At 45.1% G+C, this 72,089-nt stretch overlaps 1 protein-coding gene across 1 annotated transcript; it reads right to left on the bottom strand.

The window, feature by feature from the left end:
* Window positions 1–21,006: 21,006 nt before the first annotated feature.
* LOC146200373 (uncharacterized) lies at window positions 21,007–56,690 on the bottom strand. The gene is made up of 7 exons (XM_084592934.1): window positions 56,111–56,690; window positions 41,098–41,504; window positions 37,375–37,480; window positions 32,850–33,124; window positions 25,409–25,763; window positions 22,532–22,659; window positions 21,007–21,195 (listed from the first exon to the last, which is right to left on the bottom strand). The coding sequence occupies exons 1-7, from the start codon at window positions 56,658–56,660 to the stop codon at window positions 21,007–21,009; spliced, it is 2,010 nt and encodes a 669-aa protein (XP_084449060.1). The 5' UTR covers window positions 56,661–56,690.
* Between the last annotated feature and the right edge of the window lie 15,399 nt (window positions 56,691–72,089).

The raw sequence follows: 72,089 nt of genomic DNA, 5'->3' as shown, positions 1-72,089 counted from the left end.
ATCGTTAAAATCACTAGCCTATGTAACATTTGTACGGCCCAAACTAGAATATGCATGCGCTATTTGGGACAATAATCAACTTAATCTTTCTAACACGCTAGAAGCAATACAAAACCGCGCCGCTAGATTCATCTTCTCTGCATATTCTTATCATGAAAGCGTAACGAAACTAAAATGCAATGCTCATTTATCAAATTTAGCTAACCGGCGTAGCATCGCAAGACTATCTCTTTTTCATAAATTCTGTTATCATCTTTCGCACGAATCTGTTATCATCCCTGCATACCGCATCTCCAGCCGCACGAACCACGAAAAGACAACCCATCCTCCGCAAGCCCGAACATCTGCGCATCCATATTCGTTTTTCGTTCGCACAGCAAAACACTGGAATGACTTGCCTGCCGACGTCGTGCTCCATACAGATTCATCAATGCTCAAAGCATCACTCGAAGCAATATTATGCCCTGTAACCCACTCCCTCATGTAATACCCCTTCAATGGGGCCTTTGAGGTCGAAATAAATAAATAAATAAATAAAGGTTAGATTAAATAAAAGATAATATCGACATTCAGGGTGCGTACCTTTTGCGTATGCTTCGCCATTTTGCAGGAGTCCGGTGTGTACCCGTATAAGCTTAAGTTGGGTAAAGTCGTGTGAATATATAAATATGGATACCATTCCAGTGCCTCAAGTTACAGACCAATATCTGTCTTGAGTATGATAAACAAAATTTTTTTTAAAGTATTATCAGATCAGATAACATCATTTACCTCCAGACATAGCATTATTTGCTCAAGTCAGCATGGTTTGGGCTCCCATAGATCCACATCAACGGCATTACTGGTACTTACCCAACAAATTAACTAAGTCCTGCACAACAGTAAGATTGCCGTCGTTATTTTATTATTATTATCATATTATTGACTAAACTTCATGACCATTGATACAGGTGCAAAATACATCAGCTTTATAAATGCTACCTCTCAGACCGACATCAACAAGTAGTGATGATTGCTATCATTTCTTCAACGCAATAAATAGTTTCTGGGGTGCCAAAAGGTGCCCTTATTGGACCGATACTTTTCTCACTCCACGTTAATGACCTTCTCTTCATTTGACCGAACTTCGAAGCATTAGTTTACACATACGATACTGCGCTAATCTTTTTTTGGTGGCAGTTTAAATAACCTCGAAGAAATATTTCACGAGGATCTTGAAAGGTATTTCGTGGTTTAAAAGAAATGATTTAAATATAGATACTAACAAAACGAAATACATTGTATTTCACTCGGGGAAAATACAGCTTAATTTTGATATGTTTATTCTATTCCTGGAGTCCGCACATTTACTGCAAGTAGTCTCTTTCAAGTATTTAGGCGCCATGTTTGATTCAGATATATGAACTGGCAATCTCATATTAGCAAGACATTTTCGAAGTTAGCTTACGGTTGCCTTATGTTAATTGAAGCTCGTGAATGCTTTGGCGCAATGGTTCCACAAATTATATACCTTTTGTGCATAGTTACTTGCGCTATTTCATGGCATCATGGGTCCGTGCATACAAAATTTACTTAAAATCTATTAGCTTCCTACAAAAGAAGGCAATAAGAATCGCTAACTTTTCAAAGAGAACGGACACTACAAAGTCACTGTTACACCTGATGCGTGTACTGCCACTGTATTTTGTGCATGTATTAAGCGTTGCTGACACGATACATAAAAAAAAACAGCACATGATGGCCCCTGTCATTAAGCTCATTTAACATACCAGCACGCAGTACCAAAAACAATGCCCTGAGAGTGGTAAATATACCAAACATTCACGGAACTTTGTTGTATCCTGTTGACCTCTCATGGGGCCTTGCCGATGAGCCCCCTCCTCTTCATCCGGAGAGAGACACAGAGCGGCTCACGTTGACGACGCGGACATTGCGGCTTTCGCGGCTCAGGTTCCGAGTGGCGTGCCAACCAGTTGCGGAGTGTTCATTAAATGCCCGTGCGAACTGCTGCTACGCTGCGCCGCCCACTCTTGCAACTACGCCTATTGTCGAGAGGAAGATTTCTTTTTACTTTTGATAGAAGCGGTAAACTGCGAAGCGCGGCTGAGTTGGAGATATAGGCCGGTTTTACACAGTCAGTAGACGCAACCTGCGCTTCGGTCCCTTTTACCCTTTTATTTGTCCTCACATATAAAGAATACAAATGTAAAAGGCATAGAGAGGGAGCCCAGACCAGCAAATCCTTGCCGGGCTTAACCCCCCCCCCCCCCCAATATAAGATGAATAAAAATAACTAAACGCCCAAAATAAAAGAATGTAAATTGAAGACAAACAAGAATGTACAAATGTGGTCCCTTAAATTCTTGCCCGTGCAGATGAGTACCTCGAACGGCCGGTCGTACGGCGGTTGCAGAGGCCGTGACACGGCGTCATGTTGCACGCACATCGAAGCCAAACCAGAATCTCTTGCGTGCATAGATAGGCCGCAGTACTCGTAGATTAGGTAGCGAAGAACGAAGCTTGTCCAGAATGCCGAGCAGTCGTTAGCGTAATCAGCAGCATCAATGCGTCTTTCATATAGAGACCGTGTGACGGATTTACCGGTCTCTCGCAGTGTTGTTGTGTTGGGCAGCTGAGCGGCGCCGTAGCCAGTATCGGATTACACCGCTGTTCGGATTCCACGAAGGACGAGTGTCGGACGACTGTTGGCCTAGCGCCTCTGTTCAGCTGCGCCCTTCGGTCACCATGTCAGCGGGGCCCGAGAACTGTAAATTATAAACAAAGACTGAACTTTATTGCGTCCGCTAGCTCTCACACGCAGCATTTCCTATTCGCTCCTTCCTGTCTCTCGGGGAGAAAGGCCGGCTCCCATTTCCGACGCGGGATTTCTCCGCTTTCGCGGCTCAGGTTCCGACTGGCGGGTGTGTGGTAGTCAATACACTTTCAGAAAGGTAGAAGGGACGCTTTACCCACCCAACGTATTAAAACAAAAGCCTTTAATGCCTCATCGTTATCTACAGAAGGTAGTCAGCTGAAGGTTGTCAGCAGAGGTGTCACACTTTCAAGAGCGAGAGTTAAAAATAAATTAACCTTGTCTCCACCGGGAATTTGGATCCCCAGCCCAGCGCTTTACCAACTGCGCCATGCCCATATTTCTTTCCCTTTATTGCCTGGCTTTGTCACACGACATAACACATAAGAAAGCTCCGATCAATACATGAAAAAAGACACACAAGGCGATGTACATAAATGAATGTCATGAGGGTTAGACTGGCCTCGTCGCTTTAAACCTTCCGCAGCGACAACAAAGGCTCTATCCTTGAGAGCCATTCGGGAGGTTCTGCAGCCACTTTTTGAATGGCCCTAAACCCTTCAATATTCTTTCGAAAATAAATTCGAGCAGGTGTGGCATATACCGTGGAGGCCCGTAAGCATAATTACGTCAAATGGAACTACCATCCTCCTTCTCTATGCTTAAATGTCGAATGCCGTGTGAGTTTAGCGGAAAATTCTTATTTATGGTTCGTTGTAATACCTCCCAAAAATATATTCCTTCCCAAACACGTGATCTATTTTTTCCGGCTGATTACATATTAAACAATGTGCTCCCAACGGTAAAAAACCTCTTCCCGCTCTCTCTCCTCTCTCTCACCACGCGCCTGATTGTGAAACGCTGTTCATAATTCCCCTTGTTGGTTGGTTGGTTGGTTTGTGGGGTTTAACGTCCCAAAGCAACTCAGGCTATGAGAGACGGCGTAGTGGAGGACTCCGGAAATTTCGACCACCTGGGGTTCTTTAACGTGCACTGACATCGCACAGCACACGGGCGCCTTGCTTTTCGCCTCCACCGAAAAGCAAGGCGCCCGTGTGCTGTGCGATGTCAGTCTACCGTGAGGATGATAGCGGGATTCCGCGAGTGAGAGATACTGCGCCTTTCCTTTCCTGTAAACGAATTGTGGAACGCCGGTGAATTTTGATGCGTTCAATGAAACGCTGGCTGTGTTCAACAAGGGGCGCGCGATGTACAGTCACGACAGGTCATGACGTCACCAGGCAATTCATGCATCGTAGTCGCGCGCCCTGAGCCGAGGGATAATGAAGAGGAGAAAATTATTACTGACACAATCAGGCCACTCCCGCAAAAACGTAAAGAGGACGAGACGGATCCGCTGGTGGCATTAGAAAGGAGACTGGACGCTAAATACGAAGCAAGATTTGAAAGAATCGAGACCCTCCTCACCCAATTGATGGGTGCGGTAAATCAAATGCAGACGCAATTCACCGCGATGAAGAACGCCTTCACCGAGAGGCTAACTACATTAGAAAAGACTGTGACCCAAATTCAACAAAATGGACAGGCGCAGTAAAAATGAAGACTCTCTGGTGTGGCAGTGGAACTGCCGCAGCTACCAACGAAAGCGAGCCCTCTTGCAACAGCACTTGGAGCAGAGCGCAGAAAAACCTTTAGCTATAGCCCTTCAGGAAACAGGAAAAGGTCTACCAAAATTATCGGGATATCAGGCGTTCCACGGTGACCGGGGAGAAAAATCCCGCGTCTCCACGCTAGTTAAAAGACACATAGCGGTAGTCGAGCATGAGGTCAACTCGCGAGACATCGAAGCTGTATTAACAGAAATTATCACTGGTCGCAAGGAAGAGGCTAGTCTCTTCATCTTAAACGTGTACAGCACCCCCAACAGAGAAAGGTACGTTTCCGCGCCCTCTTCCGCAAAGCGATCAAAACAGCAGGAAGCAATACTCTTATAATTCTAGGAGACTTCAATGCCGCCCACCAAGAATGGGGCTACAATAGACACGACCCCAACGGTAGGCAACTGTGGGAGGACATACATGAGCTCGGCCTCACCATCCTGACGGACCCTAGCTGTCCGTCCAGGATGGGAAACAGCGTCTGTGCAGACACCACCCCGGACCTTACCCTAGGAAAAAACACGGGAGACGCAGTCTGGAAAAACACAGCTCAAAATTTTGGCAGCGACCACTTTGTTCTGGCTCTCACCCTCAGCAAGGGCGTCAAAACGCGTCGCCTCAAAAAACCCAAAATCACCGATTGGGACAGGTTTAGGCAAATCAGAGAAAACTACGAATCTTGAGGTTTAAATCCAAAACATAGAGAAATGGGCAGAGACGATTAAGAAACAAGTAGAGAAAGCAACCACGACTCTACGGGAGGACGATGCGCCGGTGACGGTTGACAGCAAACTCCTTCATATGTGGGAAGCAAAATGCGGCATGGAGAGGCGTCTCCGGTCGCAAAGATGGAACAGGAACCTTAGGCGAAGGATAGCAAGATATAACAAAGAGATTTAAGATTACGCAGTAAAACTTTGCGAACAAAACTGGTGTAGTAGGTGTGACGAGATGGAAGGGAACATGAGCCTTGCTAATACGTGGAGCCTACTCAGACACCTACTTGATCCTGACAATTCTAAAACTAAATCGGGCATAAGGCTGACAAAAGCCAGACACGCGTTCGAGGGCACGGACGGGGAACTCAAGGCGAAACTAATTAACATGTACGTAGGCGACACACAAACCTTACCCCTGCCGGATTACGAAGGACCCTTAAACGAGGCCCTAGACGCGCCGATCACGGAGGCGGAGGTTCGCGCCGAAATATTATTCCTAAGAACAAAATCGGCTCCCGGCTCAGACGGAATCACAAACAAGGTTCTCCGAAATTTGGACGATAATTCCATCCGCGCGCTCACCAAATACATGAGAATCGTATGGGACAGAGGCCGCCTCCCACAACAGTGGAAGACGGCAAACGTAATTTTGATGCCGAAGCCAGGCAAACCTCATAAACTAGAGAACTTACGACCAATCTCTCTAACATCCTGTATAGGGAAATTGATAGAGCGGGTAGTCCAAACGCGACTAACGCGTTTCATGGAGCTTAACGACCTGTGGCCGCACGAAATGGTTGGTTTCCGGCCCGGCCTGTGCACACAGGACGTAATGCTCCGCTTGAGACACGACATCATAGAAAGCGAAACCAGGGACGCGAGGGTACTACTAGGTCTAGACCTGACAAAGGCGTTCGATAACGTAAAACACGCGGCAATTCTTTCTGGCCTCCAAGAATTGGGGATCGGAAAGAAAACGTACGACTACGTAAAAGACTTCCTGTCGGGTAGAACGATAAAGAGAAAGTTTCAGGACATTGAATCCTCCACCGTCAAACTAGGAAGCAGGGGTACGCCACAGGGTTCGGTGCTGTCCCCGTTCCTCTTTAATGTTGCCATGCGAAACCTCCCGGCAGAACTGAGGAAAGTGGAAAACTTGAAATTCAGCATGTACGCGGACGACGTCAACCTGTGGGTTACCCAGAGGAGTGACGCGAGCATCTAGGAGCGCTTGCAAGCGGCGGCGGACACCGTGGTGTCCTACGCGGCCGAAAGGGGCCTCTCGTGCTATCCACAAAAATCGGAACTGTTTATCTGCAACCCAAAGGCGCTCAGGTGTAAACGCCAGATGAACATCAACGTAACAGTAGACGGCCAAATAGTGCCAAAAGTCGAACAAATTAGGATCTTGGGGCTGTTTCTACAAGCAGATGGGTACAACGATACAACGGTAAAGAAACTGAACGCGTGCGCCACGCAAGTCACGGGTCTGTTCAGGAGAATCGCACTAAAGGGTGGGACAATTGTCCGCCCGGTGACCCAGGGTGCCACAACGGTAGCACGCTGGCACTGTCTTCTTGTAACCCCTTACGGGAGTCAGTTCTGCGTTGTAGTGTACGTGCCGCGGAACGTTACGTCCCGCAAAAGTGAGCACAGCTACGTTGGAGTTCCCCAGTGAATGAAAGATGCGGACTTAAATTTGTGGCCAAAACGTGGGGGCTGGTACTGACGGGATGGCCCCCCACGAATGCAATCCAGTGTGTATAATCTGCGGGGGACCGCACCTCACCAGCTCCCACGAATGCACGGGGAAATTCATCAGGCCTCAACAGCCAAGGACCAAGACATCGGGCCCCCCCGCCAAACAGAAACGCCAACAGGAGACGCAAAACCGCGGCGGAACGCCACCAAATAGCAAGATAGCGGGATCAACTGGATCAACGCCACCACCCGGAGACGCGGAGTTCCCAGCTCTAAAGCCTCCTCCTGGCGGCGCCGCCTGCAAACAATCCAAGGTAGGCAGCTGGGCAACTGTCGCCTCCTCTTCTTCTTCCCCTCCCCCCCTCACCAGCACCACCGAGACGCAGGAACTTAAACGCGAGCTCGCCCTTTTGCGAGCTCAAAACGAAAAACTAGCCAGTGAGCTTAACTCGCTGAAAAATAAAATCACTACGCCACCCTCCTCTAGCGATGAGGAAGAAAACATAGCAGACAGGGAGATTCCTAATAATATGGAGAGTCGCTTCGAAACCCTGGAGACTCGGGTCACCGCGATTAAAACGCAGTTGGCTGATCTTGCCAAAATTATCCATGACACAATCGCGCGTCAGCTGGACAATGTCATCACACAGGTGACACAAGCTGTAACTCACATTATCCAAAAATGGATACAGGAAAATCCTCGCGTTCTTAAACGCATGGGTGCAATGAGGGACGTTAACCGACCTTCAAAATTTAACAGAGTCATTCCTGATGAGTCTGACTTTTCTGAAGACTCCTGCATGTCTGCGCCGGGCACTAGCGGGCTGGGAGGTCTTAACAACGTAATCCCGCCCTCCGTATCCGAACATGGCCCCCAGCCCTAAGTCGAGAGCCAGGACAACTCAGCCGCTTACACTAACGCAGTGGAATTGCAGAGGTCTCAAGAACAGCAAGAAGCGGGATGAACTCCGCCTCTACCTTGAGACCTCTGAATTCCTCGTTGCCGCGGTTTCCCTTCAGGAACCCGGCGCAGGCGTCAAGCTCACAAATTACACTACATTTCAACACAACCCGCAGACATGTATATTTGTTCACAAGCAATATACTGCACAGGAAGTCACACTCCCCACAACACCACCGTTCGCGTACACGATGGTGTCAGTACTGCCCCTAAGACGGTCTGACCCACCTGTACACATTCTTAACATTTATTGTCCCCCGAAACTTAAAAATGTTACGTTAAGCGAAATTTTCACGCAAGCTATGCAGGTAGCGGGAAAGGACCCACTTCTGATTGCCGGTGATTTTAATGCTCACAGCAGGCTCTGGGGGTATCCCCGGGAGAACACACGTGGGAGGAAGCTTGCGGAACTTCTCTCTACACTCGGACTCACCCTCCACACCGACCCCACCAACCCAACACGTGTAGGAAATTCGATTCAACGCGACACTTGCCCGGACCTCACATTTACACGCAACATACGCCATGCCGACTGGCTGAACACAGAGGAAACTCTTGGTAGCGATCACTGTGTAATCTACACAACCATCTACACGCGTCCACTGAAACGCCCACAAACACAAGCTTGTGTCCCGAACTGGACAAAATTCCGCACCTCTCTGTCTATCGTAGACCCCCTCCAGCCGGGGTATGACACCTGGTACAAATCACTCACGTCTGCACTGAAACAACACGAAAGGCAGATACAGCTCACGGAAACGCAAACGGACGTAGACAACCACCTCCTACATCTTTGGGAGGCCCGCCGCAGCCTCACCAAAAGATGGAAAAAACAGAAACATAACAAACGCCTCAAAAAACGCATCCTCGAACTCACACATAAAGCCGCGGAATATGCTGCTCAGCTAGCAGACACTAACTGGGTAGACAGGTGCAACACGGCTGCGCGCCAGATATCTGGTCGTAATACGTGGCGCCTATTCCGCGCGCTCATCGATCCAACACAAACACGCACGGAAACCCAACGCCACTTACATAAAGTCATGCACAACTTTACAGGTACGACAACACAGCTAGCGCACACACTCAGGGATCGATACCTGTGCACCACCAAGGACCCCCGGGCGGTCGCCTACTCGTATGCAGGCAAAGAGAACACGGAGCTGGACACTCCGTTCCAGCTCCACGACCTCCGGGCGGCCTTAAGCAAGATGAAACGCTGCACTGCACCCGGGCGCTACAAGGTTACGGTCAAGCTTTTGGCCAACCTTTCCGATGCAGCATATATCGTGATTCTAAAATACATCAATAGTATTTGGGACGGAGACACTCCTCTCCCTCTCGATTGGAAGTCGGCTCTCGTCACGTTTATCCCGAAAACCGGCAAACCTATTGATGTGGAGAACCTTCGCCCCATCTCTCTCACGTCTTGTGTCGACAAGCTGATGGAGACAATGGTGCGCGACAGACTCTCCGAATTTCTCGAAACACAGCACATTTTTGCGGACACCATGTTCGGTTTCCGCCCTCAAAAATCAGCACAGGATATACTCCTTCAGCTCCACCACGACATATTAGATCCTGTCGAATGCCCCCATAATGACAAGGTGGTCCTGGCCTTGGACCTTAAAGGCGCATTTGACAATGTGAAGCACGAAGTAATCCTCGATCACTTCAGTCACACCAACTGTGGTAACAAAACTTTCAATTACATAAAACAATTCCTTACAGACCGCCAAGCCTACATACGCATACAAGATGCGGAACACGGGCCATAAACCATCGGCTCGAGGGGAACACCTCAAGGCGCTGTCTTGTCTCCCCTCCTCTTCAATTTAGCCATGCTTCATCTTCCCTCCAAATTGGCTTCTCTTCCCGGGATACATCACGCACTTTACGCGGATGATATCACAATCTGGGCCACGCAAGGTAACCTGGGCCACATGGAGTCCTGCCTGCAGGCAGCGGCGACCGTAGTCGACGACTACGCGACCTACTGCGGACTCCAGTGCGCCCCAGCTAAATCTGAATTTGTGCACGTACGTCCATCCCCTCGAGACACAACTCAGCTTCGCATCAGTCTCCCCTCGGGACCGATCCGGCAGGCCAAAGAGATCCGCGTCCTTGGCCTCTTCATACACCATCAACGCAGAGTTGACACCACTCTGGCCAAACTTCGCATGGTGGGAGACCAGGTGGGCCGTATGGTCCGCCGGGTCTCCACCAAGCGGGGCGGATTACGAAGCAAGGATGCACTGCGGCTTGCCCATGCTTTTGTAACGAGCAGAATCCTCTACTCGACACCCTACTTGTACCTGCGTAAACACGATGAGGATCAATTGGAGGCCATCCACCGGAAAGTCATCAAGCGGGGTCTCGACCTTCCGGTCAGCACTTCCAACCAGAGACTTCTGGCTCTGGGCGTGGTGAACACGTTCCGGGAGCTACGAGAAGCCCACTTACTAAGCCAATACACGCGTCTTACACAGACCACGCCCGGTCGCCGCCTCTTGGACCGGCTACACATCAAACACGATTACTACATTGAGGAAAGGGTGAGAGTGCCAGAACTCTGGAGACGCGCCCTCCAGGTCCGACCCCTTCCCCGCAACATGTCCAAAGAAGACCATAACGGTCGTCGCCAGGCGCGCGCGGAAGCGTTGGAGCGATACTATGGTCACCAGAAACACGTGTATTATGTGGATGTTGCCGGCCCTTACTATGGGGGGTGGTATACGGCTGCAGTCGTACACAACACAAACACCGTTAACGGGCTAACTTTCAAAGCCTACGGCACAACTCACGCGGAGGAGATTGCTATCGCTCTGGCTCTCAGTATTCCCAATTCGAAACACATCATCACCGACTCGCGAGGGGCCTGTCGGAATTATAGGCTGGGATGGGCTCCCCGCTTGCCCGGCGTATATTGCAATCTAGCTGCCGATACATAGACCCAACTCTGCATAATATCATTTGGGCACCCGGTCACCAGGGACTCAGGGGAAACGAACAGGCCGATCAGGCCGCCCGCGCACTCTCTCCCCGGGCTATCTCCTTGTCCTTGGAAGCCTACTCCCAATCAGACAATCTGGCCCTTACATTCAAAGACATCACCAATTACTACAAGGAGGAGCACAGGCGCTACACGGCCCCTTGTAAGGGACTGGATCGCGCTGACGAGCGCCTCCTCACCAAAATTTTTACCAATACAGTACTGTGCCCGGCGGTGCTTAAACATTTCAACCCGTCCTTTGATGGTGCGTGCCAGTACTGTGGGAAGGTGGCTGACACCTTTCACATGGTTTGGGTGTGCCAGTCAAACCCATCCATTCCCCCCCAACCCCAATCTAACTAGAGAGGACTGGGAGGCGGCCCTGCTCGGCTGTCAAGACCTCAAGGCTCAAAAGGCCTTGGTTCAACGGACGCGGGCGGCCTTGCTTGCCAATGGGGCCCCGGAATAGGGGCTCCACCTAGTATTGTGAGGGGGAGACCGATACATCTCTAACCCAAACACCTCTGTAATCATGTAATTGTTATTTGTAAATGTTTAACCACCACCACTAAAGGGTCGGGGCCTTAAGGAACGAAGCCTTATGAAACTAATGCAGGCTTACATCACTAGCCGCATATGTTACGCCACACCATTCCTAAACATTAGATCAGACGAAAAGCAGAGAATAGAAGCACTCATCAGACGATGCGCGAAGAGGGCTCTGGGACTACCCATCTCGACCTAGACTGAACGCCTCCTCGAAATGGGAGTGCACAACAATTGGACGGAACTAGCGGAGGCTGTGCGCATGGCGCAACTAGAAAGATTGAGCAGAATCACCACGGGCAGAACCATCCTCGGCTGGGTGGGACTGCAGTAAGATAGAGGAACAAGCCACAAAGTAGACATTCCACGAGAGTGTCGCGAATATATAATAGTGCCCCCCCCCCCTACCTAAAACAATGCACCCTACTTACAACAAGGAGAGGAGACAAAAGAGGGCCGAGACGCTAGCAAAGAAAGCGGGGAAAATGAAGCCGGGGGAGGTCGCCTACGTGGACGCGGCTAGCGGGAAGTCGGGGGCGGCGGTGGCTGCGGTCGTCAACGGCCGCGGCGTACCCGCCGCCGCCGCGTCCGTTAGAAGCCGAACTGTAGACACGGCTGAAGAAGTTGCAATAGCGCTCGCTTGCGTTGGAACAGAAGCCAGCATAGTTATTAGTGACAGCAAGACAGCTGTCTGGAACTTTGGAAAACGGAGGGTCTCGAAGGAGGCAGCCAAAACTTTAGAGAAAGGAAAACTTGAAAGAAGGATTCGAATTATTTGGACCCCCGTGCACGAGTCCGTCCCCGGCAACAAGGCGGCGCACGAGTTAGCCCGAGCTCTCTACTTTCGGGCAGCCGTAGAGCCGCCTGATTGCATTGGGATGGACGAGAGGCTGCAAACTTATAAGGAAATTTTAGAGCACTATAGACTTAGCAGAAGGTCCCTGTCACCACCGGACCAAACGCTAACTAACAAGGAGGCCGTCGCTTGGCGGCGCCTGCAAGCTGGGAATTTCCAAAGTCCCGTCTGGCTTTTCCGCACGCAAGTGGAGGAAAAGGCGGACGATAAATCCGAAACCTGCGGAGAAAGGGGTACTCTGGATCGTATAATCTGGCAATGCCTTGATTCCCCTGGCGCCAAGGAAAACATAAATAGTAGAGAAGCTTGGGAACTGCTACTGCGGAGCGTGTCCCCCGCCAACCAGCAGCAAGCTATCCGCCTGGCGGCTGCAGCCGCGAAGAAACACTGTCGTTTCACCTGTCTTTAGCCGCGGAGGCCCCGGCCTCCGTCCCATAGCCCTGCGTGCCGGGGGCGGGGAGTAGGGGGCCTCCTACATCGGTGGAAAAATAAAGTTCATAACAACAACAACAACAATTGGGCGACCATCTCGCGCCATCTGCGAGTAGTGGCGGTGCCACCACCGGCGGTTTAACATCTGCTTCGACGATGTCACATACCGCTAGGGAAGCTCGTCGCAATGAGCGTAAGAGACAGCAGCGAGCTAGATAGACGGAGGAACAGCGTATCCATGTCGTATCCAGAGTGAATTATTGTATAACCACCACAGTCTAACCAAAACAAGCATATCCATAAGCACCACCACCAGCCTAACATTAGCTGAACCTGGCCGTAGCCCTGGGTTTTGCTTTCGCAATTTACCGGGCTTAACCAAGCTAAGCCTCTGCCACTTTTTTCTTCTTTTTTTTGTTAACGTCTTGTACTATGTCCTGACAACATGTCGCATGGCTAAGTAAAAGAAAAAATTGCAAGGGCTGGCGACAGGCACGAGCTGCGCAAGACAGTAATGATGCCGCCGAGACACGGTTCATCTTGTAAATTGAGAGGACTAAAGCGCAAAATAATGGGCACAAAGTCATTGCGTCCTGAAAACATCGATCGTGGCTAAGTAGAGGCTGTAAGTATTAAACTAAATGAATATGTAAGTTGCGTCGCGATATATGCATGCGGTGAACAAGTCGTAAGCAAGCGTTTTAAGAGGCTTTATATTCCGACGTCCGTGTACGCCCTGCATGCTCTGCGCCGTACGGAAAGAAAAAAAAAACAGACAAGAAAACCGCACAGAAAGCGCGGAACGATATATGAGGGGCACACCGACATCATGGGAAAAAAGAAAATAAACGAAAAAATAACTAGCATATATGCCCGTTGCTGAGCTTGCGCGCACCCACCTGATTTCAAATAATTGTATGCCTCGAAGGACTTGTATGCCTTGACCGGGTTTGCAGTGATGCGACTTGGAGAAAAAATCAATTGCGCTACAATGTTTTGCCGAATGGTGGCAGAGCGCCCGCATTAGCCCGGAGAACTTCCCGATGTGCTTGAGGCGCCGCAAGTTGGTCCCGGTGCACGGCGCCAATGTACAGATTTTTATTGTCGCGCTGTTTATCCGATTGCGACAAGCTTTTCACGTAGTCCGACATAGCTGTAGCGCACACTACATTCCCTTGCAAGTACTGCAAGTGTGATTATTTATGGGATTGTTCACAGCACGATAAACTGACCGCGCACAGTTGCAGAGAACCATGCCCAACCGGCGACGTCACTAGATGACGCTCCGGTGCCGGAGGCGGCCGCCGTGGGTATCGCCTGCTGCGCGGTCGTCTGCTGCAATTGCAACCCAGTATATTCGGGGACATTTAAAAGAAGATTACCTCCGCAATAACGCAGAATACCTTGTCACAAATTTTTTCAAAGCGCTGGCCAACGTTTAACGACCGGCCATCACTTCTGGTGATCTGCGAAACGAGAAAAATGTTGCGGTAATTGCTTACATGTGTTTCTACGGGTCGCCCTCCCAATTCGCACTACCATACTTTTCGCGATGTTTTAAAAATAATTCGTCTCGGTAATGAGATTTCATACTTTCACAATCTGTTCTAGGATGCTCACGGTTACTCCGTACATAATAATGACATCATAGGTGACCCGTGAAATGTGAAAACTGCTTTGGAATATTTCGGTTCCATGTATTCCTAAGGGCGGTAACCCTACTTTTCACCCTCAGTCGGATGCGTCGCCGCGAGCGCCCCCTTTGTTTGTAAACACGGTGTTGGTCTATACGAAGCTGACTCCGCGGAGTGTCCAATCCACGCGTCCGGGCGGCGCCTTTCATTTGCCGCTTCCTCCAACGCCGCACCACACAGCAAACAGAACCACACCCATCAGATGTCTAGGAGGCGTTAGTTTGGAATTGATTTACAGGATAGAAAAGGCGCGTATCTGTCACAATTCTCCGTGGATGATGATGATTATGATGATGATAACAACTTTATTTTTCCACCCGATAAGGAGGCCCCCAATCTCCGCCTCCGGCACGTAGGCCTAAGGTACGGGAACCGAGACCTCCGCGATCAGAAGCAGGCAAAGAGGTTTTGTCTGTTCGCGGCTTCTTCCGCCAGGCGGATGTCTTGTTGGTGTGGAGCAGGGACCTCGCTCCGCAGCAGGGCTTCCCAGCCTTCGGTACCATTTATATTTGTTTTAGCCCCTGGGGAGTTAGCACATTCCCAGATTTCATGGTCAAGGTTCCCTCTCTCCCCACAGTGCTTGCATTTATCGTTTTGTCTATCGTCCATCTGGACATAAAATGCCCAGACCGGGTTTACAAAGTTCCCAGCTTGAAGACGCTGCCATGCGGCTGCCTCCCTATTGTTTAGACTTTTATAAGGTGGTGGCACCAGTCTCCTTCCTGCTTAACCTGTAATTTTGAAAAATCGCCGTAAAATTTTGCAGACGCTCGTCCATGTTCCGGCAGTCGGGCGGCTTCACAGTTACACGGAAGTAGAGAACTCGGGCGAACTCGTGGGAAACTTCGTTGCCAGGAACGAACGTGTGTGCAGGGGTCCGAATTAAGCGAATTGTTCTGTATAGTCGTCTACTGGCCAGAATCCTTGCCGCTTCCGGTGAGGCCCTACCGATTACAAAATTCCAAATAGCCGTTTTGCTATCGCTTATTATGAAATTGGCTTGCGTTCCGACGCAAGCGAGCGCTATCGCTACTTCTTCAGCCGTTCGGCGTTGCGGCTTCTAACGGTGGCGGCTGATACCGGGGCACCTCTGCTGTCGACCACCGAGGCGACCACCGCCCCCGTTTCGCCACTTGCGGTATCTACGTACGCAACCGACTTGCTGTCCATCGAATCAAAGCGTCTGATTAGTGCTTCTGCTCTCTTCTCTATCCTCTCCGTGTTGAATATGGGATACATGTTACGAGGAAGAGAGGTAATGATTATATTTTCACGGCAGTCCTGTGGGATATCTGATTTTTCTCGTAGTCTCCAATCTGTCTGCAGGCCTACCACTTCGAGTATAGTTCTGCCCGTGGTCGTTCGACTTAATCTTTCCAGCTGCGAAACTCTGACAGCCTCCGACTAAAGGCCACCTGCCTCGGAAATGGAAGTCGGCAAACGTAATTCTATCCCAAAGCCGGGCAATTCTCCGCAGACACATGTACCACGCCGTAAAGGAAGGGAGGAAGGTGGGAGTGAAAGAAGAGAGGGAGATGAAGGTGCCGTAGTGGAGGGCTACGATCCACCACGCTATAATGACTTTCGCCTTATCGCACTGTAGTGGTCCAAAGTGCCATATAAAATTTTTGGGGGCAATGCTTCTCGCTGTGTATTATTCAAAGTGAAAACAATTCTGCTAAACTGATGAAAGCAGGATCCGCACTGCGGCTAATACTACTCACGCAGAATGAGAACAATGAGAACACCGCAAGCTGCGAGGCTGTGCCAGCTGTCTTATAGGCGCCACTTTTGCGGCCGTAATACATGGACGCAGAAATAAGATCTTTTTTTGTTGCTACAGTTAACGGTTTAATTCTTTAAATAGGTTTCGCAATAAAGAAACCAAGCTTCATTACCCAAAAATATTACAGTCTTGCAACCAGGGAGTTCTTTCTATTTGTAATTCAAAGAAGGAGTCACAAACCCCCACATTCTAATTGTATTAGGGAGCCGCGTGTAGCATGACTAGTTGCTTATTGCAGTGTTAGAATTATGTATGCGTACAGCCGACGTGACAAATACAACTTCATTCATCGTGTGGAAGCTGAGTCCATAAACTTTCGAAGTGCTTTGTTGTACAAGCTCTCGCTTGGAAATGTGCTTTCGCTGCTTCGGTGAGGAGGCGTTTACAACTGAGAGGAGGTGGAAAGATAATTTACGTGCAACATGCGTATACTGCCCGCTTTCCCGCGTGCATATTACCGAAAATCAACTAATGAACTCTGGTTATAGCCGCGAGTTAGGCACGTAAAAAAAAAAATCCGAGAGCACTGTGTAATCTAAACTGCAGAAATGAGAAAGCCTGACCGTTGCTGGTGCACATGGTGCATCCTGTTTACTCTCATTATCATTATCAGCTAAATTCACCGTCATTGTCTTTGCTATTCTCATAAATATTACTAACTGCGGCATCAAATTGTCATCGCTACTATCATCCTCACGCTGGACGAGAACTGTAGACTAGAATTGCGGGCATGGCGCAGTCGGTTAAAGCGTTCGGCTCGGGAATCGACAGCTAGATGCTCGATTCCGGATCCAGATAAAATATTTAATTAGTTACTAGTTAATGGCCAATTACCATTACTGAGTTACGTCGATGACGTAAATCAGTTGGATTGACCACACTCCTACTGACTAAATTTTCGTAATTGCTGCCTAACCGGATGTGACGTCACATTACCTATAGTATGACGGAAGTGTGTGACAGAATCGGGGCCGACAGTATGAGATGTTAAAGGCGTTTGTCTTAAAATCTTCTGAAGAAGTGCTGCTGAAGTAGAACATCACTGCCTGTTGCTCACATTGAAGGGCACTTCTTTCGCTGCGGTTTCAAAAAAGCCTGCAGCATCATTTCTACTGGCATAGCCACTTCTTTACACTTGTAATCTGGCAAGGTACCGCATACGTGTTGCCAAATATTATGCCATTCTGCGCTTTCTGGGGCTTCATACATTTGTTCGTGTGGAAGAGCCGAAAGGAACCCTGGAGCTGAGGACGACGCGCGCACGCATGGATAAAGGGTCCCCGTCGAGGTCAAGAAAGGTTGGTGATAGTGATAGGTATGGAATCACCTATCATACCTCGTTCGAAAAGTATTGACCAGGTGTATGTAGCATGAGAGCTACGAGTGGCTAAAAGAGTATCCGCGTTTTATCTCACAGCTAAAACGCAGACCTGGGCGAGAAAAGCATTAAGATTACCGAGAGGCACCACGATGTACGCTTGAAATAGTTACCAGAGACCAGGCTGAGTTTAAATATCTTTGTCGACTGTTTCCTCGAAAAATATAGAACGCAGTGGAGAGAGTAGGAAATGGAGACGTGTCGCGGTGTCTTTTGCAGAGCCGGGCGAAGACGCCGCCTTGTACATAGCAGCACGCCGACCCAATAGTTGCACTCCCCCAGCAGTCTCCACTGCTGGCATCATCTACTTGAGACGATGACGTGTGCGAGAACGCGAGTTAAGGCCCGGCAACACCGTTCGCCGCGCGGCTGAAAAGCATGAATGTTTAAAAATGTTAACCAAATTATCAACTCGTTTTGAGGACTTGAATGCGGCATGCGTGTTCAGTTGCATTTGTGGTGCACAGTAGACATATTTTATGGTCAGCTTCCTACCCCGCGTGTCAGGGACCAGTTAATGGCACGTTTCAATAGCCCAGTATAAGCACCAATGCGTTTTTTCCTGGTCCTTCAGAACTGGGCCGTTCGATAGGAGAGCAGAGGAATCAGTGTGCATTGCACCGCTTTACGCAGCATAACTTTCACCCTCAGGTGTTGTATAAGTTCCTTGCAATATGGCCTTAAAAATACTTTCTTCGCGCAGTGAATGGCAGCCTTCTCAGCGTAGGCGCGGAGCACGAATTTTCAAGTCGTTTCCCATTCAGACTCTAAAGGCTCAAAACCAATCCCCTGGTTTTTAATGTTTGAGAAAGAAAATTAAGGGTGCAGGACTGTTCAGTTTTTTTTTCTCGCTCAGAGTGAAGACTATGCCTTCTGACCCGATATTTATTTTCTTATATTCTCAAGAACACTGAAAACACCAGTTCAAACAGGACACTTTTTCCGGTGGCTTTTTGTTTGGTTAGAGGCAGCAGTTGTTTTAGTATTCTGTCTTTTAAAAAACATTACACATGAAAATCTACCTTTCGCGCATTTTCGGCATTTCGCCAGGCAGCTCAGTAATTTCGGGCAGATGCGCACTTACAGTCACATTCGCATGCGTGGTATACTCAACACGCGTGCCCTTGAAGTTTTCAGGTTTGTAGACTTTATACCTTGAATGACTGTCGCATTTCCGTTACATTCATGCACCATTGTCTGAAAATAAAAGAGCCGAAAGGAACAGTATATACTTTCCTTTATTCGTATCACATGTTCTGAACACATCAGCAGTGTTTTATTCGGACAAAGATGGCACGTCAACCCTATATGTATGTATACTGAAATCGGAGTCTTTTTCGACAAATAGGCAGAGACAAAAGGATATCACGCCGCAGAAAAACAAGAGAGTCAGCGCAAACGCAGCATCGACGACATTCATGAACATCCCCGCACGACATTATATTCTGCCGCTGTGTTGTGACGAGAGTCTTTCTGAACAGATTTACAAAGTGCTGAGATCACGAACGACAAGTGCACAAACCATCACCAAATGACACATTTTGGACGCGTTTTCTTTTTTCGCTATATACGAAGGACTGTTCGCTCCTGTTCTCCCATGGCTAAAGCATATGCTAAGCAGATTCAAGCGCATCTATTGCCTTACGGTTTGTATCTGTGCAAGCAGAATCGTCAGAGTTTACTTTGGCTTGTTATGGTCAATAGGGGAAAACGAGATCGGGAAATAAAACGCAGCTCTGAGAAGAAAGGAGACTTAATATTGAGAAGACGGAAAGAAAAAAAAAAGGTCACTATAGGAGAGCATCTACAGTTCAGAACACCCCACCGCTCAATACTTTAACTATTACATCTTCTTACCTAAAAGAAAATCCAGACAAATTATTTTTTGAATCGAGCCTATAAGGGAAGAAAATTCTCCTGCACATATGCATCTCAAATATTAGAGAGCCACTTAGCGAGACTGCAACTGGTGACATCCTCGTTTATATTTCCTAATTACCGCCATGGTTTCATCCTGGTAGGTAACAAGACTAAAAAGTTCAGAAGCGCAACCGAGTCACCATTAACGATGTTAGAGAACCATGTTTCATTTGTTACACGCTCGCATTTCGAGGCGAAAAAATTACCGCATTGTCTGCGTGTGTGAAGGCAGTTCTCGGCATCCATGTAAATACATTTCCTTTACATTGCAATGCCCGATTTGTACCTTTGTTGTGATACCAATAGCACACAAGGAGTTCCGCCCAAAACGCATTCATTTGACATCAGTTGCACTAAGCATTTTACTGACAGCTGAGTACTTGATTTTGCACCTTATGCAAAATTTTTCTTTCATATTTGCCAGTAACTGTGACATGTGTTACGGTTTAAATGAGCTAGAAGAAGACACAAATATGATACGGCAACGAGATAATTCGCCCTCATGATCACGCGTTTGAATTCATCTATTGCAGTGAACTCTGTAGTAGTTTGGCTCTTTCGGTAGTTCTGATAATGATGCTCCACTTTTAGAGAAATGAACGCACGATATTTTTGCTCCTATAACCTTAGGGATAGTTAAGAAAACCGAAAGAGAGAGAGAGAGAAACAACATCATTTGATGAAAGCATATAGGCATGCAGGTTCCAGGATACCCGCCCTACCCCGAAGCCGAGAATAGGATAGAACATAAACACTCGCTGCTTCTTCTCTAATATGTTGTTTCCCTTCTGAGAACATTCCTCGGTACAGTTGGAGCGCTTTTTAAGGCAGCTACGCATATCGCTTGTATTTTGCATGCTCAGTAATCGAAGGTAACTAAAGTGCAGAGCAGTGAAATTTAAAACCTGACATCTCTTAAATCGCGCCGCGTAAATTTAAAGCAAATTCCGTTTGCATTATTACGAAAGAACACAATAAGCAATAAAAGGTGCTACGTTGTTAAACCTTCCGGGTGGTTCACAATTGCCATTACTTTACGCACTGCAATGTATGCAATGGCTTTCAAAGCTATTCTTTTGTGCTTGTCGGTTCATCTCGTGACCTGGCCGGAATGCCTGTTCTTTCCAGACTTTGTGCCACAATAAATCAAACGCCAAACGCTGTATTGCAGGAAAAAAAAATGAAAAAACATTCCATCCTTTGTTCCTTGAAACATCACTGCTTCGGGGTTCAGGATGGCAAGGGCAATCGCAGGCGCAAAGCACCGAAGGGAAATCCCATGGCAGGAGGAACGCATAGTTTAGACACAGAAAGGAAAACGAAAAAGATAGAGAAGCTTGAGAAGAAATCAAGAAATAACACGTCACACAATACCCGCGAGTGACCTGAGAGGCACGCACCCCGTTTATCTTTGTCAAAACAATATGCTGAAGAAATGACACGCCGTTGGCAATGTGGCGTCCTGAGGTGTTAGGTGGTTGGCTGCACTCTTCATCCCAGTGCGCAGTGTTTTGTGTCGTCTGTTCTGCCCTCTTCGCTGCTACTATAGCGTCGTGACATGGATGATGTCAGACCTCGTCTGGGCACACCTCAGTGATTCAGCAGAAAGTCGGCCACGCATGTTTCTGCGCATGCGCCCTGCGCCTGGCCGTGCTTGGCTTGGCGCAACAGCAGCTGGCTAACCAATAGCCGCGTGAATTGGGTGGATCCGCTGCTGCTCTCACCGCCTCCACCGGGCCCGCCTTCGCAGTCTTCAGCTCCGAGGCCGTAGTAAGAACCCTGCACATCAATTTTTCCATTATCCTTAGAGGACGTAACTAATATCCGGTGGAACAAGAGTCGCCTTTTAACCAAGGTCTAAATTCAATGTTTTAATCTTCGACTTTGGGGTTGCATCAGCATATTTATGATTGCAAGACCTATCATCTCTGTCATTAAGCACCATCACTATAATACTATGTGTTATTTTTAACAGCGATCTTTATCATTAACTATCACTAGCTAACAAATCAAGAAAAGTGCCTGCTCGACAGGCACCGCTTACAACATCAAATTAATGACAACCGCGCAGGCTTTGGTAGAGAAAATGTTGGAAAAAAGTAGTAAATCTAAGCTCATAGACACATCACTCCCTATAGCTGATATTAGTGGATATTAGCGCGGATAAAAAAGGTTGTATCACTCACACTTTTTTCTCGATGTATTGCAAGCTTATACTGAAATAGCAGATCAAGTGCCTAAATATAGAAACGGCTTTATGACAGCATAGGTGTCCGGCAAACAGGTAGTGCTGCAGTAGTGTGAGGAACTTGTTAAAATAACCTACGCGTTGCCTTGCGCGTCTCCTAGTACTCTGTTTAGCAAAAAGAAATTATAAGGCACCACCTGAATTGCAAGACAGGTATTCTTCGTTCCTGAAATTTCGTCTATTGTTCTAAAAAAGTGGGCTTGAGAAATTGCGGAGATCTTGGAAATGTGGCGAAAAGATGGCCCAAGCAGGGAATGGTTTTTCTTCTGCTGTTTTCTACTTCAGTGAGAAGCAGAAGGTATTTTTCCCACAATCAGCGTCATTACTGTGAAAGCTTAGGTAAAAAAAAAAAATGGCCTTGGCGCCATACTTCGCGAATACTAACGCTTTTTTTTTTTTCTTTTTTTCCCCCCAGAACGATTGACGAACAGAATGCCTTGCCTCTACGAGGGATATCGGATATTGGGTTTCGCAAGGCACATCGTGACCTATTTTAGATTACGTGTGTAATATGTTTTGCTGTTCTGTTTGCTTTACCGACATAGCCCGTCCTTGTATTGTATGACTAGTTCTCTTCCCTCGCTGCTTGGATTAAATGAGGATCTGGAGAGTTTAGTAAATAAAATAAATGCATAAAATAAAGTACCGCGTTCGAGAATGACCTACTTCTGTCGCGGTCCTTACAGAAAACATAAAATATCATATGCTCCATGTCTGTAGGGCCAAGCATCCCTGAACACCAGACCACAAAGAGGACTAAACGCAAAGCACACACGCGGATATTCTCTTATCTCTATTCTGCAAGCTCAGAATGCAGTTGGTACAGATGCGGACCAGATGACAGAGGGGTCAAGAAATTCTACTCACGCAAATGAAGCAAATCTGCTGCCATTGACACGCATCCAGGAGAAGCCGCTGCATGGCTGCCACAGGAGTGAAAGACTGTACTGCTGCAGGGCACGAGCTACTCAGCACCTGCACTGCGGGGCAGTTGTCTGCAAAATGAAAGGGACATTTCAAAGTCGCTTTACAACCAAGGAGAGCTGCAATGGTATGCGTGTAGAAAAAAAAACCGCGCCAATTTTTATGCAAACTTTTCACGAACAACTGATTTGGGTACACTAGCTCGTAGCTATCAAGATAAAAGGTTAGTTTAACCATCTGCTTCAGCTTATAAAGCGCAATCCCACATAACGTTCAAGAACAGGGCGTTGTGCTTTTACAGCACCAAAGGCTTGTAGTACATTTGAGCAACGAAGCAAGCGTCGGCGCACCTCGTTTAGCCTACCTACCACAAGACGGTGCAGAAAGCGTGTAGGCGAAATCCGTGTATGGCTCATCAGCAACGTTACCCAGCGTTTGGTGTAGAGATAAATTCGTAATGAAACACAAGTTGCCGCGTGACATCATCAGTAGTGCCGAACATAGTTAATAGTGCACCCAGACTATAGACGTAGAATGAAAAGGCGAAGATATCAGGATTCACGCCCTGTCCCCCAGTAGGCGGTTGTAATCAAATGAAATATTTGGCTTTAAAAGAAACTTCAATTATTCTGATGGGTTCAAAATCTAACCTGGACCTTTGGTTTGTAGGAAAAGCATGCTACTGCCCGGTCACGAAGGCTTGTTGGTCCCAAGCTGAATTGAGGCCCACATAGTGAATGCTCGATGCATTCAATAACTCTCATAGCCATTCCTAATGATAGAAAAGAAGAAAAAGACGTCCAAAAGAAAAATAATAAAAACCAAAATGAGGCCTTAACTGATTTCGTTATCCCAGCACACAAGTAGTCTTAAGCACTCTCCCTAATGTTCTGATATTGGACTTTGTTCAGACCGTGAGCTGCATCGAACTATGCGAACCACAACAAAAAACGAAGACGAGAGACGGGTGATAGTGGTCTTCGTTCTTTCTTTTAGTTTTCATGGTTCGGTGCAATTTGCTTCATCAGTTGAAGTATGCACAAAGAAGGCCAATGCAGTGTCTTGAGACACCGTCGCTAAATGCAGACCATGCATGAGCGCGGCGGCAGGCCTTCAACCCTCCTCCCACGAAGGGTCGATTTCTATTCGATTAGGTTGTTTACACAATTTGGCTTTTGAACTATTCATGTTCGATCCGGTTTCGTACAAGCACTTTTCGAAGTTCCCCATTATTCATGTCTAACGAACTACGTTTATTTGCTTCATGCGTTCAATGTGCGGAAAGTGGAGGGGGGGGGGGGGGAGAGAACTTATGAACAAACGGGGCAGGAGCCTCTGTCAGGCGTTGTGGCTTGAGCTCCTGCTCCGCGTTCACTGTAGAAAGAAATCGAGTAAAGAAAGAAAAGAAAGAAGTTACAGTAAATCTGCTTTGCGAAAGCCATGAAACTGAAATAAAAAAAAAATTGATTTTACGCAATTTGTAATGAACCGATTTGTTCCCCTTAGCTTAAGGCTAAGAGGTACACCTCTATTATGGAAGTATTGAGTGTTCCTGTTTATTAAAAAAGTGCACTTCTAATACCAAGTTATGTAACCTTACAGGTATTTTATTTCTTAATCATCAAAAAGCTAATTAAAAGTTGGGGTAATCGCATGTTGGAATTAGTTGTCTCTGTGTCATGAAACCCAACACCGCATACTTTGAAGGAATGAACTTGAGGAAAAAAAAGATAATTATGGGGTAATCGCTGGAGTAGTGTCCGATGTTTCTACAGTCTGCCTGAATAACAAACTATTTGCAAATAGTTAGCGAACTTTTGAAACCTTGTCTTCAAAAGCTAAATGTTGCAAAACTTAGAAGAGAGTATCTTGCGAAGATCCAGGAAGCACTGCTTGGTACAAAAAATGCGCTTTTTGCAGCTATTTTACTCATCTCCGAGAGAACATCCGTGGCACGGAAAATGACGCTCGTCTGCGTCGCTTCTGGAAAGCTGAGGATGCCGTGTCACAAGACAGGCTACTATTCACAGGTGCGCTTCAGCTAAAAAAAAAAAAAACACACAACAAAACAGCACCAACGAAATAGCTAAGCACTACGTCTATTATAAGCGATTTGCGCAAGCCCTTATATGCGACGACTGCCCGCCAGGCAGGCGTCCGGTAGCAGCACTTTCGAGAGTTCATCTACCTGATATGCACACGTTTGTCGAAACGATAAATTCAAGCACTTGGTCGGCTTGTGTGCAACTCTGAGAGAGTAAGAAAAGTTACTCATGCCATTCACAAATAACTGTAGCAGCCGTTCTGTTCTTGTTTTCTTTTTAGTGCAGCGAGAGTATTGATAACAGCGCCATTGTCAAATAGTGGCACTCTTCCTTTTGAAATTATTTCAAGCAGTGAATAATCCTGATGGTAAACTATAGGCTAGATAAAAAAAAATGTCTGCAATTTCTTTCTGAAAACTATTCTTTATATGTTTTCAATTCTCTTCATACTGTGTAATTTATCTCCTGTAAGTGACGTAGTCCAACCGCATGTAGAACCAATAAGTTGCAAGCTCATTTCACTTGTTAACCTAAAAGTAACGATTCATCCCTAAGCCACTAATTGTATGATTATTATTGAAATCACAGAGAAACATTTAAAGGATATGACAATATTTCTGCAAGTGTCCCTGCATTTTTATGCTCTCAACAATGCTTTATTATTTCTATGAATACTTTGTATTTTTTTATGCGTGTCTCACACCGGTGATAGCCCTTACTAGGGCTTTTAAATGCATAATGCAATAAGCCTGCCGTTTGAGCAACAGGGTCTTACGCTTCTCAGATAGTTGAGCCCAGGAAGAGCCTTGTGCCAGTTCCTCGACATCGGCTGGGTTATTGCGGAGGACGCCAGGAGCAGCAGCAAAGCCGGAAGTGTCGTCCTCTTCTGCTTCCTCATCTTCAGGGGCCAGGGCAGCCTGCAGCTCCTGGCGGCGCATGTTGTCTAGCGTGGTCTGCAGGTGGTCTAAAGACTGGCGCACGTTCTCCAGATCGTAGGCAGCGTCTAGCCTTGACGCGACGCCGGCGTTGATGGCCTGCAGTTCAGCCTCGTCGCTGGCGCCGTCTCGCACCAGCGCCACAGCTTCGCCGATCATTGCATCCTCGATGGTTCTCAGTTTGTCCTCCACCGCCTGTATTAGAGTAAGTAAAGGTGGAGATTTCATTTGAAGCAAATTGAGACTCAGAAGTTGTTTAAATGATTATTTTAGGGCACGGCTTTTCCTGTATTTATGCCAGACCTGTACTGGCGATAGTACTTGCTGAACTAAGTATGAGGTAAAGTGAGGTCTATGTGAAACCCACCCACTTAACGTCAAAGCACCACTAGTAGAGGTAGTAGTAGTAGTAGTAGTAGTAGTAGTAGTAGTAGTAGTAGTAGTAATAGTAATAATAATAGTAATAGTAGTAGTAGTAGTAGTAGTAGTAGTAGTAGTAGTAGTAGTAGTAGTAGTAGTAGTAGTAGTAGTAGTAGTAGTAGTAGTAGTAGCAGTAGTAGTAGTAGTAGTATCAGTTTATGTAGCATTAGCAATAGCTGCACAAGATGGAGCGGGTGTAACAGTGAGGCACAGTAATTACAAATTTACATCACTTCTCTTGAAGAAGGTAGTCGTCCAGTGGCACGTTAAAGTGAAGCATTGATTTTCTTGATTTCTTCCCATCTTATAATGTGCCATCTGTGGCTTTTCATCCGTTCATTTGGCATCTGCGCCTCAGATTAGGCATCGTAAGCAGCAAGCGAGAGGTAGAGGTGCTGGCTAGGTAGCTACAGCCTTTTCCTTGAATTCGAGTAAGAAGATAAAGGTCTCCAAGCAACTGTTTGTAAAAGAAGGCTCGAGAAACCAGGCAGTTGTATGGAAAGTTTCTCAGAAGATATAATCCAACAGCAAGGGAAGAAGGTGTGCAAGAACCATTGCATTCAATGTTACACTTGCGGTAAACAGGATGTTGTTAGGCTTGCCGCTTAGGTGAAGAGCAATGCTAGTCTATAATCCCAAGATTAAACTTTATATGCAGCATAAATACGAATAAATATTTCATTATACAGTCGCTGCCATGGGTCATTTGTTAGGCACTGCTCGTGACATACGAACATCGCGGACTCAGAGCCTTCAGGTAGATCTTTCATGTGCAAAACATTGTTATATAGTGCCTCTCACTGACGCATTACTTGGTGGCAGTGGCCGCTGGCTCTGTCTCGCTTTTGGAATGACCCTTACCGCCCCAAATCGTCGATGCTGATAGCTTACGCAGTACTTAAAGACAGAATTTTCTCTACTTCACATCTTTGTTGAAATAGAACTTCAGAAGATTTGTGCGCCTTCTAGACAAGAATGGCCTTTAATACTATGACATCCCCAATCTAAATAACTATCAGTCTACACAGTTTTTGCAGCCTGTTTAATTTTTCTAATAAATATACAGAACGTTTAAATCTCATCAAGCATCATCATTCCAGCTCGTTGCGGTAGGCTGAAACGTGTTGCGAGTGATTATTTTCCTCAAAAGTTTCGTGCAAATTGATATCTAAGAAAAAGGCAGCTTTTTTCGGCGGGAATTCCACATAATTTTTCTTCACGCTGTAACCTTTCATGAAGATGACGCCTATATTTTCCATGTAACGGCGATATTCTCCATTGATACTCCCAATACCGTTCACACATTGTTGCTGTAGTTCTTTTGGTATCAATTTTCTTTATAGTTGCTGTTCGGCAGTTGAAAATAATGTTAACCTCTTAATACTACCCTGAGTAGTTTGGGTGAAATTTTTAAAATTGTTATAACTTGTACAGCATTTGTTTAAAACGATCATCCCCATCTGGCAACTGCAGTACGCCAAGAATGAAGAGGGCGAAATACAAAACTCCTAATTGGGATGACTGTACCCGCAGACAATTTTTGCTAGTTTTGCAGCGCAGGTTAAACAAGAAAGGAAATAAGACGGGAATTTATAAATGTTCTGCAGAGAGTGGGTTGTTCATTTTTCGCGTTAGAACGCATAGGGTTGAAAGGAGACACGGTATGGCCTTGCAAGAGCGAGGTAAACTCCTCCATAAACGAACAAATACTTGTCTTCTCTTTCCCAGCTAGCCATTGCAGCAAGGCTACAAACAGAAAGCTATCCATGAGTATAGTACCCATAAAGAACAAGCGAACCGGAGAAGCTAATAGCAGCGAGCGCGGTCGTAGAGTAGGAGCCAGCCGTTCTCAGTTTAGTTCCATTAAGTGCTGGCGATAAAGCCAGACTGCGCCCAGCGAGAAATGTGATCGCAGCATCATACAAATAGAAGCGGCTACACATGGCTGCGAATGTTTGAGATAACTCTGATGCCATCTCGTGCCTTAGACAAGCCAATAAAGTGGCCGAAATGCCAAGGTACTCCCAAATATTGTATGTTCTGTGTTTATTTCTCTGACAATCACCCGCAATTATGCTGCGAAAATTTATATCGACTCACGTGGTTTTTTATTGTAAATAACCTACTGTGTGTTGTTTTGTATATTTTGTGAGTGCTCTCTCCCTAGAATAATTCTTTCAGCATGAGTCATGCGAAACGTCGATGTAAATAAATAAATAGACATGCGATGTCATGTTTCCTGAGGCATAAAGGAATACAGGAAAGTTCTGCTTTATCCATGATTGGAAGTATAGTAGGCAGTTTCACAGATCGTACTAAATGTCGAATGGCGCTAGGCTACACCGTACCTCACCGCAGTAGCGGTATTGAGTCTAAGCGTTTCGCAGAACCTAAAAGAACGCCAAACTATACGGCTTCGGATGGCAGTGTGTAAAAAGAAACGACCGGAGATGAGAGCGCTAGGTCGCCGGAACCGTAAACAATAGTGTGAAATAGCCTTAACGTCCCGCTAAATTCTTATTATCAATTTACGGCGTACTCTGGCAAACAAGTGCTTAGAGAACAATAGTTTCTGCGGACCTACTGCCACGCATAACTGCCGCAATTGACGGCACGCTACGTAGCTGAAAAATTTCCACAGAACTTCTCACTTAGATAATTAGTTAAACTAGTGGCAGTTAGTGCTCCGGAATTTGTTAAACTCATGATCAACGTCATATATTAAACGTGAAAAACTTAGGGGCATGCTCTACTTTCGCGATAGAACCTGTATTTGCATTCCGCGAATTTTCTAATTTTGTATGTTTACGTCGCTTGGGGAAAGGAAACGCGGACTATCTGTGTCACTTGTAATTGTTAATCTACATTTATCAGAGATACATATGTCGCCGGTTCGAATCCGTATCACAAACAAGCCTCCAACTTGACCGACAAGTGGATGCTAAATGAAAAACGAAATGGGATGACACCCCCCTGATCATTTTCACAACGAGCAGTTTCGTCACTAACTTGATACGAGTTCACGTGCGTAGTTTTCCGGACACATTTGTTACGCAATGTGTTAATTATGGGTTATAACGACAGCTTTTCACTTTAATGAGAACAATACAATATCGTGTAAAACTTAAGTAAAAGTTTAGCTTGGCTTAACGCTCGTTTAGCGAAGTTGCTCGTTGATTGGGTTTTATTTCCCACGCCTTGTCATGTTTAGCTACGCAACAGGTGTTTAGGCTTTTATTGGGATGCACGAGGCCTAAATAAAGTTTCAGCGCAAGTTTGTCAGAGCAGATGAGCATGATGACGCCGGCATATGAAGCGTTACGTGAAAAACTGGCAGACTATATAGCACGTGAAGGCAATGGCTGCCGACATATCAAAGTGATCTAATGAAGTTTCAGCGAAGTTGTGGCGCTGTGAAGAATTTTGGCAGAGTCCGGGGTATCTTATCGGACTCTGGCGATACCTTCAGGTAAACTATAACGAATGGTATAAAAATGTAAAATTCTGCACTCGGCTACCATTTCAGTTTCATTGGTTTATCCCGAGTCACTTTGGGGTTACCATCACGAGGACGTCGCTCGATGGGCTTCGTGTTAAGTCGGCAAAGCAAGGCTCACGTGGTCACACAGGTGGTGTATCTCCTTACTAGTTAATCGTTTCACTCGGTACATACCTTGCTTAAGTAGTTTGTAGGAGAAAGGTTTAGCGTATTTGTATTTCGCGCATTGTGATAGCATAGCACAATTTCATATGTGCATACGTGCTCTAAATGCGCCTAAGAATGACTTTTAATTCATAACATTTATGTTGTGTAGCACCTTCCTTGCGTGAGCTCGGGCAGCGGCTTCAGCCAACGGAGTCTCGGACTGAGGAGCCGACCAACCCGGCCCTTAACCCATAATCTATTTTTCCATATAAATGTTTTATACTATTACTGACACCGACGCAACAGCCAATCAAGATTTTTGGAAACCTTCGCTGTGCCTGAATCCTGATTTACTAGCTAAGAACTGACTTGACAGCCCAAGTGTCCTGGCTTCGGTAATTGAAACACTGCACCATCAGTCTCACTCGATTAAACTCTGGCTAATTTTAGTGCGAAAGTGCAAATAAATAATGTCTGCAGTGCATGTACTGCACAAATATTTTCGCAGTGTGCCAAAAAGGACGGCTGCTGGCGCGGACTAAGACCTTATATTGCTATTCTAGGGTAACTAATCTTTTCACAACCTATTTTAGTCACCACACGCATGTGATCTTAAGCAAGCGCGTAATATTCAAGCTTATGTGATAATAGATAAAAGCTGAAAATTATAATTTCTCATGTCCACAGGATGGAAATACACTTGTGTTACCTGTAAATACGTGCTGTGCTCTTCGGCCCAATGGGCACTTTCAGCTCTTCACATGACCCCAGATGACGTTGACACTTACCCTAACGCTTTCCCACGCACAAAACGCAAGGCTGCCAAAGCAGGGCGAACAGGGACCTTAATTTCAGCGTTCCTATTTCAAGTTTAAATCTGTAATCGCTTTTAGCAAATTTAGCGGTTAATTTGCATTAACTTTAGCGCATACTATACAATAGGTGCTCAGGGTAAGCGATGAAAAGCGGTGAACACGGAAAGAAAAGCCATTCTTGGGACTCGAAGAGTTTTATGAGGCCAGCCGTTTGCACAACCTAGCAGTCTGCACGCGCTCAGTTTTAATAATATTTTTGCCGCCGCTGCTTATAGGCGTAAATGTAGACAAGTGATAAAACCTTCCTAAATTGTAGGTCAGCGATTCATTGCACGTGCGGCGCGGTAATTTGGATTTCGCGTCGATGCATTTCTCTTTAAGGTTTCCCCTTCATTACTCTACACATGCTTCATTACTCTTCCTTCTAGGAATAAAACCACGCTTAAATATATTTCATTTGCTTTCGAGCACAAAGGCAAACGGTATTCAAACCAAAAGGGCAGTTCAGGAATTTAAAGCAACCCATTTCGTATAAAATTTGCCCTTTGTTGGCAGCCGACTCGAGCGTGTGAAGGCGGCATCGCGCAGCTGGAGCGGCCGTATGTCCGTTAGCTAGGAGGCGGGCTGGCTGTGCGTGGGTTCGCGTACACAAGAGGTACATTCTTCAGACATGAAAGAACTCTCCATTAAAGTGACCTGGTGTCTAGATGGTAGAATTCTGTTATTGTATCGAGCGATAAAATTGCTTTGCGCTCCTGTGGAGAGACCAAGGCTTGGAAAATTCTTTAGCGCAGCAAAGACAAGCGACCAGGACAAAAAGAAAAATGAAAAACTTTAGAGCTAAGTGCAACACGCCAGCGTAAATATAACCCTGCGTTTTATTTTTCCCTGAATAAAACTAGTTCTTTTTGTTTTGTTTGTGAAAGCATGCACTTAAATCATTCCCATGCTCACATTACCCACCGAGGTGTGCCGTGTAACGCAACCTCGGAGCCACTCCTTTCTTCACAAGCGGTTGCAAAGTTGGATTTAAGATCTCGAAGGCGGATCCTTTTTTCTCGAAATATTCGAACCATTTCCAGTAAAGTGGAGCTAAATCAACCGAAATTCCGATTATTATGCTAGGACATATAAAATCAATACGTGCCGCCTCTACTATGTTGCTATCTGTGCTTTGTGGACAGGCGATTCCTCATTCTGATCCTTGCCTCCAAAACATAATCTTGTCTGCTTCTTCACGTCCAATAAATATTTCCACTCGCCTGCGACCATCACGCGGGCGTATTACGCTTTAGTGGGCTGCTGTTCACTGCCTCAGACAAGGGACTAGATATATCTGTAATTTCTACAATGCTGCAGTTCCTAGCGCATAAGCCTTCTAGCATGCTTAAACGTGTTTGCTTCCGAGCACTCTTCGACCTGAGTATACTGATCGTAAATTCTACTTGCCGTTTACCTAATGATTATTAACCAGAAAACAATAGATTATGCTATTATATGGGCTGCATTTTAGCATAATGATGCCCGTAAAAAAAGGCACATCCTCTGTAATATTCTTGACAGCTTTGCCCTTAACGTTTTTCCTTCGTTCGTGCTGAGCATATAAAACTTCCATAGAAAATGATAGGCTTCGTTTTCGATCGTAAATGTGATAAACTCTGCATTATTGTAAGATACTTTTTATGAACATACCGGTAAAATTGTTTAAACTTCTAACGCGCACAAAAATTTTGCTTCAGAAGTTTGCCCTGCGTTCACGACGACGAGTATTTAACAGTGCCTTACAAACCCGATGGCGTGAGTTTTAAAATTGATGACATAAAACTAAAACCGGCGTAGGGACGACATTCAGACACATTGATGGCCGTTGTGCACTTTGTAGTGAACTACACGAGGATATACGAAGACGAGGATAAGGACGACGAAGTGCCGCTGCGCTGCTCGTGCTCGCTTGTGGAGACTGAGACTGGCTGTGTTCTTGTGTGGTTCGATGTATGATGCGACATTCGGCCAATAGAGATTCAATGACGTTGGACGTTGACCCCGCACCTCCACCAAGTGAAAGGGGGTTTTTACTGTGCTTTAACAGGGATAATAGCCCTGTCGAAGTTTCACGGCGAACCACACAAGAACACAGCCAGTCTCAGTCTCCACAAGCGAGCACGAGCAGCGCAGCGGCACTTCGTCGTCCTTATCCTCGTCTTCGTATATCCTCGTGTAGTTCACTACAACTTTTATGACATGTAACTCCTACCTCAAAAATGTTTTTCTCTTAATTTATCCAAAATGTCTGCTATTAGCGTAATTTGTGAACTTCTCTGTAGTTTGCGCGGTGCCCTCTTCCTAAACGGCGAGTAGCAGGCATCTGAGGAATATAGTTAAGGCGTGAAGTCTATTGACCTGGAACTGGTCATCAGCGGTTGTCGGGACCGAAGGCGTCGAAGGCAGCGCCGTCCTTTTCACCTGGCGGAGATCCAGCGTGTCCTGATGAGTAGCCATGCGCTTACGGCGCATGCTGGCGAAAGATAAAGCCATGGTGCGGTAGTATTCGTCCAGGAGCCACTTCTTGAACTTGTCTTCGTCCGTGCTGGGCCCAGCACCGTCCTTTGACGAGGACGGTGAACCGTCGTTGCCAACGGACCCTATCCCGGATGCGTCATCGGCACTCATGGAGCCTGCAGAAAGAGGCCGAAAGAGGCGCTCAGTTTTGAAAGTTTGGTGGGTAAAACGCGGCATGTTGTCTCATACTTTCTCCACGGCAAATCCGCGAGTTTAATGAAAAACAAAGAACTGTGACAGTTTATTAAAGATTCAAATCGACTAAATAACAGCACTCATAATCAATATGCATATCTATTTTTTGAGTTCTCGATAAACAGAAGAGATTGCACGATGCTTAGCCAGGTTTCACCGGTATTAGTTTGAAAAAGCACACTTCCAATTAGCCGCGCCAAGACGCGTTGAGTATGAGGCGGGCCAATAAGGAATCAGGTGCAATGTTGGTTCACATTCTGGGGAGTGACCGGACACGTCAGAGGCCCTTACGTAACATTTTCTTTTTTAAGTCGTTATTGGCTGGCTCCGAGTCACGCCATCGCCGTCATCGTAGGGGTAGTACTGGCGAGTTTCTAGGCTGTGAGGATATGGTTTGTTCAGCGCATGTTAGCACGAGTTCAACTTCTTTTGATTTACCCCTCCAAGAACCGTTTCCCCCTTCGTAATTTTTCTTCAAGTGCTGGACGCGTATATGCTTATTTGTTTACTCTGCTGCGGTTTACGTGGGCCGACGGCTCCTTATACGCATATTATGGATCATCGGCTCAGCTTCTTTCGCTTCGCCACTTCGAGGACTGTGTGCCCTCTTGGTCATTTTTCCATGTGAGCAAAATACAAACAGGAACCTTTCCAAACCAATGGCTATATAGCAACCCTTTCCCAAATCTTATTGCACCTATACGTGCAAACACTGCTCACAACTGGCCACATTCACTGACGTGGTGTGGACATACACACTACACAACGCAGAAATTCAGCTACAGTTGATGCGTGGGAGTCCCTCTTGCGTACCACCGAGCTCGCCCAACAGCGGCAGCTCATTTTGCGCTCATTGGAGGCTGAGGAGTCCCAAGTGATCCCTGCTGACCTTCTCTAAGCAGTGCAACGAGTCTTTCGGCTGGTTCCCCTATTTAGGGAGTAAATAAAGAACTTATCACCATCATCATTATGTGCACTATAACGTTAGCTTCAACGCTCTAGCTATGGCCACATCAAAATAGCCGGAATGAAAATGCGCTCTGGAGCGGAAAAAGGGATCTCATGTCTGGCTCTCTTGCCTGCTTAATGCTTATTATTCGTAGAATCTGTTCTCAAAGTGACTGCAATACGCTCATCATTTGTATTCGCATGTAAAGACTAGGTGAGAGGAACAGAGACCTCTACAGGTATTTCAAGAGTAAGGATTTGCAAGTCGGATGTCCTGAATATGAGGTTTAAAACCAACGCATATCACCAAATATTTTGCTTATTACTGCTTAAAATGTTATAAAAACAGGAGCTATACAGCAAAACAGGTATTTCCACACACACACACACACACACACACACACACACACACACACACACACACACACACACACACACACACACACACACACACACACACACACACACACACACACACACACACACACACACACACACACACACACACACACACACACACACACACACACACACACACACACACACACACACACACACACACACACACACACACACACACACACACACACACACACACACACACACACACACACACACACACACACACACACACACACACGCACGCACGCACGCACGCACGCACGCACACACACACACACACACACACACAGACAGAGAGAACGGATTGGGCAGATCAGCGTTCCCACGTACAAAGCAGCTACATTTCAAGCCGCATTACCCTCACAACAACTCGGCGGCGTTGCATGGCCATGGCACCGCAAGGCCGTTTTCATGACATGGCAGCCAGTGCAACCAGCTGAACAACCTCGCTCACCGGCTCTTAAATATAAAGCTCTGGGCGATGCAGAAGGCGGAAGGGGCAACACCGATGGTCGCATTTTTATTCTTTATTACCGCCACCCAGTGCTTCGCATTTTGCCGCTTTAAAACAAGATATTTTCTTCCTTATTTTCACTTTTCCTCTCACTCATGGTCATATAACAATTTCAGACAAAGCCGAGCTAACTGCCTGAACATTGCACGGCATTTTGACAACGACTGTCCTCTGATCTCTATATTTTTTTGCGCACTTCGGAGTGAGCTTGTTTCTTCATTTTACGAGCGCAGCTGCTAGCAGAGCGAGCCTCATTACAACAACGTTAATGATGGTGCTCCTCTTGTAGTTGGAAGCGCGAACTGCTTTCAAAAGACGGCTGATGTGCTTCCCCTGTGTCCAGTATGTAGGCTTATCTGCGCGGCGACACGATTAATTCCGGACTGTATTTAATGAGTCTGTATTTATTCTGTGAGAGCTTTCATTAGAGCATAAAGCTGTTTGGCCCGAGCAACTATTTGAGGCTGAAAATGTTAAACCAAAGCAGGAGCTAAACCAGACCGCTCCAGTGGTCTGGTTTAGCTCCTGCTTTGACAAGAGACCGCCGATTAATGCAAAGGGCTCCAAAGAATGCCGTGCGTCAGGGATATTACTTTCCTTCTGAAACTTTTATCTCATTTCGTATTGTTTCGGTTAGAGTGGCTTTGACACGAGCCGTTAGCCTAATTGTTCGACAAGATTTTGCAACAAAAAGACAATCTCAAATAGGCACAAATGTTTGACTATTTGTGAGTGTCGTTTTTTGCTCTATTAACCTTTCCTTTATGTGAATATGCACCAGATTTAAGATTTTTCTGCACCACTAAGCACGTTTGTTCGCCACAGCTTACACTTTAATCGTTCATTTATCTCACCGATTTTTGTGTCGGCATTTCCAGTCTGACAGAATTTCTTCGCACATCGTTTGTCGCGGCACTACAAATTACAGCAATTTGGCTGTTCCTTGGTCCTCAGGCATGAGCTTTTAGCTAACTCCACGTTTTTCAGTAGGTGAAGGGAAATTAACCAGAAGTACTTCAGCTTCCTCTCTCGCGCAGAACAATAATAAGAGACTCCGGGTACCGACAGGCATATCATGCTCGCAAGTATGCTATAAAATTACTCGCTAAATTAAAAAGAGCAGCCAGCAGACGTTTATACCACCCTATTGCAATGTTTGCGTCCCAATTAACTGGGTTATCGGAAGCCAAGCTATCTTGTTTTGCGCTATAAATCACTGCAGGAAGTTTTACATGGCGACTTTTCAGTATGAAATCACCGAGGCGAAATAGTGATTGTGGTGGGTGGTGGATCAATATTTTTGTAACTATAAATGTCCACGCATTAAGACTACTTTCTCTAAACTAAGATGCTGCATGCACTTTGTCACTCAACCTCTGCGCGCACACAAATGAGTACAGTCGCGATTGAAAAACACCCCTGTGACATCACTGCCGCCGCAAAAATCGCACCGTGTGGCTGTGGCTGGTGCCGCTCCATTCTTTGCTAAGACGCCAACACGTTTTCTATGGCCATGATCAAAACCGCTGTGCCGAGATTTCTTACCCACCACACTTAAAACATATCACTGAGACTAATCTTTGTTTAATCGCAACAGTACGTTTCAGCTAACTGCTGTTTTTGCGGCGTTTCATTCGCGTTCTGAAGTTTGGGACATGTTGGTTACCCTGTGTGTAACATCGCCAATTGACACTGTTAGCAAACAGGATGTAGTAAACGAGTGTGCATGACACCCACTCAACGCAGTACCAGCTTTTCCTGTGTTATGAAATAAAACTACGAAACTAGAGAAAACGGCACAAATACGAACGGCCATCATAGTTCTGAGAATGCAGGCACGTACAATTCGTTTCGGCAGCTCCAAAATCAGATAATGTTCGGCACAAAAATGAACTCTTCAACACTTATACTTTGGCATATGAGTGAACGTACGCGGAATAAAACCAAATGCTGCCTTTAAAAAAATTTACAGCATCGCAGATCATGGCGGCGATCCTTTACTATGTGCGAAGCTAGCGAAGAGCGAATCGCCATGTTGACATATCATGCAGATTCAGGAGGTGGTACCTTGGAAATGGCCGCGCATGCGCAAATGTTACCAGCGTGGTAACAATATGCTAGAACTGTCGCAACTTCTTAAACATTTATTTCATTTCACTTGTCTCGCAGTTTAATAAATGTGGTTTATGGTGCTGGCACTATTTAAGTGAGTTATTTTCCAGGATAAAATTTCCCTGTATGTATTCTTCATCGGCGGCTAAACAATTATTACGTGTCAATTGTGCCTTTCGTGAGCCGAATTCTGACCTTTGAGGTTGGCCACTCCGTTTTCCCTCTTCTTCAGGGTCTTCTTGTCGTGCTTCTTTCCGTCATCTTCATCGTCGCCAAAAATGTTTCGGAGTTCTCCGGTTACCTGCGAAAAAAAAAAGCGCTAAAAGAAACGTATTCTAGGCCGAAATACTAGATGTTTTACATATTACGGAACCATTACGGAAATCATTACGGAACCAAGCAAAGTTGCTGATATTATGAACAATTATTTCCACTCTCTGTTCTCTCCCAGAGATGAGACAACTAAATGTTATTGCCATCCACTTTAGACCCAGACTTTATTACGTTTGAAGGGGTCTTGTCACTCGTACTATACTTAAAAGAAAAATTGGCTCCAGGTCCAGATTATATTCCCAATTCCTTCCTTCGCCGCTTTGCTGAACCAGTGTCGCATATATCAGTATCCATTTTTAGCCTCTCGTTACGCACTGCTATTTTACCGGATGACTGGCGTATTGCTCGCGTTATAGCGGTTCACAAGAAAGGTGATCGTCTCTTAATGGAAAACTACCGTCCTGTATCCTTAATCTTTACATGCTGTAAATTATTAGAGTATATCGTGTCTCATTTTCCTAAAAATTTTCTAGAAAGCAACCATTTGCTGCCTCCATTCCAAAATGGATTTCGTAAAGGATTATCTACGTGTACCCAACTAGTTTCAACAGTCCATGACATTGCTAAAGTTCTTGACTCAGCTGGACAGGTCGATACCATTTTTCTTCACATTAGCAAGGCTTGTGATCGGGTTCCTCATAGCAAACTTTTGACTAAACTTAGACATTTCGGTGTCCCTTCTTCATAATAAATTGGATCAATGCGTACCTGTCAAATCGCACCCAGTTTGTCGACATCAGAGGGCATTGTTCCAATACTTCACCGGTTTCATGAGTAGTTCCACAGGGAAGCCTATCCTTTTAGGGCCTATCCTTTTCCTAATCTACGTTAACGACATAATTACTCGCATTCATCCCGATATTAACATTCCGCCTCTTTGCAGATGATTGTCTTCTCTATAAACAAATAACATGTGAACAAGACCACAGACATTTACTCGACAGCCTAACGAATATCAGTGAATGGTGTGCGGTATCGGGCATGACACTGAACTCCCAAAAAAACAGCACTGCTCCGCGTCACAAATAAAAAGCATCCCTATGTATTTTCTTATCTTATCGATGGTCACCCTTTAAAGGCAGTAGATGAATACAAATACCTGGGAATTACAATTACTAACACTCTTTCGTGGTCTAAGCATATAACAAACATTTGCGCATCTGCTACACGTAAACTCGGCTTTTTAAGACACGAGCCAAAACAGGCACCTTCCGACCTAAAACTTCAAGCCTGCAAAACATTTATCTTGCCTAAACTCGAGTATGCTTCAGTGGTTTGGGATCCCTTCTACGTAAAAGACAAACAAAAGCTGGAAATGGTCCAAAGGCGTGCAGTTCGCTTTATATTAAATAAATATAGAGCTACTGATTCTATATCACAGGTTCTTTCAGATAACATCCAAACGCTGGAAACTAGGCGGAAAATTGCACGACTGAAATTTTTATTTGCAATTTACAAAAAGTATCTGAACATCAAGTCACAAAATTATATTCAGCCATTTTTATCGCGCTCACCAAGACACAGACATGCCCATAATTTGCTCCCTTATACCGCGCACTAATTTGTTTAAATACTGCTTTTTTCCACGAAAAATAATAGAGTAGAACAATCTGCCTGCAGCCGTTTTTTCTTTGGAAAGTTTTGAGTGTGGTGTAACAAACGCATTAAAGTTGTGATGTTTTTTACTTTTCTGCTGGTTGTAAACTTATTTACATGTCCCATTGTTGTGTATTGTTATATATTTTGTGCTCTTGTACGGCATTAATATTCATTGACTGCTCTGGATTTGTTGCTGTGTGATCCCTTTTATTTTTTCTTCTGTTAAATCAAGCGCCCGTTTCAAGTATGTTTTTCGTTTTTTTTTTTTTTTTTTTTTAAGCTGACCTGCATTGTTTCTGTATATTCCCACCTGCTTGGCCTTCCGAGACTGCAGTATTTTGGAATAAATAAATAAATAAATATTAAAGAATATTACTAAACGTAAGACTACTTTCTCTTCCTGCAAATTATTTCGTAACACTGCCACTCTCTGTCCTTAAAATGCGCTTCGGCTTTCAAGTATGTAAAAGGCACTGCTGCATAGCATTGCGAAATAGAGGAAAGTAAAGTAATAATGGTAGTGCTTTGGAAGTCTTTACCTCGGGTAGAATATTTCTAACTTGCAAATATTTATAGACAACCGCGAGATCTGTGGATGAAATACGGCATGACACCGCACTGTCGCATCGCATAAAAAAGATATAGGGGCTACGGTTTTCTAATGGTGGTAATAAAGTTTGCAGGATATCATAGGTATATAGTAAAATACACGTATTTATCAAATAAATGAATATAGCCTCATTAGCCCCGTAAGGCCCAAAAATGCGGCTGCCGTTAGTATCGAGGCAATGTAATCATTCGCACGTGACCGTATTAACATTTTCCCACAAGCTAGGCATTAAATGCTATTTTTCGGTTTAACCTTGGGTGTAGCAGGTTAAGATGAATATTATTGCAAGTTATCAAATGCCTCCACAAATACTAAGTTGTTTTAAACTAGTGGAACTCAGCCACGAAGTTTGATCCTCCAATGCCTACACTTAGTACGAGATCTTGGAATGGATCAGTACAGAAATTCATTTAATTGATCCGTCCCAGCGCTGCGAGGTGACCAATTTTTTCGCCGCTCCCCAAAATGATGAAAGGAGAGAAATCTTGATGCTTCTTAGCGAGTTAAACAAAGAAACGCTGGCAAAACGCGATGCTGGCCTTCATGAAAGAGAGTTGGTATTGCCGAGACCGGAGATAGCTTGGCGATTCCTGAAAGTGCGCTCACAAGCGTATATCTCGTAAAACGATTCTCTGGGAGTGACTGAGGCACCTGAGGCGAAAACACGTAATCTATAGGAACGCTGTCCTTGAGACATTTGCTGCGTTGTCAAGATGCAAGACTCGGAAGCAAAAATTATAGTGGTCCAGTCTGTGAGCAAAAAAAAAAAGAGAAATTTTGCGATGCATAAAAATCCTGAAGTGCTGATGCGATAGCATTGTTGTAAGGATATGTGTGGTTGCTAATTGTGTGGGAATGATAGAGCTACTTAGTAGTGTCATGGTAAATAGTAAAGGTATATAGTAATGTTGTTAGTAGTTGCAATTAATGGTTTTGATTCAATTATACTAAGGGTTACTGTCATATGTTGGTCGGATTCCGGGCACTTTAATGCGCAAGGCGGTCGTATAAAGCCTCAAAACTATCGCTCTGGAGGAACGTTTCCCAGCGATGTCGCTGTAGACAGAGCAGTGGTTAGATTCCCGCACTTTTTTTTTTTGCTTTCCCAGAAACATTTTTTTTGTTCTTGGGAAGCGCTTCGCATGCGATGGCTGAATTAGGTATCGCATTCTGACGGCACCATTGTGTTCACCAACCGGGAAATGCTATTTTGACCCCGGGATTCTAGTGAACATGTCTTTCAGTGTCATCACTTTAGAAACAAAACATTGATTGGAACGTGTTGTATAAAAAAGCAAACACCATTATTGCGGTGTTTTAAGCTGTGGGGTCTCGTTTTCTAGCCAAGTAAAATCCTAAAAACATTGGAACCATACCTTGTCATCCGTGCTGAAGCTACTGCGTTTCATAATATGGTATTTCTTCTTGCTTCCTCCATTGCTCGTTCCACCACCTACACCTTTGCCTGCGGACTTGGCGTCGGTCTTGTGGACAGTTGCATTGCTTGTCACCGTGGGCACCGCGGAGCCTTTCTCGGCGCCCTTTTGTCCGAACTGGTAAGGGGCAGCGCCCGAAGGCTTCTGGCTCTTGAGTGGTAACCCGGTCGGTTTCTTGACGAACGCCTTCTTTGCGGCCTTGCGCCGAAAGAGCGGCACTTCCTTTAGCTGGCGACGCGTGGAGCGCTTCCTCTTCTCTTCCCTCCGTACCTGTACGTGCAGGCGCCGCTTGAAGGCCGGTACCCTTTTGCGCACGCCGTACACAGGTGCAGATGGATCCATGTCTGCTGGAACAAGAAAAGATAGAAAGGAGAAGGGGAGGGAAATCTCGTTAGCAAAATGCAAGAACAACTTGTGGATTAAGACCGGAGACTTGAGGGTCGTTGCAAAGCACCGGCAATGGGAAAGTGGGCCTTTAGCTCGCCCTGTGCTGTTGACACGATATATTAAATGTTGCTTGCATCCAGGCTTTGATATTGTATTTTTTTACCGATCTAATTATTACTGGAACATTGGGCGGCGGGACCTCTTGCCTGAAGGAAGGTAACCATGGAATGGAGGCTGTGCTGAATCTTGACGCGCCGTCATGGTGCTGCTGAGGATGACCGAAAAAAGATGCTGACCTGTAAACTCAATGATTTTGCAACCCTGGAAATATGGTTAAACATTATATTTCCACTATTCTGGACATCCTTAGGCTAGAGTATCCAAGAAATCCTATCGCATTGCGGTGATTAATTGAGGTCGCGCCTTGTGACGGCACCAGGCGATAAACGGGTAGATGGTAAGATAATGCGAGAAAATTATTGATATTACGACGAGATGGGTCGAGCTGCAAAATGAAATTAAAATTTTGTGTTCAAACTGATACACACGTAGCGGACGCTGGCCTATCCAAGCTTTTTCGGGCTTCTTCGATAATCTTTGTAGTTCACACTTCAGGAGGTAAATTTGTTATTGCGAGAAGGAAGACTAAATGGGCCGTATTTTCCTATGGTGTATAATATGGGATTGCATTTTTAGAATCGTAAATTATAACAGCTGTCGTTTTCTTGCTCTTTGCGAAATATTAATGCGAAAAAAAAATTGGAAACGCTTTTGATTCACCATAAAAGTTAACGCGAAGCTTCTTCAACACCGCCTTGTCATTCCGCGATACTTTCCCATATTTTTCTTTCAGTTGGTCTTTCTAGAAACGAAGCGGCAGTTACCTGCCTCAGCGCGTTTTACGCTACATTTTCAGTCCGCGAATACTTTTATACTTTTTATTTAGGCTGTTTTCTTTTCTTGGGGGTGAAGGAAGACGCAGTATATCATTTCACAGCCCACACCTACGCTTGTTTAAGGCACATAACGTCCAAACTAGTTTTTAACGTCACTAAAAGACGGGTGGTAAATGGGAAACTAAATGATATGACACCACCCTTAACGCTGCACAGAATAGGCTTGCCTCGGAATTCTGATACGAAGTCACGGACCTGTTTTCTCCGATACCGTCTTTCTCCATTCGGGTTACGGCAACGGCTCTTCGGCTGAACGAGCTGCCCACGCTTCGTGCTATAATTGTTTTTTATTTCCACTGCACAATTGCGTAATGATGCACCACGCAGCAGAGTAGGCGACGAAACACAGGAGAGGCACACAATACACACATACACATAAACAAGGACAATGCTGCTTTTGTACGTGTATGTTCATGTGTGCATTGTGTGCCTCTCCTGCGTTTTGTCTCCTACTCTGCTGCTTGGTGCATCATGTCGTCTGACCAACTAGCTCGACTTTCAACGGTAACAATTACGTAACTTTCATGGTTGCGAGGAAACTGCGAACTGTCCCTTTCTACGTGTGATTAAGTCATATATCGCCCCATTTTAAACCTGTGACGAACAATATCGGCATGCACTATTTACAGGGTCCGCTGTAACTGTAGTTCTTTTCTAGGTGTTAGCGCGTCGTCATGGGCATGTGCAGGAGTTCGTGTGGTGTCTTGTCTTTCGGCGCTCTCGACGTGGAAAACAGAGAAAGGAGAATGCACCGGAACGTTTTCGAAGGCGGGCGTGGTTGCGTGTAGTACGTTCTGCTACACGGCTCTTGTCCTCCTCCCACGATCGCTATGACAACGCTACGAGCGGCGCCAGAAAGTGTAAGAAAGCTCCGGCCGACGCCGCTGAGCAGAAAGGTGCAGATAAAGAAGGCTGCCAGAGACGGCCCCGTTCACTCGAACAGCGCCTCCATTTGTTAGAAGTTTCGCTCTTTTTAGCGCACTCTTCACGCTTTCCGTGCACTTTTCCTGTTGCCTGATGGCGTGACAGTAGGGTGAGAATGCCTGCAGCACTCATTGGTATTGCTTTTGCACTCTTAACGATCGGACATCAGCGCCTATAAAGACATTATGATCATCTTCCTCTCGGTCACATTACGCTGAATATTTCGGTTACATACTTGCCATCGCTTTGAGTGTTCGCAATCTGGCAATTTTTATCTCCAGCTGTACAAAGCCTTTGGAAGTTGATAATTTTTTTTTCGTGCAGTACCGCACTGTTTCACTGATATCACATAAAAAGGAACATCTGTCAGTTCCTGGTGGCCCCGATATTATGTCAGGAGAGTAGGAAGGAAGATGTTGCTCTCGCGCGAAGCAAAGTAAGAAACTAATGCAAGGCAAGCGCAAGGGAACAGCTGTCTGATTTGGCCGCGCACTTCCAAATGATCATCGATCTCCTCTTCCTCAGCCATGTCCATGCTTTCAATGACATTGGTGTTTACTACTGCAAGTCACAACTGATGGAATGCTATTACTCAACGTCATAATTCTGACAGAGAGACGGCTACTGTTCGCAGTGCACGAACGCCGTAAATATTAGCAAAATACATTTTTTTTTATTATTGTGTCAGTCCTACATTACCTCACCACGATTGCTCAGGGGATGAGGCGCTCCACTATGGACCAGCCCATGGACGTGTGTGGAATTCAGGCCGCAGCAGCCACTCTTCGATTTAGGCGAAACGCAAGGCACCTCAACAGTGTGCTCTCACTGCATGTACTAAAGAACATCAGGTGGATTAAATTTGCTAGCTTCTGGTGCTTTGGTAGTTTAAATCCCTTTAAGTCAAGCCATTTCTAAACATTTCCTTTACTTCAATCTTGACTGTTGGTTGTCGTGGTGATTGTCAGCCTTCGTTGACATCTTGCTGCCCATGCTGCCCAAATGCCATCATAATAAAAGTTGTTCAATTAAATACAACCGAGGAGCACTTAAATGCTCGTATTTCCTGTCAAGTGAAGCGAAAATCGGCACTTTATCTTATTTAATAAAACTAAATGCAAATGAACTTTCCGATTTTCCGCCATTTTTTTTCTACGATCGCATACCTTCAAATAATCTCTGAAAAATGGAATGGAACCGACGTTTTGAAAGGGCGCCTCCTTATAATTTACAATGAACCAATGCTTTAAAACAGCGTATCCTTACAATTTTCCTTATATTCCTTATATTTCCTTATATTCCTAGTATTATTTTCCCCTGTTATCTTCGGACATAACATTTACTAGCACCTCGGCCTTTCAGTGCATGGGAAATGTCCACACCCTGTGAGTACGACTCTTCTTAGTAAAGCAAAAAACAATTAAAGACAGGGGCGCAAGAGAGCGAACGGCAAATGCAAATTAGAAATAAAAGCGAGTACTCGTGGTAAAATACTGAGCCGAGGAAACTTTCTGAGCTCTACTATGCGGCGAACTCTGCAAACAGATTACTCTTCTCGTTTCGAAAATATGTGCCTGTAGATACTGTTCCTCTGGGCCTAAAACATGCTCAAAAATAAAGATTTCCAAAGAGTATCATACAAGTTCGTTGTATTAGCAATTCTACTTCAAGCTACCTAATTTTCCACTCGCGTATTCTAATACTCGCATATGCCGCTTAGCCTGTACAGCGCGCTAAGTGTCTTAACGCTATACATCTTCCAAGAAGTTGCAGCGGGTCAGCGTGGCATGGCAACGAGTACCGCGTCGTTAATGCAAAGCAGTTTAACCTGCAGCATTTTGGGGTTTCTGCGTCTTAAGTACGAAGACTGAAGAAACTCAGGGAGCCTTAGCAAGGACGATGCGGTGCGGAACGTCCAGTTGCAACAGCCACGCTAGCTCTTGAAACTCGCTTTCTCTCCAGCGACCCAATTAGAGCCCATCAGAGCACGGGTTATGCAAAATACCTTCTTGCACCGTTACCCTTTTCCTCCTTCGTGAGAAGGCTAGGATATCTGAGACCACCTTGATCGTCATCTAGTGCGCGTAGAGCCTTCCCATGGAAAATTTGAGCGTCTTAGTGTTGATCTCTTAATGAGCGCTTTTCCACGTCTTCTCTCTCTTCGCAAAAGTCCTCAGGTTCACTGAAGCGGGATATTCCTTCCGTTTTCATTTGGAAGAATAACATCATCAATCTCTTCATATGCGTACATTGGAGCAAGTTTCACTACCTTGTGTAAAAGTGACAGTAATTGTTATTATTATCGCTCTTATATTTCTGTCATCTTGAGCTTCGTTTACCGTTCAAACAGGCTGACTAGCCCTTACACGCTCGTCTTATTTGGAGTTTTTGTGTGTGTCTTGTTTGGCTCCACTGCATTCTCTACAAAAGTAGAGCTCTCATGCAAACGGAATTAACAGTGAGTCTTTCCGCTCAGTGTGCTCAACATGCACGCAAGAGAAAATAAAATCAGAGGCCATTTTGCTTTTTAACCTGCCAGCAATCCATGTATTTATTACTACTAGGGCTTAACCTTCAAATGCACCTGGTCCTTGTCATCGCGCCTGTTTCAACAAAAGGAATTTCAGCTGAAGAATTTTTATGCCCGTGCAGCAGGAAACTCCACTACACGTCGGCTTTGTAAGCCTCAAAATAGGCAGCTGCCGTTAGATCATCCTTGCAGCATCACAAAGAATACACTTGCGAATATTACTGCGAAGCTTAATAAAAACTTTTAGCGCTCCATGACTGCAAGACACATCTTTATATCTTTGTTCGGAAAGGGGTCAAGATTTAGCTTGAATTATTGCAGCCAAATGGGACTACTGCATTTTAACAGATCATCATAATTGCCTCCGGCGATTTTATCTCGATGTTTCCTCATCAGCATTAAATTGAGAGTTGCCGATAGAGGCGGGCAATCTGATCAGTGGCGACCGCCAAGCATTTTTGCTGCTATGACCGCCTCCGATTTGTGCAGATGCTTGTGAGCGGAAATCAGGCCAATATAGACTTGTATTTGAATGCCTTTCGGCACCTTGCTTACAAGCCGAGTTCCACCACGACTACGTCAGAAAATGGCCATAGTTAGAGACCCCAATCACAAAGATCATGTAGAGATGCATGCGGTTTTTCAAGATTTTTCTTCCTCAGGGCAGTTGCCATCAGCGTACAAGCAAGATTAGTTGCTGTTTAAACATCACAGCCTCTGTATATTGAATTGACAATTGTCTCTATTCACTTTTCCGCCTCTCTGCCAGTATATAGAAAACCCTATGACGGCATCGCTTGCTTCTGTTCCACAGGCGGCGTCCACTAATGGTAAGCAGGCGAAAGCAAGCGCAGTGAATGGAACCAACAAACGTGCGGTCTTTGTTTCGAAACCTTCATACAATCCATTTTTCGTTTAGTGTTGCCTTTCTTGTTTTTGCAGGTTGCGGTCGCATTCTGCGTAAAGCAAACTTCATTTGACAGTAGACTACAGCTGTCAAGATTTGCCAGACGCCTCATGTGCAAGATGTACATGCAGGCTTTTTCGGCAACAAGTCATGTCCGCTGCCCTGTCTTCAAGCTTTCTCAGCGAACTGGGTTGCACTGCACAGATCTACCACACTCTTGCGCTAAGCTTCAAGCAAAGTAGAAGCTATTAGAAGACGTGTTAATTTGTACCGGGAATGCGTGAAACAGGGTTGATCCCTTTTTCAGGCAGGCGATAAAATATATGTTCATAATATGCAGGACAACGTTGGAAAAAAACTCTCGATTTTGGCCCATAATTTATTTGGGTGCCAATTGCGAATACTGTACGATACTGCTTTGAACATATTAAAGAGTGTGGTCCAACCTAGCCAGCATAGATAAACCTCGATATTGAAGGATTCCTTGAGGTCACGTTTAGTAAAGTCTGCCATTCAACTCCAAAGAGTGGCGTCTTTGGCAATCACTCTAAGCTAAGTCATCATCATCATCATCATCACCATCAGTCTGACTATACCTATTGCAGGGCGAAGGCCTCTCCAATATTTTTCAAATTACCAGGTTCTGTGCTAGCTGCATCCACTTGACCCCTGCTACCTTTTAACCTCATCCGCCCACCTAAAACTCTCCCCCGCCCCCTGCTACGCTCTCCTTGCCTTGGAATCCAGTTTGTTACCTCAAGTGACCATTGGTTATCCTCTCCTCGCTCTACACGTCCTGCCCATGCTCATGTTTCTACTAGAACGTCAGGAACTTGAGTTATTTTTCTCACCCACTCTGCACGCTTCCTATCTCTTAAGGTTACCCCTACCAATTGCCGTTCTATAGCCCTCTGCGTTGTCCTCAACTTAAGTAGAACCTCTCTTGGTTAGTCTTCACGTTTCAGCCCCATACAATTTAAAATATCTTGTTGAAAAATACAGAAATTATCTGGCAGCTCTCCTGCCAGGAATGTTCTGTTCTTCTATGTTTTATGTTTTTAATTTTTCTGTGATTTTACCGTTTTTTTCTGTTTACAACTGATAAGAAACTTTTGTAAATTGACATAAATTTTTTGTTATACGGCGTTTTTCGTTCTGTGGCAGTGAAAATAATATCTTTTATTTACTCGTCTTTCATTTCACGTTTTCTGCCTGTAATAACAACAAAATTGCTTTAAACGCTAATTTCTTCAACGAACACAATTTAAGGCGAACGCCGTGCCAACTACATCTCACGAATTTCTCTCGGCGCTGGCAATAGTCGAGGGCACTTATAAGGCTGGCCTCACAACAGCCGTTGCCTAACCACCGAAAAGAGGCAAGTGAAAAAATTCGTAATAGATACCACTGTATAGCAGGGAGCCAACCAACAACTGACCTCTATGCGTCACCACTGGTTATTTTCTTTCTAATCAAAATATTTACGCAGCCAATCATCGGACAGCGCCTTCGGTGCTGTCATACAATTTCGCTTTCTAATCAGAAGTTACCTACTATTCAAGAGACGGCAAAACTATATCGAATTGTTTGCCTTCGATTTAAGGTTTCGGCTGGAAAACATAAAATTACTGTCTTTTTCGTGAGCGTATTTCGGGTAATGAAGTTGAAGAGATTTTTTCTGTACTGGGGGGGGGTAGAGAAATTTTCTTTAAAAATACCGGTAATTTCACACACATTTTTTACAATGTAGGTGAGCACAGGTGAGATGTAACTGTTGCATACTTTCCTCTTCAGTGATACCGCTAAGCTGCTAGTCATAATCTGCGAGTGCTTGCCAAATGCGCTCCATCCTAATCTTATTCTTCTTGTTATTTCCTCTTTCATGGTCCGGATCTGCGGTTACTACCTGTCCTAAGTAGACATGTTCGCCTACTACTTCCAGTGCTTCGCTACCTATCGTAAACTGCTGTTCCCACCGGAGGCTGTTGAACATTACCTTAGTCTTCTGCAAATTCATTTTCAATCCTACCCTTCTACTTTTCCTGTCTAGGTCATCAATCATTATTTGCAATTCATCCCCCGAGTTACGTAGCATGAAATGTTATCAGCAAATCGCAGATTACTGAGGTATTCTCCATCTACCCTTATCCCTAACTGCTCCAATTTCAAGTCTCTGAATACTTCTTTTAAGCAAGCTGTCAATAGTACTGGGGAGATCGTGGCTCCTTGCCAAACGCCTCTCTTTGTAGGAATTTTGTTGCTTTCTTTATGCAGAACTATGGTTGCTGTGCAGCCACTGTATATATCTTCCAGCACTTTCCCGTACGGCTCGTCCCCCCCCCCCTTCTTATTTCGCAATGCCTGCATCACCGCTGAGGTATCTACAGAGTCAAATGTTTTTTCGTAATCATTGACTGCAACGTATAAGGCTGGTTATATTCCGAGCATTTTTCTATCACCTGGTTGTTGGTTAGATATGATCGATAGTAGAGTACCGTTTCCGTAAACCTGCTTGATCCTAGTCTAAGGTTGTCGTGATTCTATTAGCGATTACCTTAGTAAATGCCTTATACGTAACAGACAGTAAACTTATTGGTCTGTAATTTTTAAGGTCCTTAGCGTCCCCTGTCTCATGAATGAGGATAATGTTTGCATTCTTCGATGGTTCCGGTACCGTCGATGACACCAGGCACTGCATATACAGGGTGGCCAGTTTTTCTAGCACAATGTCCCCCCCCCCCCCCCCCCCCCCTCGGCGCCAGCCCCCCCTCCCTGTCTTTCAACAAATCTATAGGTATCTGATCCTCTCCAGCTGCTTCCCCACTTTCATAGTTTCTATTGCTTTCCTAACCTCGTCTTTCCTCACTGGTGGAACGTCTGACTGTTTTTCTCTACCGCCAATCTCAATACGATCTTGACTGCTTTTGCTACTGTAGAGATCTGTATAGACCTGCTCGGCTACTTTGACTATCTTGTCCATATTCGTGATGACGTTGCCCGCAGTGTCCCTTAGCGCATACATCTAAATTTTGCCTATGCCCAATTTCTTCTTCAACGCTTTTAGGCTTCGCCCTTTCTTTCCTGCATACTCAATTTTCTCCATGGTATACTTCCTTATATCGTCCACTTTGCGCTTATTAATTAGATTTGATATCTCTGCCAATTTTATCTGGTCTGTTGGATTGGAAGCTTTCATACTCTGGCGTTTCTTAATCAAATCTTTCGGCTCCTTAGACAGCTTACCGGTATCCTCTCTATCTCACCGCCTAATTCTACCGCGCGATCAGTAATGATTGCTCTGAAATTATTGTTCATTGCTTCTAGGGTAATGTCTTCATCCTCGGTTAGAGCTGAATATCTTTTCTGTAGCGAGACCCTGAACTCTTCTGCCCTCCCCCTCACCGCTAATTCGTTGATGGGTTTCTTTCTTACTAATCTGTTGCGTTCCTCCTTCAGATTTAGGCTAATTCGGGACCTCACCATCGTGTGGTCACTGCATCGCACTTTCCCGATTACCTCTACACCTTGCATAATGGCGCGGGTTGAACACAGTATGAAGTCAATTTCATTCTTAGTCTCCCCGTTAGGACTTTTTCATTTCCATTTCCGGTTCTTCCGCTTGAAACCATAGTTCTGCATAAAGAAAGTAACAAAATTGCCATAAAGAAAGGTGTTAGGCAAGGAGACACGATCCCCCAGTATTATTCACAGATTGCTTAGAGGAAGTATTCAGAGACTTGGAATGGGATCAGTTAGGGATAAGGGTAGATGGAGAATACCTCAGTAATCTGCGATTTGCTGATGACATTTCATGCTACGTAACTCGGGGGATGAATTGAAAATAATGATTGATGACCTAGACAGGAAAAGTAGAAAGATAGGATTGAAAATGAATGTGCAGAAGACTAAGGTAATGTTCAACAGCCTCCTGTGGGAACAGGAGTTTACGATAGGTAGCGAAGCACTGGAAGAAGTAGGCGAATATGTCTACTTAGGACAGGTAGTAACCGCAGATCCGCACCAGGAAAAGGAAATAACAAGAAGAATAAGATTGGGATGGAGCGCATTTGGCAAGCACTTGCAGATTATGACTAGCAGCTTACCGGTATCGCTCAAGAGGAAAGTATAAAATAGTTGCATATTACCTGTACTCACCTATGGGGCTGAAACGTGGAGGCTAACCAAGAGGGTACTGTTTAAGTTGCGGACAATGCAGAAGGCTATGGAACGAAAAAGGTTCTGTACTGCTTACTTCTACAGCGCACTCAGTAACTATATCTCTGAATTTATTGTTTATTGCTTCTAGGGTAATGTCGCCATCCTCGGGTAGAGCTGAATATCTATTCTGTAGCGAGATCCTTAACGCTTCTGCCCTCCCCCTCACCGCTAATTCGCTGATGGACTGCTTTGTTACTAATCTGTTGCGTTCCTTCTACAGGTTTATACTAATTCGGGACCTCACCATCCAATGGTCACTGCATCGCACTTTCCCGATTACGTCTACATCTTGCATAATGGCGGGGTTTGAACACAGTATGAATTCAATTTCATATTTAGTCTCCCCGTTAGAACGTTTTCTTGACCATCTCCGGTTGTTCCTTTTGCTGAAGAAGGTATTCATGATTAGTTATTGTGCTCTGCAAATGCAACTAGTAACTCCCCCCTGCTATTCCTAGAACCAAGCTCATTGTAACCTACTGCCTGGACACCAGCCTGCTTTTTCCCTACCATGACATTGAAGTCGCCCATTAGTACAGTATACTGCGTCTTTACTTTTCGCATTGCCGATTCTACATCTTCATAGAAGCTTTCAACTGCCTGGTCATCATAACTACATGTCGGTGCATAGGCCTGTACAACCTTCACTTTATACCGCTTATTACGCCTAACTACGATGTCTACCCTCCTCTCATTCATACTCTAGAATTCATCTATACTACCCACTATATACTTATTGACAAGGAAACCTACTCCTAGTTCTAGCCTCTCCAGTAAACCTCAATAACACAGTACATGTCCATCCTTCAGTACAATATATGCCTCATTCGGCCTCCTAACCTCGCTAAGCCCTATGACATCCCATTTCATATCCTCTAGTTCCTCTAACAGCACTGCTAAACTAGCTTTACTAGCTAGGGTTCTAGCGTTAAACGTTGCCAGAGTCAGTATGGAGTATTTAAAATATAATATGACCACTTTAATAGGAATGGTCTAATTTTTCCATCCGCAGAAAAACTTTGTTTCAAACCTAGCACAGTGCTCATATCGGAAAGTGAATATCACCATTGAAAAGTAATAGGCTGCGTTTCTGGTGATGAGTAGCAAAAAATAACAGTAATAATAAGGTTTGGTCTGTGAATTGTTTAACATCACAAAGCGACTCAGGCTACGAGAGACGCCGTAGTGGAAGCCTCCGGAAATTTCGACCCCCGTACACTGACATCGAACAGCACACGGGCGCCTTGTTTTTCGCCTCCATCGAAAAGTGATAGCTGAGGCCGTGATTCGATTCCGCGTACTTGGACGCAGTATCCGAGCGCCCTAACCACTGTGCCACCCTGGCGGGGCAATAATGAAAAATCTCGAAAGGTGATATGAGAATGTCCTGATTGTCATGGTGTAATCTTAATATATCCAAATACGCTGCGTTTATAAGCAACTTTACTTTGAAACACATGTTTATCCAAACTTTCAGGGTGTCTAGGATAGGCGCACCAAATGTGTGCTCTTCGTAGTAATTATTTTTGAAATTGCGTAATACGTTCAAATGTGACTCTTTGCAACATATTCGAAACTCACACTAAATAAAAAACAGCAATAAAGAAAACCAAGACGTTTACGAAATGCATTGAGTGACATTTCAATAGGCCTCAAATGTCGCAAGGAACAGCCGCGAGGCGGTTAGTCTTAGCATGATCTGGAAAACTTTCTGAAAGACGCAAGGTTTCAGTAGGATCACAGTACTTCTTTCCGCAGGCATTTTTTTTTTTTTTGTATTCAGAGTTCTATGTGAAAGTGCAAACTAGTGTGTGTTTAAGACCATCTTTCGCGCGTAAAGTCTTGAGTACCTACAAAGAGGGAGGAAAGCATTATTGGCTCCGGTTTCATCGCCTTGGATAAGGCCATTTTTGTCCTAGCTTCTCATGCTAGGTTTTTGTTATCAATATTACTTGTTTTAAGAACAAAAGTACAAGCTGAAATTTTCGCCTATGCACTTTTCAAATATATAACGTGGCGCTCGAGACAGCTCTTTCCAACCCTGCACCGACATGAAATCGACTTCTGCTTTTCTTCTGCATCATTCTAGTCGCTTCCCTTGCCGACGGCTTCCAATATATTAAGTTAACGCAGAGAAGGAAAGAAGAGCGACAGCAATCCCGTCAAGCTCGCAGTGTCCAACGCTCAGCAAAAAAGAAAAAAAGAAAAAGTAAAGCAGCTCACAGCCTGCAGTAAAAAAAAAAACAGAAAGCCTGACACATTTTATTGATCCAAACGTCGTGACTGCTGGCGCTCTGTCCCGGGCTGTTGCGCAGGAAACTGCCAGGGCTTATGTCTTAGATTTCAAGGGCGCAGACAAAAAAAAAATATTGGACCTACGGAAAACGCAGATTTTAGGGCAAACAGACAGGAAGCTTGCGATGCAGTCAGCCTTCTTTCTTCTTTCTGGCCGCTTCGGCTGGCAACGAGATGACTGAAGCAGCGCTAATGCATAGGTAGAATAAAGTTTTATAAGGCCTGTCTGTTATGGCTTAGGGTAAGAAGAAACGTAGTTTCTGCTTTATTTGTTTGCACACATAAATATGCGTGCTCGGAAATAACTATTCACTTCACAGCCATGCTATTCACTTCACTCCCATGTAGACAGTTACTTTACTGTTTATATTTCAGATCGAACCATTTTCTGCTGCGTGGGCTCAGCTTCACTGCGAAACCTTTCTTCAAGTCAGGAAGGTTTCAACGTTTTCTGAACACTTTTTATGCCGTGTCAAACAAAATGGCGCCTTTTTTCCCTATAATAAACACGCAAGGCTTTAAGCTCTCCACCTTCAACATGTTCCCCGATAAAAAGGACAGAGTTGAACCTAAATAAATGCTGGACTTAAATTATAAAAAAAGGACAGCTGAAGAAAGGGATGACGTTGATAAGCGGGGGACGTTCCTTTCAACTTTTAATTGAGATCGATTCGAAGAGTGCGGCCAGCGGCGCATATATCAGCTGCCCTAGAAAGCATATTCTAGCTGCCGTGCCAACCATTTCACTCTGGCATCTTGTCTACGCTGTGAGTGAAACCTCATATGTTCCATGCCTTTCTTTTTAAATAACAGTAAGCCACTCTCCACTAGTTTTAAGGTAGAACCATAGAAAGCGAAGGCCTAGAAACTGCTAACAAAGTTTGAAGAAGAAAGTTACTTGAGCGACATCCTTGCATGCAAAAATAACCATCTATGTAGATCGGCAGAAATATGGCAAATGTTTCACCTACGAAGGCAGAATATTGGTTCGATGTCTAGTCATCATAACATTATGTGTACCTAGCGACTCCCAAAGCGCTGTTATAAAATAAGTACGTATGAAGAAATAGTGACACGCTCGAGTAGATCGTAAATGATGAGCCTCTGAAGAAAACACTAAAAGAAGGAAACTGAGTGGTCTCATGGTTATTAGATGGAGCGCAAAATGTGTCCAGATTTCGGGGCTGAAGTCTTAAAATATATAAAAGTTGCAGGCTCGGAACGAAACAATATTTAGTACGAAGACAGAAAATAAAAGGCAGTAGTACAAAATACAAAACAAATCTGAACACCGCGGTACATAACACAGCTGGCGTTTATATCTCCCAGCGCAAACACATCTTACGGGAAGGCAAGGGCCACCAAGGGACCATAAAAATTGAAGGGGACTGCGTGCCAGCACCCCTTCCCTCCCCTCCTTCCCTGGTATAAAACATTACGAAGTGTATAGGTCAAGTACAATCCCTCTCAATATACGCGCAGTTTTCCGGCAAGCAAGGATCTGAAAAGAGCTTTATGATTTTGGGCGCCTTTGCAGCTGCTCAACGGCCGAGGGAGCACCGAATGGGGTATTCATGAAAGGAAACGTGATCACAATGTGGTACAGTTCTGCCATTCTAGATTCTCTGTAGCAAGTGTAGTTAATAATTATATGAATTCTAACGTGCTTAACCGTTTACATTCTTTCCAATTTAGATCATCTCAGCGATTCTATACAACATTGTCGGAAGTGATCAGGACCTTGCCCATTTAATATCTAAGAAACCTAACAATTCACGAATAATTTACACTGATTTTCTATATTCTGATTAAGTGTTGTCATGGCAAAAAATGTCCAATTTACATAACTCAAAGCCCTGCGCACAATGTGTGAACTCATCCTGCACTTGCAAGATCTGACAAAGCGACGTCTTGGGAACTGAACTGCGCTGCGCTGTATGTGTCGGGCTCTTCAGAGGAATTTTAACATATCGACCGGAATTTTAGCATAATTAACGAGATTTCAATAAGACGTTTACATACAGCACCCAGATGATGTCCCACGCGGAATGCATTTTGGTCCGGAACGTCAGTAAAAATCAATATCCTCGCTCTCTAAGCCGCATTTTATTTCAGAATATTTTAGTTGGGGACCCAATTTACTCGGCGACTTAAAGAAAAAAGCAAATATCTAAAACACTCTCGAAGACTTCAGACCTATTGATTATCCAAGGAACTTATACAAATATATGAAGCGACCAATGACGCAGGATAGTGTATGGTATTAAATCCTATGGGCAAAGCAGGAATTTCTGCGAAGGAATAAAATTATTGCGCTTGTCGATATAAAAAATTCGGCCAAGTACAAATTAACAAAATATTGTATTATTTTATGTTATTCTCAGTCGCGAAAAGCGATTTCATTTATTTGTGAAATCAGTCTTTAGAGTTCAGTTTAATGAAATCAGCGCGAGGTAATAATCGCCGTCTGAGACCCTGACGCGAGTTCCAATTTTTCAGGCGCGGAAAAGTTCAGTGCGGCTTATTTAACGGAATTTATTAATGTTATACATATTACAGCCTTTCGAAATCCAACTTTTGTATCTTCCCTGCTCATGGTAGTGTTTCTAGTACCCATTAGTTTAGCAGCAATATACGACCACCTTTAAATACAGCATACGCCTTTCAAACTCAAAGCAACGTGCATGAGCTTTGACGGTACGCTCCTCCTGTTTCTTTTACGCCGCAGACACTCACCGAAGGACGGCTGCTGCAGTCTCCGCCTGGCATTGGGCACCGAAGAGTGGACCACGCGTCGTTTGGGCAGGTACATCATTACTTCGTCGGCCTCTTGCTCGTCGCCTTCGTCTTCCTGTCCGGCGTCCTCATCAGCCACATTTCTGCTGTGGCTGGCTGAGCGCATGCCGGCATCGCCCCTGGTGTCATCATCGTCGTCGAAGAAGGCGGGGACCAGGCTGGCCTGTCCACCGGAGGAGTGTCCCTGCTGTTGGTTCTCGCCCAGGAGCGCGGGGAGGAGGCGAGCCATCCGACTGGAGAGGAGCCGGTAGTAGAGCCTTTCCTCGGGACTAGCGCTGCTGGTGGAAGCCACCAAGGGCCGCCCGTGGAATTCCTCGGGGTCCCGCCGGGGCACAGAGGTCCGCTTGGAGGCGCCGCGGAAGCTGTGCTGCTGGCCCTGGTAATCAGTGGGGCCGGTGGCTGGGAAGTGGGATGTGCGCTGGATGGCTTCAAGGTCCAGGCTGAGCGCCAGGCCCGCCACCAGGACAAGCAGGGAGCCGCTGCGCAGCATGCCGGCGGCCGCGCCCTAGCCTGAAATCGAAACAAGAGACGTTGAATGGACGATTGTGAAGTAAGGTGGAAAGATGCGGTTACGTCGTTGCTTCAAAAAGGAACCGCTTGCGCCGTCACCATACACCAAGTGAATACTGACCACCACATACCGTAACGCATATTCCTCATTAGTACAGGATAAAAGTAGTCGGTTTCATTCGACAGAACTGCTGAAAGTCCTATGCGCATATTGCGGTGCCATAAACGTCAGTTCCAGTCCCTTGCACATTGCGTTGCATCTTTTCTTGCCCTGAATTTCGATATCCAGTTGTGGACATACGTAAATTGAGGAACCTTTTTCATTCTAATTTCATGCTTTAACATTTATCTGTAAAACTGTTTCGTGCGTAAAGATTTTTTCTGATGAGAAAGCGCAATAGTGCATGCTACAAGTACAAGCTTGCACATACCACAGGTGCCAGCTTCTTGCCCTAAATTTCGATATCCAGTTGTGGACATACGTAAATTGAGCACCCTATTTCATTTCAATCTCGTGCTTTACCATTTTTCCGTAAAAAATGTTTCGTGCATAAACACTTTTCCCAAGAGAAAGCGCAATAGTGCATGCTATAAGTACAAGCTCGCACATACTACAGGTTTCAGTTTCAGCTGCCCAGCCCGTGAAAAACATGAGAATGCAATAGCGCATGTGTATATAGTACTGGCCCAAACCTCTATGTAGTAGCTTTCGTACCACGGAGATTGAAAACTTTGTATACATTTTGCAACACCGTCTATATTTTTTTTTATTTGTCGCAGTGGTATTGCAACGTTATAATGATTTTGCGTCCGATGTAGCCATTCGATGTAGCCATATCAACAGGGGTTTTAGGCAAGCCGGATAGAGTAGTTTTTTTAAAATACCTTCTTGAGGTACGAAGACACCTCTTGCAGCGCCATTGGGTAGATGGATATTAAAAAAGGGATGTGATGTAACCTAAAGAGACAATTATTTAAGTTCTAAACAGTAACAAACTATTAACTTCTATTATAAATAGCTGCCTAGTTGAAATTAGATATCTATATGGGGGCGTAGGCACTAGCGATAATAGATTTGAACCTCTAAAACGCGCTTTCGAGCAACCTCCTCTTTAATTGCAAAGACCAATTTCAGTGCAAACCAACACGTCCAGTTTTTCGTCCTCTTGAAGTAACGCGCTGTCCAGACGAATTCAAGTCCCGCGTGGAAACGTTAGCTCGGCTTGCAAACTGAGGCACTCCCTCAACCCTTGTTCAGTGCTCTTTTATAAAACTAATGCGGTCATTCGTAGCTTCTATATACAGTCTAACTGCGGCCAGAGAAGTGTGACACATAATAAGGTAATTGCAGAAACTTGTTCATTAATTTGCTAAACACCAGTGACACGTTTTCTGACGTCCGCCAACACTAGTATTAAGGTACTTTAGAAGCTATCGTTTCGCCTCAAACCATTCCAGTGGTGCACTTAAGTGCCTTTACCAGTGGTAACAGGAAAGCCTTGCGATTCTCTTTGAGGGGTTCATCGAATTTCGGATCGACCACATCTTAGAGATATAGATCCTAATGTTAAAACGTTACTGACCATGTCCTGCACCATAAATGACATACGTTGCTTGTGTTGTATGTTGGGTTGAATTCGTCTGGACAGCACGTTGCTTCCAAAGGACGGAAAACAGCGCATTTCTAAACCAAAGCCGTCCGTGTACCCTGAGATGCCATCTTCATATTCACTGTAGATAGGGTAGTATCCATAGCTGCCCTCGCAACCTGACGGACACTGACTTCTTTGCGTATGAAGTCCTGCCTACAGGGTATGGCTGGGTATCATCCAAGATCGCTGCTTTATGACCCGTAGCGTGACAGGCTATATACGTGAGACCCTTAATGGAAGCATGACGCCATGTCCCTAGCTAATCTCAATTGCGGTAAATTAGCCATGACGTTGTGGCTACATAGCCAGAAACTGTCGATTCACTAGGTTCTTGTTTTTCTGTGAGTCTATATAGTTTCTCCCTAGATGCAAAGAAATGTATCCCTAAATTAAAGAACTTCTCTCTTCATCTAGGAAAATGTGTCCCTAGGTGTGTCATCCCATAAGGATTGATGTCAGAATCACAGACGTTACCCCATTTCGTTCGCAGCTTCCTTTAAATAGATTTTGTCATGGCTCTCATGAAACTACCGTCTTAAAAATCTTATATTTAAATATTAGTTGCCAGCTTTGATGAAAGACGTGGTATATTTCAGACGAATGTCTAGACTTCTCCTCCATCGTAACGTAAAAATACTTTCAGGGAACATTATTCCATGTTTATACAATTTTGTCGAGGCAAAAAAAAAAAGAATAGTGGACATATATGAGCTGGAAAACAGCGTTTAAACAGAAAATGAAGTGGAGGAGAGACTGGCTTCAAACAATCACGAACAGCCTTTAATTAAACCTCGACATCGTTTGCCACGAAGTAGCCAAGTAGAGACGCCAGTTATTCTCGTCCCATATATTCGTATTTTTCTGACTGGGGACTCGGTACATAACTTCCTCCATTTTTATGCGTGCGTGCTATTACCCTTTCCAGCTGTTGCTGTAAATGGTACACCCCGAACAGAGACACATGATTTGTCATGAGCCACCGGCATCCTTTCAGATGGAAGACTCATGCCCTAATTATTTGCGCACGTAGCGTGCGTGCCTTTCCACAAAAATACGTCTACAACACGTGACATACGAGCATAAATAATAAAGGGCCACGCCCTGTGTAACGCCCAGAGAACACGCTAACAGGAGTGAGAGGAGGACTGGGAAAACAACGAGGCACAGCTATGGGAGTCGTCGTTTTTAAGGATCGCCTGCTCTGCTCTCCCACACGGCTGTGGGCGCTCCGAATGATGTTTTCTTTGTCTTTCTGAATGCATATGAAAGAGAAGAAAACACAACAGGGCTACTACTTTGTGAGGTGTCCATGGAAACGTATGACGAAACTTTCGTGAATCCAGACGTGTTCGCGCGTGTGTGAGCGAAACTGGAGAACAAATCATGGGCCGCTGCGCTCTTTGTGGCAGGTGCATTCACGTATGAGTGCGGCGTGGATCAATGAAATTACGCCGAAGGAGCTGCGTTTTTCTGAGAACGGATGGCGAAAATGCCCATCTGTTCTGTAGTACCAGTGCGTGTGAAAGAATTCAAAGGGTAGACGGGGGGGGGGGGGGGGGGGGAGGGGGTTGGTGGTGGAGAGGGGCTGTGTTTTACTGCGGTTCCTTTTTACTCCCTGCTGAAACCTTAATTGATGCCCTAATTATGCCTGAAACAGATACTGAGCAGTTTTTTGCCCCATAGCCATCCCACCTGCCTAAAGATAAAATAGACAAATAGAAGGAAGTGAGAGTAGTCAAGGAGAAAACCTTTAAAATGCTCATGACCATTAGCTGTATATGTCCCGCATGTTTGTTAATTTTGCGCTATAATGCGTTTGGACTACTGGAATCATGTTTTCGTTTCATGCAGCGAGTGCTTGATGAATAAACGGCGCGTTGAATAAGCCGTTCGACAGCCTGTTCTTCCGACCTAGTAAAGGAAGTCGCAGCGAATGGCACGAGACCGCCAATGCAGCTTCGTGTTATGAAACCGGCGCTTTCGAATTAGTACATCGGTCAGACCGTTCGCGCCACGGTCTTTCTGGCCTACGCCTGGATTAGCTAGGCATAAGTGGAAGCTTCTCACTCTGGTTACTTCGAAAACATTTGGAGGTGGCAAGCTGCAGCCCGAGTCTCGACGAGATTTTTGTCTGTTCCTTTTGTGTCGGAGGCCGATTTACCGCAGCCTCCGCGAATAACAGAGCAGCGCCGATAATAGGCCAAGCGTCAGTGCGCACGGCTTCGAAAAAGTGTTCATTTCTCTAAAGAACACTTTCCACAATTTGTATGCAGCAGGCCATGAGGACATATAGGAACACTACTGCTCCGCAATGACCGACATCTGCCCCAGTAAATATCGTCCGGTATGTTTCTGTAACTGCTTGCTGAACGAACGTTTGGCACTTCTATCAACAGAACGATGCATCGTCAGCGTGTTTAGCAAAAGTGCCGGCCTAAAACGCGAAAGTATCTATTTCAGGAACGACCTTTCTCCACTCTGCACCCAGCTATCTATATTGGTAAGTATATTCAACAAACGCAACAACATCTAGGAACGTTCGCAGTCAGCTCTCGCGGTAAATGCTCTCAAGAATTCGGTAAAAGAATGCAGCAAGATCCATCGCACCACGCACGGGCTGATAGGACACCATTCCCTATCACATCTTTCTTCAGCGTCCCTCCAGAAAAGGTCGGCGACAACCGTTGACATGAAAAATTCAATATTTTGCTATAGTTTGGAAAAGCACCAGAAAATTCAAAATATTAAAATTCTGCCACGAAGCAATCTAAAAAAGAAAGACACTTCAAGTTTCATTCAAGTTACTTTGAGATAATTGACTTGGTCTATGAAGGATAACCCCTGCCACTAAATGATAAAACGCAGATATAAATGATACATACACCGGCGATTCAGATTGTCTCCTTTACTTTTCTATTCATTGAAAAATAAATAAAAAATAAGCTCGTGGTGTCACACCGTGCTGCAAATGAAAATGTGTCACTAGGAAAGAGAAGCTCCATGATTTGTCCTTTCATGCCAAAGCTGATTCGCTTTATGGAAGAGGGAATGTAGAACGGAATGAAAACAGATACAAATAAATGCCAGCCATGGTGGTTGGCGGAGAGTACTTTCTACCACCGAAAATCGTTCTAATTCCTGTGAAATCGCAGAGTATCAAGTGCATTTCGTCCCCATCGATTTTAGGTCTCAGGTCTAAGGGCTCACTAGCTGGTCGCCTTCAGTACTAAGGCGGGCACCATGAAGGAGGAGGAGAAGGACAAACATTTATTATTTGAGGAAGTAAGGCAGGCAGGAGCTTCCGCGCTAGATGGCCAGGAGTCCTTGAGCTCTAGCGACCTGGGTTGCACGCTCGATGGTAATTTATGCACTGCAATCTGCCAGCTTATGTAGGGCGCTCGTTGCTATATAATGACGCCATTTGAATAAAAATATCATTTGAAGTAGTCTTTTAGAACTTTTTGAAAAGTTAACACTTAGGTCAAGTGTCAATTATCGTTTATAGAAATTGCCTTTACTCATTCCAAAAACTGCTGAACCAATAGCGTGATCGGTGTACGGCTGCTGCTGGCAGATGTGAGAAATGCAAAAAATAATAATAATAAAACAGTGCAGATAGAGAGCAATACGTTGAGATATGCACTTACTGAACAACAGATTATCTCTGATACAAGAAGGATTGTACACGTTACAGAAAAACCCTAAATTATTACAATGACAATTGCTTCAGCTGAAATGTAAATGATTATAGTGGTCAATTACAGCTCGAGCGAAGTACTGAGAAGTAATGGATTTCTATAATGTACTTTTCTTCGAATTTTATTCTCATGAGTTGATAAAAATGCAATGAACTGTGCGGCTGCCTCGAAATGTTTTTACACGTTCGCAATGTTCAACATCAGGAGTACGTGGTCGCGCTACATATATATATATATATTGTAACAGACTAGATGGATGAAGAAGAGAAGATGAGAGTGGAGGAGGACGAAGAGTGTGTGGTAGCGGAGTTGCTGTCTGGCTCCAGTGTAATGTTGTTTGGTCGCAGTAGCGTTGGCGTATGTCGTGCCATCAAGAGCGCTACAATTTGGTATATATATATATATAATCTCGTGCTACTATAATAACAATGGTCAAAATATAAATATGAAAGTGAGTTTGCAGAGTGTCTTTGCATTCGTGAAGATCCCCTCTTTCTGTACAGTAAGAACAGCTCCAGTCAGGACTGCGTAAGCTCGCAGATTACCAGCATTTGAGATTTCAACGCATCGAAAACTCTAACAGCCCAACAACAGGAGAAAAAAAAAACAATTCCACAAATATACTTGATGCATCTCCTAGAGACACATCGTAGTACATCTGAAAAGCTGCTGTCTCTTTCCTGTCATCTCCGCCGTGAAGATGTTTTCAGCGCAGAGTGCAGGTCGTTCAAAGGAAGTGCTTCTAGAAAGACAGCAGTGCGGAATGTAAGTAAAAGCACCTGCTGGCGGACGTCCTGGAAGAAAAGCCTTGCGGAGACTGCCTTTCAGAGCACGTCAAGCCTGACATGTTTACTACGGTTGAGGGCGGAACGGGGCAGAGCGCATCTCGAGACAGCTAGGCGGAGCCGCTGGCTGATGGGTCACATGGTGACCTGCGCGCATTGTATGAAGGCTGTAGGAATCATGTAGCGGGATTTTTGTATCACTACTATGATTCTCTGCCTGTTCTATTATATAGGATTCTTTCGCGACAATTTTTTTTGTTCCTCCTTGTATTCTATATGCTTGAATTCAATGTCTATAGATAGTTCTTCCCCAGTGAAAATGCTTCAGACTTGTTCCGTCATTGGGGATACACTGTTGATCATACATTATGAAGCAGTTCACTGAGTGCGCGCCTACCTGTCCAATCTCACGGATACATAAAACAAAGCAGACACGCTTGAACACATTCCTTGGCACTAAATGGACTCCTGTAGAAAGACCACACGGTACGCAACGATTACAGGAAGTTTAAAGTAACGAGCTGTTTTCGATGGGTATGTAATATTCAGCTTCACCAATTGAGTACACAATAACAACACGACCTCCAGCAGCATGTGTGCGGAAAGCCTGCTACATTGAAATATGGTGTTAGTAGTCAAAGGTAGAAAGCAATGAATGAGGGGACAGAGCCGCAGTAACTATTTACGTGGCATTTTCTTCATTCTGCCGCTTCGCCTACAGCCTGGATAGTAGGGCAGGGACAGAGTATGAGCGGACACCACGAACGCTAGCGCTCCTGGTGTCCGTTTCTCTTCTGTCCCTGTCTAGTAGTGTGTCCAGAATGCTGAGCACTGCGGAAATCAGACCGCCAGTGCCTAATAGTCCACAAATCGGATTTAAGTTTTACTTTAAGTGCCTACAGCAAAACATGTAATCTGCTGAGAATAGCGACAAAAGAAAAAATGGAAGCATGTGTGTTTTCTGAAAAAAGAAAAAGAAGGAAGCAAATAATGTGAGAGGCAGGCGGCATCCCCAGAGAAAGCTGATAGTAATGAAAAACAACTGCGCCTAAGCCGGAAAGGAGGGCGACTCCCCCTTTCAGGAAGGCTGGTGAGAGCGTCGAACACCGGAGAACGGGGCGAGCAATTCATAATGCATTCCAGAAGCCTTTTGCAAGGACAGGACAGCACCAAGTACAAATACGAGGCAGATAAAAGCCCCGTTCCCATAGCTACGGAGCTGGCCTACGTGGCGAAATACCTGCAGCCGAGCCACCGCCGGGCAAATGCTCGTGCTCATATTTCTGCTCGAGGCCCTTGCAGCGACGGGGTGATATCTGCACCCTGGCTGGTCGGAAAGGAGGCCTGTCGGTGCAGCCGCCGTAGTCATATATATGTGGGCCGACCGACTCGTGCTTTATCCAGGCAGCCTTCCCTTTTCATCCTTTCCGGGATAAACTGATTCCACTCTTTTTCTCGTTCCTCTCTGTTCCAACCCCTCTCGTGCTCACGTAGCATTAATATCTACGTACGCCCGCTGCCAGCATTGGGATATACGTTCCACGCCCATAACTCTCCCTTTCTCTCTCTCTCGGCGCCAGGCTGACCAAAATTCCAAGATGGCATTTTTTATACAGTCTGTGCTGCGGATTGTTGTTTGATTTAGGAGCTCTCGCCGGCTGGCTTCCATCGCCATTAATTATGTGTAGAATTACTTCCTGGACACACATAAAAAGAAGCAGAGAAACAGCTCCGGATGCGCCTCCGTAGCAACTGATATATTGAAGTAAGCATGAGAATGCAGAGACCATCAAATACGTTCCGTTGTTCGTTTTCTAAATTACCAATTTATAGTGAAACTCTACGCCTTCAGGCACAACATATATAGTGTTTCGCCTCACATTGCACGCTTGTCTTTCCAGCCCGACCAAGGTAAAATCAAGCACCCACTCCCAAGAATGTCCTGCGACCGTGAAATGAAGGAATGGGTTCGAGCTCCTCTGCAGCTGTGACGACAGCAGTTGTCGAACAATGGAGGCAACGAGTGAGACAAGAGTGTGCGCAGCAGATACTCCTCTACTAGGGCTCTTTCTCACTTATCATTTCAGGAGCACAATTTGCTCTTAAGCCAACATTGACGAACCTCCTTGTGCCGCCATATTTGTCATCTGTCGTATTAAAACTGTAACGGTTGGTGTGATAATATTTCACTGCCTATTTGGCACGCATCTGCTGTAGTCTGTTTAAGCGCTGTTTGAGCGGTTAGGGCACATTTCCGACACATCTCCCGGCTTCCCTGTCATCATTTGGCCAGTCTTCCTATTACCAGGCCGCGTACATCGTTTACAGAGACTCTTGATGTGCATCGTGCTATTCTGCCATCCCAGTTTACACCCGCATCCAGACCGTCCTCTCCACTATGGAGCCTGCATAAACCACACGTGCTTCTTTCAATACCCGGCATCAGAAAGAAGGCCGAGCTATCGCCGACAGAATAAAACAAGTCACCCTTGAATACTTCCATGAGCCCTATGCAAATCGTTTGCACGTCTACAACGATGGTTCAGTGAATTCCGTGAGTTCGTCAGGCTCTATGGTATACCCTCTATTAATACAGAAATAAAAGTTAGGACAATTCACCAGGCTTATTCAACAGCTAAAGAGCTCACCGCTCTTCGTGTCGAAATTAGGCATATCAGTCAGCAGAGCCCTCAGCGGTGGTCTATTTTCACATATTCAAAAGCAGCCATGCAAGCCTTAAAAGCGGCTCTTCGCCCTGGAGCCCATGAACAACTCGTTGCGGAAATGAGACTAATTCATCACTGTGCAATTAATGGAGAACATGACACCATCTTCCAATGGCTTCGAGGACACAACGGCATAGCGGGCAATCTTCAGGCGGACGAGGTCGCACGAAGAGCCCAACAAGACGGCGATTGTGTGTTGATTCTCTTTTCCAGGGCAGACGCAGTGGGCAGGTTTCGCGCAGTTGAGCGGGAACACACACTCGCCTTGTGGAATTCTGGCCAGTTTGCGAACTGCCGCTTAAAGTCCCGGGACCCTGACCTGAAGCTCCGGCTTCCAACTGGCCTAACCCGACGCGAAGAAACTTTGCTGTGCCGCCTGTGGGTTGGTGTAGCATTCACAAACTCGTATTCTTTTATGATAGGCATGGCAAACAGCCCTGCATGTACAAACTGTAGATGCGACGAGTCTATAGACCACATTCTTTGTGAGTGCTCTATATACAGTGAGGAAAGACAGTGTCTGTGCCGTACGCTGGAGCATCTAGATGGACGCCCATTGACTGAAATTAGGATTTTAGGTACCTGGCCACGGCGATCATCTGGGGTGAAGGCCTCCCAGGCACTGCTCAGCTTTATGAAAAGCACAGCTAGGACTGATCGAAAGACTATGCGTTTGCTTTTATGTTAAGTGATATGACTGTGACGTTATGTGATGTGGCATATCTGTAATGTGACTGTACCAACTTCAACCATCCCTCTCTCACAACTTCTATATCCATTCACTCCCTTCCCCAGTGCAGGGTAGCAAACCGGTTGCTGTTACGGGTTAACCTCCTGCCTTTCCTCCTCAACTTCCTCCTCCTCCTCCTCCTCCTAATGATTCGAACCGACTTATGTACTAATGTACCTCCATCTGTATTCCCTACTCACCGCATTACCCCACGTTAGATAGCGCAGCGGGCAATTTCAAAAAATGAAGAGTGGAGAGAGCGCTGTCAGAGAAGCAGAAGAATACATATGGCATCGTGCTACCAGTTGCGTGGTGGCGCGCGCTAGAGGAGAAAGCGTGAAGATCGGTGTCGCTGGGCATAAGCGGTCCTAAGTATCTGGGTTTTTTTTTATTGCGACAGCAATACTACTCTAGGTTTCGAGCATTCAGTGTAGAGCGGCTGGTATAGCCACGTCTTACCCACGTGACGCTGTGACGTCACATCCCAAGTAGGCTGGCAGGAGCTGCCAATTTGGGTCTCTCGTTTCACATGGGACGGTTATGTCAGAATCAGTCTGCTGGAACCCTGGCTATCACGTTACCCCTATAGGGCAATAAAGCACGTTAATACGGCTTGGTTATAGCAGGGCTTTATATGTGGGGTGGAGAAGAAGAACAAGAGAAGAAGAAGAACGCTCGGTCACCCGCGGCTAATGCTTTCGCTCAATGCTTGGTTCAGCAGCGTTGAACCCTTGTAATATTTTGTTTCATTCTGTGAGCCCTAACTGGTAGCATTCCCCTATATACGAGGATGTTTAATTCTGCGACTGTCTCCTTTGACGATTCGGACATGAGGAGGATCTCTTGGAGCTGTCATGACAGGGAAGCACGCAGTTACAGTTTAGCTTTTGGCTTGAACAAGAATACTTATGACAAATTTTGTTTGCAGTTTTGCCTTATTAGTCAAGTTCGGCCCTTTCAATCACTCCAGTATTCTTAATATGTTTAACCGCTAGTATCAAGCGATTCTTCGCTTCCGCGATTCTCTCGTCACCATGCATATTCATCACACGTTTGAGTGGACAAGTTGTCTTAATTATATTTGAAATCATTACTACCTGCCTAGCTACGGTGACTCCTCATTTAGGAAACTCGACGGCTGTACTCAAAAGACGTGGCGTCGATCCCGGCTTCAGTGGCCACTTTTCAATGGAGGCGAAAAGAAAGGCGCCTGCGTGATGTGCGATGTGTGCACGATTAGGTACTCCACGTGGTTGAAATTTGCGCAGCCCTTCACTACGGCGTCTTTCATAGCCTTAGCCGCTTTCAGAATTTGACTCCTTGTAAACCAGACCAAACTATGTTGATTTCTTGGCCACCTGTCATCAGTAATTCAATTGAAAAAACAATATAAAATAAAATGGCAATACTGACCTTTTGAAAGTCTTCTTAAAACAATGTTTGCTACGAGAGTCATCTGAGCAATTAAAATTCCACCGAGAAGAACATCGCTCATTGAATCAACTCTCTTGTGTGCTCTAAATAAAAGCGCGTGTGCTTAACGTTTTCCCCAATGTTAGTTTGGGCAATGAAATCAGCTACAACCGTCCACTCTCCGGTGCAGCGCTTAAAACATCGACTTCAGAAACCCTGTCACGGTGGTGCATTGGCATCGGTCACAGCTGCTGATTTTCACCTCACGGTAGTTGCAGGATTTCCGCGGAGATTAAATACTAGCACTCCATGCGATAGCTGCGCAATGTTACCGCTTATTAGAGAACCATACTTGCTTTGCAGAGCCTGCCGCCACCGCGTTTCACTTGGCAATGAGTCCCTTCGATACGCTCAACACTAAAAATAACAAGTTGTTCCCAACAACTCCAAGAATAGCTGGAGGTTAACTCAGTCAGACTATATGACAAAACGTCAGCCGCGCTTGCACCTATGAATTCGTTTGGAATAATTTTCACTCAGACTTCAAGGATGTTTTATTCTAGAAATGGAAGTGTTTTTCCGCTGCCTAATTTTACACATCGTCATTCTAATATAGCGAGTTAGACGGCGCCGAAACCACCTTCTGGGTGATTTTTTTACCTGTAGCTTGCAATGTTTGCACTTTACCTGGCAATATCAAAACTACAACTATGCTGAACAGCAGTTAATTCACCATGCAGGCTTCAAATATGTAAATTTTGAAAACGTCTGTGCCCCTATAGGAAAATCAATAAATGTTCCCTGAAAGGTAAAAGAGAGTATGCGGCTTACAGCTTATAAGAACTAAGTAAGTTGGCTCGCAGCCCGAAATGCCATTTTGTATTCCAGCAACTTATTGTAGTTTCGAACACGACAATTTCTTTACGCTGCCTTTTTGCAAATATAGCATATTTAAAAGTATGTTATTACGTGTTGTATAACCTATTCGTTGTTTTAAAAATATAGCGAATATACCATTTTACAAATATAGCCCTGTGACATTAACCTCATTGAAAGCATACAACGAAAATTATTCAGGTTCATATATCGTCCCTATGATCAACGTTTTTCACCCTCTTGTGCCTTGTTTTCTAAGAACCTAACCCCTTTATCCGTACGCCATCACACTGAGTCGCTTAAATTTCTTCACCGCATCGTAAATGTTTCCTATCGCATCTCACATCCCGTCTATATACCTTTAGATATATCCCGGGCCTGTAGTAGTCGCCATAACCTTATAATTAGGCCTTAATATGCTCGCACTGATAACTTCAAATGCAATTTCTTTCCACGCACTATAGAATACTACAACTTAGCGTCTGGAAAATTAGGTCAGTGTACTTAAAGGATTTCTTGTTAGGAGTTATTTTCACTTGATTTATATATTTTTTGATGTTACGTTGTATCGCTGCACTTGCTTTTCGTACTATGTTCCTATGCTGCTGTTATGATACTCGTTTTTTGTTCTTCTGCCTTGCCTCATGTGAGTTTAGTTTTTATTGTTTATTTTTGTTTTTGTATGAAGATTAAAATAGATTTCTTTAGCTCACTTCTGCAATAGCCCCATAAAGTGGCTGCAGTATGTATAACTAAATGAAATACGCATTCCACGTTGCTTATTACGCACAAAGCCACACAGCGGCTTTTACTTTGGCGGGTATTTGTCTTGTAGTTTCCGTTTCAAAAAATGCTGTCTAAGCGTCTGTACTTCGAACTGTGGTGATATGTAAGGCTCTTTCTGAAGCCCGTTATTGTTTTCTGATGAAGTTTATTATCATGTTCTTCGATTTCTGATGCCCTGTGGGCTGGCAACACTCGCATTTATAAATCAAAGAATGTCCTCCTCTCCACTAGAGTTGTGAAAAATCGCTCGCCAAATAGTACTCAGCGGCTGACTTTTCACCCGCAACCTTTATGGGAGAGTTAATAAAATATATTGTATTCTGTGATCACGTTGTGCGTTCCAATAGTATATTTGGAAGCAATTAGTAAATATAAGTATTAAGGTATTTAATTGCCCAGATTACAAATATCAAGTCTAAAAAAACTCGTTGTCATCGGCGACGCAGGCGAATTTATCGTTCGTGCCCGGATAGTTCGATGAACCTTGAGAGACAACCCGAACAATTGATAGACGGATACAAATGAAGCCGTGTACCAGTACGAGCAATCCGGAGATAGATAAATAAGAATATGAAGTAATGAATTGACGCTAAATGGAGTGGGTTTAAGGGTCAAACCCGGCTTCTTTGACTGCTTGACGAGCACTATGCGCATAGGTCCCAAAGGCTCATTATTTCAGGATTGTTTGAAGGACATGAATGAGTTGGAGATCTTGGACTTAGTGGCCTGTTCTGAAGGCACATATTTATGATAACTGTAATGAATGTGCCATAATTAGTAGCTAGTAACTATCCACAATGCGGAGCTGCCATCGAAAGCAAATGTCATTGCGAATGGAAAAGAAAACAAAAGGAACGGGCAAATCAGAGCAAGTCTTCTATAGTATGCGTACAAGGGGATACCTTAAGCGCAGTTAAAGAAAGAAAAGACAAATAAATCTGCTGTCTAAACTGGGACCAACTTGTGCACTCTTCCGGAGCTCCGCAAAAAAGACCAGTCATCTGGCTCCAATGTCGAGCTACGTGCCATTCGTTCGCATAGGCTGGTATGTCACAATCACGCTTCCAAAGCAAACTTTTGCAAACCAGAGCAGTCATTGTGCCAAAAAGTAGGTCCGCATCATTCCACTTGATTATATATTAAGCAGGAGCAAATATGATAATATTCTAAATTAAATTGTGTTTATGTATCACTCAAAACCGGAGACAAAGCAGCGTGACTTTGGGATCGACTGAACGCAGACAACGCACGTTCTGCACTTATGCAGCATCGCAAGCACCGCCAGAGAAGGTTAAGGAAGCAGCCCGGGATCCCCATGGGATTCCTGGGAGGCAAGATTGCTCTACCGCTACTGAGAGAACAGCGGCGTCAAATCAATCGGGGCTCGCCTGCAGAAAGCTTTGGTGCCCTACCGTACTCTGGCCCCCTTGCCGAACATTGCACACTTTCCTTCGGCTTTTATGGGGTTTCGTCTGTTTCCTTTATCCCCGAGGACACGATTCACTCTGTTTTCTCTGGGCAAAGCCGTTCTTATGTGCTATCAAAGCACTAGGGGTTTGTTATGCTTTCCCTTCTGGGCGTCATTCACACTTTACTTTTTATTTGTCTTTCTGCCAGCCTTTTTTGTCACCCCATCGCTCAGAAAGCAATGCCAGCCAGCGACCTCTCACTCATTTCTCTTATGTCTGCACTGACGTCCCCTTCGACGGCAGTGCTGCGACAAAATTCGTTTTTTTCTTCTTTAGCTTGAGTGTCTTTAGATCAACAAGGTAACTGCCCCTTTGCTTACTCCTACGCAGGTCAGTGCATTCTCATCAAAACTTGAACAAGGTTTCCAGACGAACAATGCCTACCTGAGGTGCTCAGCATCGCTATTCGTGTTTTCGTAAGAGCTAGCGGTGCGAGCTAAGCACAGCTCTATGTAAAATCAGACAGTGCCTGCTGTCTCTAAAGTAATACATTGATGAGTGGAGTGGGTATCGCTACATTTACGAGCGTTTATGGCTGTATTGAACCCAAACAGCTACTAAAGAAGTAGCTGTTATGAGTAAAGCAAGGATTCGCTTTCGCCATGGGTCGATATTTCGGAGGGCTCCCATTTTACAAGAATAACGTTAGATCTCCCATTTTGTATGAACGCCACCTGCCTCACTGTAAATGCTGATAGCTTGAATGGGCCTCTGACATTACGCCCGTTACAGCAAATCGGATTTCCCAATGACAACGTAGTGTGAAATGACGTGTTTGTTTGCACTGGAATTCATTCACCTCTATTGAATCACAAAAAGTGCGGTGTTCAGGGTAGATGGAGGGAATGAGGAAGGCTAACACAGTATCAGTGATCAGTGAACAAGCACCGAGGGGGGAGTTTGCAAGCCGAGGCAACATTTCGACAAGGGAGCTCGTATTACTCTGGAAAGCCTGTCCCCTTTCCAGAAACACGTGTCAGTATCGAACCTGTTTGAGGCGCTGACTCATCATCTACGACGCATTTTAGTTTTTCCAGCTGCTGCTGCCTTTTTATTTTAAGGCCTAGACTAGGCCTTAAAATAGACTTAGGCCTTTAAGGCCTAAGTCTAGACTCATGGTGAATAACTCTAGTCTGCGAGATGTGTTCGCGAAATTCCGCGAGAAGTGATCGCGAGATGTGTCAGCGAGATTTTGCGAGATTCTATGATATGCGTCAGCGAGACGTGGCAATTGGTTCTGACGTCGACATAATTTTCCAGGGAAGGGCTTCGAA

The sequence above is a fragment of the Amblyomma maculatum genome, chromosome 2, assembly GCF_055883805.1.
Source record: "Amblyomma maculatum isolate TAMU_Amacu chromosome 2, ASM5588380v1, whole genome shotgun sequence".
Lineage (NCBI taxonomy): Eukaryota > Metazoa > Arthropoda > Arachnida > Ixodida > Ixodidae > Amblyomma > Amblyomma maculatum.
This window is presented reverse-complemented; position numbering and strand designations above follow the sequence as displayed.

What these genes read in the sequence shown, in the direction of transcription:
- LOC146200373 (XM_084592934.1), bottom strand. Translation starts at nt 56,660, where the DNA reads ATGCTGCGCAGCGGCTCCCTGCTTGTCCTGGTGGCGGGCCTGGCGCTC. An exon ending in GGCTCAACTATCTGAGAAGC is followed by an intron (nt 22,660 to 25,408) that starts GTAAGACCCTGT and finishes TTCATTTTGCAG; the next exon opens with ACAACTGCCCCGCAGTGCAG. An exon ending in AGCAGATTTGCTTCATTTGC is followed by an intron (nt 21,196 to 22,531) that starts GTGAGTAGAATT and finishes ATTGATGTGCAG; the next exon opens with GGTTCTTACTACGGCCTCGG.